This window comes from Triticum urartu, chromosome 2A, assembly GCF_056163025.1.
Source record: "Triticum urartu cultivar PI428250 chromosome 2A, HENAU_Tu73, whole genome shotgun sequence".
NCBI lineage: Eukaryota > Viridiplantae > Streptophyta > Magnoliopsida > Poales > Poaceae > Triticum > Triticum urartu.
The window spans coordinates 48,410,981-48,481,186 of NC_141874.1; the positions used below are offsets into that span (position 1 = coordinate 48,410,981).

Genomic DNA, 70,206 nt, shown 5'->3' on the forward strand with positions numbered 1-70,206 from the left:
CCCATGATTGCAAGTTGACGAATGGAAAGTAAATTGTATGCAAGGGACCCAACAAGCATGACCTTCTCGATCGTGAGATCATGAGAGATGACTACCTTGCCAAGTCCCAATACCTTAGAAGATGAGGCGTCACCCCACTCGACATTGGTGGGCATAGATGGAATCTTGTGCACGTCCACCACCAAGTCCTTGCTTCCGGTCATATGATTTGTAGCTCCGCTATCGAGCAACCATGATCCCCCACCGGAAGCAAACACCTACAAGAGATCAATGCTTGGTTTTAGGTACCCATTTTGTAATGGGTCCTTTGATGTTAGTAACAAGGGTCTTTGGAACCCAAATAGACCATTCAATGTACTCATGAGGAGAACCAACAAATTTGGCATAGACATGCCCATCACTAGCACGACATAACACATAAGAAGGATTAAAGTCGCCGGCTTTGATGGGAGGAGTGGCATTGCCCTTTTTGACACCGCCACCCTTCGCATTGTTCTTCTTCTCCTTGGAAGCATTCTCTCCCTCCTTCACAAAGGTTTGCATGAGAGGAGGAGGTCGTTTGGCCTTGTCATTCTTCTTCTTGTTCTTAGACTTGGGTACGTACCCAATCCCTTCCTTGGCCACAACTCCCTTTTGGTTGGTCAAGAGGTCGCTGAGGTTCTTCTCGCCTTGTATGCAAGATGCAAGACCTTTCTCAAGTTGCACCTTTAGCTTAGCGTTCTCCTCAACAAGATGCACATGCTCACAACACAGGTTAGTGGCATTTGCATTATCAACTAACATCATACGAGGAAAAGTGGCTTTTTCCTTGGTTAGCTTTACTTAAAGTTGATCATGAGACTCTTTGAGGCTAGCATGAGCACCCTTCAAGACTTTGTGAGCCTTGTAAAGTAGATCAAACTCCTCTTTGAGTCTAGCAAGATCAACCTCAAGTTCGACCTTCTCGGAGTTTAGCACACGAGAAACAATGAGAACATGATCAAAATCTTTCTTTAACTTAGCATGATCAACGTTGTGTGATTCCTCAAGAGCCAAATGAAGACCACGCACTTCCTCAAGAGCATTGGAAAGATCCAAGATCTCATCGGCATAGTCACGACTATGCCCTTCCATCTTAGAGATGGTATCTTCATGAACCTCGATCATGTCATTGGCTTCACCAAGTTGTTCCAAGAGATCAACAAAGTGCTTCTTGGATTTACCCTTAAGTTTGCCCATAAAGGCCTCAAACTCATTCACCTCCACATTAGCTCCCTCATGTTCATCAATGCTATCCATCGAAGAAGGATGATTAATGATGGTAGTTCTGATGTTGGGGGTTACTTTGTTGGTGGCTTTAGCCATGAGGCACTTGGCGGTGATTCTCTCATTGGGTGAGTCGAAGAGAGACACCCGTGGAGTCGTCGCAATGGCAACTGAGGCCATGGCAACCGACTCACCATCTTCATCATCGTCATCATCCTCACTGTACTCTTCTTGTACCACCAATGCCTTGGGAGGAGTCTTCTTGGTGAAGTTGCTCTTCTTGGGGAACGACTTGGCCTTGTCCTTTCGGATGAGCTTTCCACCATTGTCTTCCCTCTTCTCATACGGGCACTCCGCAACAAAATGACTCACATTGCCACAATTGTAGCAAGTCCTTACACGTTGCTTGCTCTTCGTGCCACTTGAGTTGTTTTTGTTAAAGTTTGGCCTTGAGTTTTTCTTGCTCCAAAATTGCCTTGAAGCAAGTGCCATGTGTTCATGATATGCATACTTTGTATCTTCGGGGTTGCTCTCCTCTTCTTCCTCTTCTTCTTCTTCAACGCAGACCTTGGCCTTCAATGCAAGGTTGGGCTTCTTTGCCCTTTGAGAAGGAAGCACCGCATTGTCGGCGATCTTGTCCAAGATGTTCATGGCTACGAACTCATCCAACACTTCGCTTGAGGTCAAAGTGTGGAAGTCCGGCCTTTAACGAATGACGGAGGACATGGCCGTGTGATAAGGCATCATTGCCTTGAGGAATTTGCGCTTGATCCAATTGTCATCCATGTCCTTGCTTCCATGATCTCGGAGTGAGACCGCGACTTTGGTTACTCTCCGATAAAGCTCACGAGGTTCTTCATTTTCTTTCATTGCAAACTTATCGGCTTCATCTTGCACCACTTCATAGTTGGAGCATTGAATGCTTGCGCTTCCCCAGTAGAGCGAGACAACACAAAGCCATGCGTCTTTGGCCAAGGCGAAGGGCCGAAGATGAGGTATATCTTCGGCTGGAATTGCATCTTGGATGATGAAGAGAGCATTCTCATTGAATTGGTTATCCGCGGCTTTGATACGTCTCCAACGTATCTATAATTTTTGATTGCTCCATGCTATATTATCTACTGTTTTGGACTATATTGGGCTTTATTTTCCACTTTTATATTATTTTTGGGACTAACCTATTAACTGGAGGCCCAGCCCAGAATTGCTGTTTTTTTGCCTATTTCAGTGTTTCGAAGAAACGGAATATCAAATGGAGTCCAAACGGAATAAACCTTTCTGGAACGTGATTTTCTTCCTAAATATGACCCAGGAGACTTGGACCCTACGCCAAGGAAGCTTCGAGGTGGGCACGAGGTAGGGGCGCGCCCTATACCCCCAGGTGCGCACCCACCCTCGTGGGCCCACCGAAGGCTCCACCGACGTACTTCTTCCTCCTATATATACCTATGTACCCCCAAATGAATAGGGACGGATCCAAAAACCTAATTCCACCGCCGCAACTTTCTGTATCCACGAGATCCCATCTTGGGGCATGTTCCAGAGCTCCGCCGGAGAGGGCCGTCATCACGGAGGGCTTCTACATCATCATAGCCTCTCCGATGAAGTGTGAGTAGTTTACCTCAGACCTTCGGGTCCATAGTTATTAGCTAGATGGCTTCTTCTCTCTTTTTGGATCTCAATACAAAGTTTTCCCCCTCTCTCGTGGAGATCTATTCGATGTAATCTTCTTCTTTTTGTGGTGTGTTTGTTGAGACCGATGAATTGTGGGTTTATGATCAAGTCTATCTATGAATAATATTTGAATCTTCTCTGAATTCTTTTATGTATGATTGGTTATCTTTGCAAGTCTCTTCAAATTATCCGTTTGGTTTGGCCAACTAGATTGGTAGTTCTTGCCATGGGAGAAATGCTTAGCTTTGGGTTCGATCTTGCGATGTCCTTTCCCAGTGACAGAAGGGGCAGCAAGGCACGTATTGCATCATTGCCATCGAGGATAACAAGATGGGGTTTATTTCATATTGCATGAATTTATCTCTCTACATCATGTCATCTTGCTTAAAGCGTTACTCTGTTTTTAACTTAATACTCTAGATGCATGCTGGATAGCAGTCGATGAGTGGAGTAATAGTAGTAGATGCAGAATCGTTTCGGTCTACTTGTCACGGACGTGATGCCTATATACATGATCATGCCTAGATATTCTCATAACTATGCTCAATTCTGTCAATTGCTCAACAGTAATTTGTTCACCCACCGTAGAACACTTATGCTCTTGAGAGAAGCCACTAGTGAAACCTATGGCCCCCGGGTCTGTTCTCATCATATCAATCTCCATCACTTTAATCTTGCTTTGCTTTTTTACTTTGCCTTTTACTTTTCACTTTGCATCTCTATACCAAAAATACCAAAAATATTATATCTATCAGATCTTACTCTCGTAAGTGACCGTGAAGGGATTGACAACCCCTAATCTCGTTGGTTGCAAGTAGCTATCATTTTGTGCAGGTACAAGGGACTTGAGCGTGGCCTCCTACTGGATTGATACCTTGGTTCTCAAAAACTGAGGGAAATACTTACGCTACTCTGATGTATCATCCTTTCCTCTTCGGGGAAATCCAACGCAAGCTCAAGAGGTAGCAAGAAGAATTTCTGGCGCCGTTGCCGGGGAGTCTACGCAAAAAAGTCAACATACCAAGTACCCATCACAATCCCTATCTCTCGCATTACATTAGTTGTCATTTGCCTCTCGTTTTCCTCTCCCCCACTTCACCCTTGCCGTTTTATTCTCCCTCTCTTTCCCTATCTCCTTCTCCTTCTCCGCCCATCTTCTCCGTTTGCCTTTTTCTCGCTTGCCTTGTCGGCATGGCTAATCTTATCTCTTCTCTGTTATCTCCCGAGAATGAAGTCCTAAATTTTAAACAAAGGGAGGGAGAAAATCTGAAAGACGCTTGGTATAGAATTTGCAATGCTCAAAATAGATCTACCAGGAAGCAATCTACTTCAGTCCTTCTTCGCAATTTTGATGTAGGTGCTAGTCCTTGGTATAGATATATCCTTGATACCATTACCGGGGGGAATTTCTTGGGTAGCCACACTTTTGATTCTTATAATGCTATGATATATTTATTTGGCTCACCACCTCTTTTGGTTAATGGAACTATGTTAACTTTGGAGCATGTTATGCAAAGGCTTGAAATTATTGAAAACAAAGTTGCTACCATTGAATCAATTGATAATCTAGATAAAAAGATCCATAATCAAATTACCCAATATGGATCTAAGGTAGGAATGACTTTGAAAAATATTAAGGAAAAGGAACCCATGGTTAATGAGAAAATAAATCTGCCGGGGGTTGCGGTATCAGATAAGTTTTCATCCCTCTTCATGCATCCTCTTATGGACTGGGGAATGCGAAACCCCGTTTCTTCCCGGAAACTGTCGTGCTCCCCCGACTCTAGGCCCTGGAGCGCGTTCCCGGGGCCAAGTTCGGTCGTAGTCGTGGCAGCAGAAGGGATGAAACGAGGAGGCCGCGCCCACCTCGTTCCCACCTCCGTCAAAGGCGTGAGAAAGGTCGAGCGGCGTGGGAAGGCGGCAGGGCTTGTTGTCGAGGAATGGAATGCCTGTCCGAGAGATACCAAGGATTTGCTCCTTGGCGTGGGTTCGACCCGCGAGGCAAATAACCCGGCAAACATCCCCTTTTCATTAAAAAACATCCCATACAGGTACAGTCCATAGAGGATGAAAAACATGAAAGAGAGGATTACAAAATACAGCTAAGGGCCCGAAGGCTTACAATTTAAAAGATAAGGTGCTCGTAATCCTTTTCCTGTCCCTCTCTTCAGGAGGTAGAACAAGCAGGCGAAAAGGGAAAAGGGGCGCCAAGGCGAGCTACAGGTGCCAGAAGACACCAAGAGAACATCCGGGGGCCGGACGGAGATGGCGACGCCGGGAGAAGGGTGCGAAGGAGGGGCGGCAGGACGTCAGCATGCTGTCGAGGGCACCACGCCCTCGTACTCCGACCTGACGGCCTTGTCGCCAGCCCTCTTCCCCTTCCACGACCTCCCTACGCCAGCCGCCCAAGGAGACGCCCCCGGGGAGTTCAAGAAGACGACGCCGCAGATGATGGGGTCGCCGGTGCCGCACGAGACGGCGCCCGACTCCTAGTCGGAGACGCCGTCCTGCCGCCCGCCACCCTCACCATCACTACCGCTCTCCTCCTCGTCACTCTCGCTCGAGGAGGAGCCTTCGCTATCGAAGGAGCTGTCCACGCAGCACTTCGCCCGGGTGCCGAAGCACCCGAAGACCTTGACGGAAAGGAGATTGCCCTCCACCAGCTTAAAATGGAGGGTGAGTCCTCCCGTCAAGCTGTGGATGCGGGCGAACGTCTTCCACCCTCGATCGAGATACATCACACCAGGGGCTGGGAACGCCACACGGACTCGCGTGCCGCTGATCCCACAGCCCCTCATGTGTAATCTCAGAGTCTCGGGCGGGTCCGACTCCATCGCGCCCACGAACGGAGCCGGAAGCCAGAGGCGACGACGAGGCGCCCGGCGTAGATTGACGAAGAACTCGCAAGGGTTGTCCCCTATATGGACCGCCGCGGAGGGAGGAGCCGCCGGCGGGGGCGACGCGCCAAAGAACAAGGTCGCCTTCCTCGAAGCTTCTGGCACGGGCTGGGAGCGACGGCTCGCACAGCGGCCTGAAGACGATCTTCCTCAAGGAGCAGCGCGTCATCTTGCCGCAGCCGCTCTTGCTCAAGCTCATCATGAGCGAGCACTCGAGGTGACCCGTATACGAGTTCCGTGAGGATATCTGTTTCTGCGCCAGGGTCTGCGCCTGGCTCTGTACAAAGGATTACATGCAGCAGCGGCAAGACTTGCACAGAGAGGTGGTTGCCGGACGGGGTCCGACAACCGCGCCTTACGGGTAAAACTTGCGAAGATGCTCGATGTTCCAGGAGTTGCTTACTGGAATTCCGTCTTCGGTCTCCAGGCGGACAGCGCCAGGCCTGGTGACTCGTCTCACCCGGTAAGGACCTTCCCACTTCGGCGTCAACTTGTTGGAATTCTTGGCGGACTGAGCGCGCCGAAGAACAAGGTCGCCTTCCTCGAGACTCCTGGCATTGACTCTGCGGCTGTGGTAGCGGCGCAGAGCTTGCTGGTAGCGAGCAGCTCGCACAGCAGCCTGGAGACGATCTTCCTCAAGGAGCAGCGCGTCCTCTTGCCGCAGCCGCTCTTGCTCAAGCTCATCATAAGCGAGCACTCGAGGTGACCCGTATACGAGTTCCGTGGGGGTAACTGCCTCTGCTCCATAGACTAGAGCAAAGGGTGTCTGTCCAGTGGCTCGATTTGGTGTCGTTCTGATCGACCAAAGAACCACTGGTAGCTCCTCGATCCAGTTTCTTCCACACTTGTGCAGCCTGTCGAAAGTTCTGGTCTTGAGCCTGCGCAGCACCTCAGCGTTTGCCCTCTCCGCTTGACCGTTGCTCCTTGGGTGAGCAACAGAGGCGAAGCAGACTTTGGCGTCGAGATCTTGGACGTACTGCATGAAGGCGTGGCTCGTGAACTGTGTGCCGTTATTGGTGATTATCCGGTTAGGGATCCCAAAGCGGCAAACAATCGACCTAAAGAACTTGACGGCTGACTGTGCGGTCACCTTCCTCACTGGTTCCACTTCCGGCCACTTTGTGAACTTGTCGATTGCGACGTACAAGTACTCAAAGCCCCCGACAGCTCGGGGGAAGGGGCCGAGGATGTCGAGCCCCCAGACTGAAAATGGCCAGGATAAAGGGATCGTCTGGAGAGCTTGAGCTGGCTGGTGTATCTGCTTGGAATGGAACTGGCACGCTTCACACTTGGTTACTTGTGCAGTTGCATCCTGGAGGGCTGTTGGCCAGAAGAAACCTTGCCGGAATGCTTTGCCGACGAGTGCTCTTGCGCCAATGTGGTGACCACATACGCCTCCGTGTATCTCTGCCAACAGCTTCTGTCCGTCTTCCCGGGGAATGCACCTCAATTTCACACCGTTGAGTCTTCTTCTGTACAGCGTCTTGTCGACGAACTGGTACATACTTGACTGACGGGCTACTCTTTCGGCTTCTTCTTGTTCTTTGGGAAGTTCTCCCGTCTGAAGGAAACGGACAATCTGCTGCGCCCATGTTGGAGCCTGTGGCTCGACAACAAGGACTAAAGGCAGCTCTGCTGCTGCGGGAACGTCCGCTTCTACGGCGAGAAGCTGTGTTTCTGCCAGAGCTTGACGTTCCGCGACGAGCTTGCCGGGAGCTTCAGCTTCAACGGAACAAACCCTAGGGCTTTGCCGGGGCATCTGGCTCACCTGTGCTCTTGGCGTTGATCTTGGAGGTTGCTGCGGGAATATCTGCTTTGACGGCGAGAAGCTGTGTCTCTGCCGGAGCTTGACGTTCCGCGGCAAGCTTGTCGGGAGCTTCAGCTTCAACGGAACAAACCCTAGGGCTTGCCGGAGCATCTGGCTCACCGGCGCCTTCGGTGTTGATCTTGGGGACCTTCTTAGCGGCGGCTTCGGGAAGCTCTGCCGGCAGGTGGCCACCAGGAATCAACTTCCTCTTCTTGCTTTGTCTAGTTGATGGTGTTACGGACGGTTGAGTCAGCTTGAGCACAAAGGTCCATGGTTCCACAGGTAATTTAAGTGCAGCGCACTTTGACAGGCCATCAGCAATGGCGTTCTGAGTTCTCGGAACGTGCTCCATTTGCAGGCTGTCAAAGCGCTCTTCTAGCTTTCTCACTTCGTCGACGTAAGCTTCCATCAACGGGCTCTGATAATTCTTGTTTACTTGGCGGACGACAAGCTGTGAGTCACCCCTGACAATGAGCTTCTTAATCCCAAGGTCTGCCGCGATCCTGAGGCCGGCAAGCAATCCCTCATATTCTGCAGTATTGTTTGTTGCTTGCTCCTTGGGAAAGTGCATCTGGACTATGTACTTGAGGTGCTCTCCGGTGGGCGCGATAAGCAGCACACCGGCGTCGGCGCCTTGCAGTGAGAAAGCACCATCAAAGTACATCAGCCACTCTTTGCTCGCTTCTTTGTCGGGGATGCTCGTCTCCGGGGTTTCTTCGTCCGGAGTTGGCGTCCATTCCGCTATGAATTCTGCCAATGCTCTGCTCTGGATAGTTGAAGTGCTTTCAAACTTGAGACCAAAGCTTGACAGTTCCAGTGCCCACTCAACAATCCTGCCTGTCGCTTCAGGATTCTGCAGTATCCTCTTCAGCGGAAAGCGAGTGACCACCGTGATCTCATGTGCTTGGAAGTAATGGCGCAGCTTTCTCGAGGCCATGAGAAGGCCGAAAAGTAGTTTCTGCACACCAGAGTACCTTGACCTAGCCCCCTGCAAGAGGGAACTGACAAAGTAAAATGGGCGCTGCACCATTTTCTTCCGTATCTCCTCGTGTATCAGCGCGGGTTCATCTTTGTTGGGACCAGAGCTTGTCAGGGAAGCCCCCTGCTTGTCGCTGGATGCGCTTGCCGCGGTTGCTGGCTCATCATCCGCCTCCCTCTCTGCCACTAACGTAGCACTAACCACTTGATTGGTTGCCGCTATGTACAGCAGCAACTTCTCTTGTGGTTTAGGCGCGACAAGTATTGGAGGGGAGGACAGGTATCTCTTCAGGTCTTGCAGCGCAGCCTCCGCGTCCGGAGTCCATTTCATTGGACCTGCCTTTTTCAATAGTTTGAAAAATGGCAGGGCACGCTCAGCAGACCGAGAGATAAACCTGCTGAGAGCAGCCACGCAACCGGCAAGTTTCTGAACATCTTTGACGCGCTTCGGGGCTTCAATCTGCTCAACGGCCCTGATCTTGTCGGGGTTGGCTTCAATTCCCCGCTGAGACACGAAGAACCCGAGAAGCTTGCCGGAGGGAACCCCGAACACGCACTTCTCTGGGTTGAGCTTGAGGCTGATCTTGCGCAGATTTGCAAAAGTCTCGTCCAAGTCTTGGATAAGGGTTGTTCTGTCCTTGCTCTTGACCACTATATCATCCATGTAGGCTTCCACATTTCTGTGTATTTGTGGCTCGAGAGCAATATGGATTACTCTTGCAAATGTTGAACCGGCATTTTTAATCCGAAAGGCATTCGTACAAAGCAGTACGTGCCACATGGAGTAATAAATGCGGTTTTCTCTTCATCCTCCTCTGCCATGAAGATCTGATGATACCCGGAGTATGCATCAAGAAATGAAAGCAAATCACACCCAGCTGTGGAGTCAACAATCTGGTCAATGCGCGGCAAAGGAAATGGGTCTTTGGGACAAGCTTTGTTAACATCGGTGAAATCGATGCAAAGCCTCCATTTCCCGTTTGCCTTGCGCACGACTACAGGATTGGCCAACCACGTGGGATGGAGTACTCCTCTGACGAGGCCTGCTGCTTCCAGTTTCTTGATTTCCTCCGCAATGAATTCTTGGCACTCCACCGCCTGCTTCCGGACTTTCTGTTTGACGGGCCGCGCATGAGGACAGACGGCAAGGTGGTGCTCAATCACTTTCCTGGGAACACCGGGGATGTCAGACGGTTGCCATGCAAACACGTCGATGTTCGCCCGCAGGAAAGCAACAAGCGCGCTTTCCTATTTAGGGTCAAGCGTGGCACTGATGGTGAAGGTACCACCAGCGCCATCCCCCTTGGCGGACACCTTCTTCGTCTCTGGCGGAGTCGCCATCGTCTTCTTGTGTTCGCCGGCGGAGCTCGATGGTGCGTCCTCGACGGCAGCGCAGCACTCCGAAGAGGCGCGCTTGCCGGAGTGGGCACCAGAGCTTTTGCCGGACTCGGTCTTCTTGCCGGTGGAGCTCGATGGTGCGTCCTCGACGGCGGCGCAGCACTCTGAAGAGGTGCGCTTGCCGGAATGGGCACCAGAGTCCCTGCCGGACTTGGTCTTCTTGCCGGTGGGGCTCGATGGTGCGTCCTCGACGGCAGCGCAGCACTCCGAAGAGGTGCGCTTGCCGGAGTGGGCACCAGAGTCCCTGCCGGACTTGGTCTTCTTGCCGGTGGGGCTCGATGGTGCGTCCTCGACGGCAGCGCAGCACTCCGAAGAGGTGCGCTTGCCGGAGTGGGCACCAGAGTCCCTGCCGGACTTGGTCTTCTTGCCGGTGGGGCTCGATGGTGCGTCCTCGACGGCAGCGCAGCACTCCGAAGAGGTGCGCTTGCCGGAGTGGGCACCAGAGTCCCTGCCGGACTTGGTCTTCTTGCCGGTGGGGCTCGACGGTGCGTCCTCGACGGCAGCGCAGCACTCCGAAGAGGTGCGCTTGCCGGAGTGGGCACCAGAGTCCCTGCCGGACTTGGTCTTCTTGGTCCCGGGAGCTTTAGCGGCAAGCGGATCGCGGTCTGCCGTGGCTGCTGCTTCCCGGTAGATCTTGTCGGCACAGATAAGAGCGTCCTTCTTGTCGCTAGGGACAGAAATGACGCTTATCGGGCCTGGCATCTTCAGCACATTATACGCATAGTGAGAGGCCGCCATGAACTTGGCGAGCGATGGACGGCCAATTATCCCATTGTAAGGCAACGGGATATCGGCAACGTCGAACGTGACCCTCTCAGTCCTGAAGTTTAACTCGCTGCCGAATGTTACCGGCAGCGTGACTTTCCCCTTCGACTTGCTCCTTCCTGGGTTGATTCCTTGGAATGTGCCGGTCTCTTCGAGCTCGCCGTCAGGGATCTGGAGTTTTCGGAGCACAGCGGAGGAGATCCGGTTTAAGCCGGCCCCGCTGTCAACTAGCATCTTGGTGACCTTGAGGTTGCGGATGGTTGGTGAAACCAACATCGGCAGACACCCGACCGCGGTTGTGCGATCAGGGTGGTCCTCAATGTCAAAGATGATAGGCGTGCTGGACCACTTCAGAAGCTTGCGCGATTCGATGGGTGGCTCCGCTGCATTGACTTCCCGCACCCACTGTTTGAGTTGGCGGTGTGAGGTATGCAGGGAAGCACCCCCGTCAACGCACAAGACCTCTGTGGCTTTCTGAAACTCCTGCTCACTGGTCTCAACGTCATCCATGTCTTCATCCTTGCCGTCGTCGTCGTCGTTGTCGCGACCGCGGGGAGGTCTGTCTCCTTGCCGCTGCTTGGCCTTGCCGCGGCGTCCTTCCTGGCCGGTGCGCTTCTGGCCAGGTGTCTCGGCACCCCCTTGGGCTCTCTCTTTGTCGCGCCGCTCGTACTCAGCCCTCTGTTGCTGGACGAGCTGCTCGACCTTCTTGCAGTTCTGGAGGTCATGGCCCTTGGTGCGGTGAATCTTACAGTACCTCTTGCCGGAGCCGTCCCGCTTGTCGGCGACCGCCACAGCTTGACAGTTGGTGCACGCGGCAACTTCCTTGCCGGAGCTACCAACTATAGCCTTCGTGGCGTCACCTTCATTGCCGGACTGCTCAACGACCAGCACCTCGTTGTTCTGCTTCTTCCTGTTGTTGCGCCGCCGGCTCCTCTTTGCCGGGGCGGCATCCTCACTGTCAGATCCCCCTGCTCCAGTGCTTTCCAGTGCTTTCCCCGGGGAATTTCCTCCCCTTCTCAGCGCGTGCACATCTGTCGGCCAGGGCATAAAGCTCGCTGACGTCCCGAATCTTGCACATCGCCCGCTCCTCCCGCATCCTGCGGTTACGCATGTTCTGATGGAACGCACTGATTACCGCGGCAGGGTGGATATTTGGGATGTTGTGGTGTACACGGCTGAACCTCTGGGTATACTGGCACGGGGGCTCTCCTTCCTTCTGGACGAGCAGATGAAGGTCGCTCTCTTGGCCATGAGGTTTGTGGCCGCCTGTGAAGGCGCCAACAAACTGATGGCATAGCTCAGCCCAGGAGGATATGGAGTTGTCCGGCAAGTGCATGAGCCAGGACCTGACGTTGGGCTTGAGTACCAGCGGGAAGTAGTTGGCAAGGATCTTGTCGTCTCGCCCCCCAGCAGCCTGCACCGCGATGGTGTAGATGCTGAGGAACTCCGACGGATGCAACTTGCCGTCGTACTTCTCTGGTACGTCGGGCTTGAAGTTCTTCATACTGGGCCACTGGACTTGCCGCAGCTCACGAGTGAACGCAGGGCAACCTACCGGGTACGGCAGGTCGCCTGGTTCCCCTGGTGCATGCATGTCGACAGAGGGCCCAGCGCGCTGGTCTGACTGACGTCGCGCTTCTCTCCGACGCTCGATGCGCGTACGAGCGTCTTCCCGCTGCCGTTCTTGAAGAACTTGTCGTTGGTCGCGACGAGCTCGCGGATCCGACGACGCGGTGGAGTCACTGTCGTGGCGGATCCGGCGGGTCGGCGATCTTGGCCTTCGGGGTGGGGAGTGCACAGTAGTTGCACCCCCACCAGTCTTGTCTCCACCGGTTTGCGCCTGGCTGACTCGCTGCGGCTGCAACGTGCTCGGCTGCCGAGGAGTGTCGCCGTTGGCGAAGCCGATGAGACTCTGGATAGTGGCCCTCCAGTCATCGATCTTGTCCGCCGCTGGAGGGTAGTCTAGGAGCAGCTGAGCTCGTGCCAGAGCTTCCGCTGCGGTGGCGGGCTGCGGTAGCGAACGGTGCGAGGAGCGGGATACGCTCGGACTCCTAACCACTTTAGAAGGAGCAGTATCTCGTCCAGGCGACCGTGTCTCGCTCGCGCCAGCTTGTTGACGCGCATGGTGGTCCTGGGCGCTCCGGGATCCACCAGCTCGATCTTGATCCAGCGAGCGCATGGTGCCGTGGGTACCATGATGCTGCCGGTCCCGCGCTTCCTGAGATGGGCGCGGTGCATGCACGGACGCCGAGGTCTTGGAGTGCGCCCGGTCGTTGTGGGAGCCGGCCATGCCGCCGATGGGCAGCGCAGCCTTGCCCTGGGACCTGGTAGCACCAAGAGTTCCCTCGTCGATGCGTGCCCTTCCGCCGGCGCCTGCCCCGCCGTCCGTTTGCTCCGGCAGTGGGTGGCTCGGCGCGGACGGAGCAGCTGCCTCCGAAACTTTCTTCTTCGGCGGCATGTTGATGAAGATGGTGAAGATCGATGGAGAAGATGAAGATCTAGCCCGCAAGAACGCCGGATCTGATTCGCACAACTTCGACGCCCCCTACCTGGCGCGCCAGAGATGCCGGGGTTTCTGATCCACGGGCACCTATGGGACCGGCGAACTGAGTCCCTTTTTGGTTTGGCGGGGGGCGGAGGTTGCGCAAAGAGCAGATCGAGGCGGAGCAAGCGGGCGGTTGGTCGCGCAAGGGGTAAATCGAGGTGGAGCACACGAACGATTTACCCAGGTTCGGGCCACAAGGATGCGTAAAACCCTACTCCTGCTTTGTGGATTGGTATTGATCTCTCGCTCGGGAGCGAGGGCGAGTGTGAGTGTGGAAATGCTAAACCTCGCGAGGGTTCTCGAGGTGGCCGACCCCCTCTACGTTGCACACGGGCCTCCTTTTATACTCAAGGGGTTACCGACATAGAGCAACGGGGGCCAAGGGCAAAAGTGGAAAGGGTGCCGTGGGTAGGCACAGCTAGGTGCTGCAGTAGGCACAGCTAGCTGCTACAGTGTTATCATACCTAACCCTGACGGCAGGGGACAAGGGCATTAAATGCCCGTCTGTGTCGCCTAGACAGCACCGAAAGGGACCGCTAGGGACGCCACCGTCTTGCCACGGTGGTTGTCTTGTCAGCGCCTTCGTGCCACCGCACGCCCCTAGCTGCACAGCCTCCTGCCACGTGCGCTCGGGAGGGGCCCCGGAGCGACACGTGGGTGGATGTGCTAGAGCGCGGGCGTGGAGTGGGGGCTTGCCGCGGCAAGCGCCTTGCCGCGGCTGTCGACTTGTCGCTTCCGGGAGCTTGTCGCTCACCGGGCCTTGTCGGGGCGCGTAGCGCGCCGCGGCAAGTTCCTTGGAATGCCTCGGACGGCCTTCCCGGCAAGCGCCTCTTGTCGGGGTCTTGGGACGCTTCTGATGGCCTTCCCGGCAAGCTCCTCTTGCCGGGGTCTTGCCTTTTTCCCAGCAAGCTCCTCTTGCCGGGGTCTTGTCTTGAGTACTTTGTCCTTGAATGGTCTTCAGAGGGACTACAAGGAATCTTGGCGGCGAACTGGCAGGCCTTGCCGCGGGACGCTGCGACTGCCCGTGCACAAGTTCGGGGTACAAGGGTACCCCTACTCTAGTACACCGACAAAATCTAGATTCCACTAGAATCGATAAACTTGAGGGTATCATTACCAACTTAGGAACCACTTTTTCTTCCGTAAAGAATACTTCTAGTCCTCCCACTAAAATTACCAAGCTTATGTATGTTCCTAAGAATAAGGGTGAATCATCTAGTAAGGAAACTGCGGATCTTAAATCTATAAGCATTCATCCCGATATTTTTGCTATCATTAAGGAACCTTATGCTACGAATGAATTTTTTTGATCTTGTGCCTAAAATTTTGATAATTACTAGAAAGGAAGAAATTTCTAAGAAAGATAGATGCCTCATTGAAGAATTGCCTACCAAAGATGGCAATACCTAGATCTATCCTCGCTTTTATGCCTAGCTAGGGGCGTTAAACGATAGCGCTTGTTGGGAGGCAACCCAATTTTATTTTTATTCCTTGATTTTTGCTCCTGTTTAGTAATAAATAATTTATTTATCCTCTGTTTTTGTTGTGTTTTTTGTGTTTAATTAGTGTTTGTGCCAAGTAGAACCGTTGGGAAGACTTGGGGAAAGTCTTGTTGAACTTGCTGTAAAAAACAGAAACTTTAGCGCTCACGAGAACTGCTGTAATTTTTATTCGGAGAGTGATATTTAGTTAATTCTTTTTGCAGATGATTAATAGATAAATTCATCACGTCCAGAAATTTATTTTAGAATTTTTTGGGTTCCAGATATTGCGCTAGCTACAGATTACTACAGACTATTCTGTTTTTGACAGATTCTGTTTTTCGTGTGTTGTTTGCTTATTTTGATGAATCTATGGCTAGTAAAATAGTTTATAATCCATAGATAAGTTGGAATACAGTAGGTTTAACACCAATATAAATAAAGAATGAGTTCACTACAGTACCTTGAAGTGGTCTTTTGTTTTCTTTCTCTAACGGAGCTCACGAGATTTCTATTGAGTTTTGTGTTGTGAAGTTTTCAAGTTTTGGGTGAATTCTTTTGATGGATTATGGAACAAGGAGTGGCAAGAGCCTAAGCTTGGGGATGCCCATGGCACCCCCAAGGTAATCCAAGGACACCAAAAAGTCAAAGCTTGGGGATTCCCCGGAAGTAGGGGTGGAAACGGATCGGATGCGGATCGGATAGTGCTCTTACCACTTCCATTTTCATATTTTCAAAACGAATACGAATCCGAATACGGGTGTTCTCGGATACGGATGCGGCTTGGATATTATTCGAATACGGATACGTATCGGATATTTTCTTGATTCGGAACGGATACGAATTATATCAACATGTTGCTTAAGTAAATTAGTTGATAGCTATGTGACCTAAAATAATCAACTTTTGACATACAATAAGTCAATGATAAATAGGTTTATGAATAAATACTATTGTAATGCATAATAATTTATAATTTTAATCATATAAAGAGTAAAATTTGACCACTTATTTGGCTTTTATTTTGGATAATTGGAATATTGGGCCTAGAATTTTAAAAAATACCTCCCATAATCTTATTCAGATACGGATATATCCACTTCCATATCCATATTTGTGTCAAAATCTCCTACCATATTTTATTTTGTATTTGTTCAATAAATTCGGATACGGACAATTTCCATTTCCATTTTGGTTCGGATGCGGATGTTTCGGATACGAATAGGCATTTTCTCGAATACGAATATCGGATATTTCGGATTATCCGCTACCACTTTCCACCCCTACCCGGAAGGCATCCCCTCTTTCGTCCACTTCCATCGGTAATTTACTTGGAGCTATATTTTTATTCACCAACATGATATGTGTTTTGCTTGGAGCGTCTTGTATTATTTGTGTCTTTGTGTTTTAGTGTGCCACAATCATCCTTGTTGTACACACCTTTTGAGAGAGCCATACATGAATTAAAATTTGATAGAATACTCTATGTGCTTCACTTATATCTTTTGAGCGTTATAATTTTGCTCTATGTGCTTCACTTAGATCTTTTAGAGCACGGTGGTGGATTTGTTTTAAAGAAACTATTGATCTCTCATGCTTCACCTAAATTATTTTGCGAGTCTCTTAATAGCATGGTAATTGCTTAATAATAATATGCTTGGTATTCAAGATTTGTGAAACTTTCTTTTGAGTGCATTGAATACTAAGAAAATATTGAAGCATGATAATTGTTTTGAGATATGGAGGTGATAATATTAGAGTCATGCTAGTTGAGTAGTTGTGAATTTAAAGAATACTTGTGTTAAAGTTTGTGATTCCCGTAGCATGCACGTATGGTGAACCGTTATGTGATGAAGTCAGAGCATGATTTATTTATTAATTGTCTTCCTTATGAGTGGCGGTCGGGGACGAGCAATGGTCTTTTCCTACCAATCTATCCCCCTAGGAGCATGCGCGTAATACTTTGCTTTGATAACTTATAGATTTTTGCAATAAGTATATGAGTTCTTTATGACTAATGTTGAGTCCATGGATTATATGCACTTTTTCCCATCCTTCCACCATTGCTAGCCTCTCTAATACCGCGCACTTTTCGCCGGTATCATACACCTACCATATACCTTCCTCAAAACAGCCACCATACCTACCTATCATGGCATTTCCATAGCCATTCCGAGATATATTGCCATGCAACTTTCCACCGTTCCGTTTATTATGGCATGCTCCATCATTGTCATATTGCTAGCATGATCATGTAGTTGACATCGTATTTGTGGCAAAGCCACCGTTCATAATTCTTTCATACATGTCACTCTTGATTCATTGCATATCCCGGTACACCGCCGGAGGCATTCATATAGAGTCATATTTTGTTCTAAGTATAGAGTTGTTGAGTTGTAAGAAAAATATAAGTGTGATGATCATCATTTTTAGAGCATTGTCCCAAGTGAGGAAAGAATTATGGAGACTATGATTCCCCCATAAGTCGGGATGAGACTCCGGACGAAAAAAAATAGGCCATAAAAAAGAGAAAAGGCCCAAATAAAAAAATGAGAGAAAAAGAGAGAAGGGACAATGTTACTATCCTTTTACCACACTTGTGATTCAAAGTAGCACCATGATCTTCATGATAGAGAGTCTCTCGTTATGTCACTTTAATATACTAGTGGGGATTTTACATTATAGAACTTGGCTTGTATATTCCAATGATGGGCTTCCTCAATATGCCCTAGGTCTTCGTGAGCAAGCAAGTTGGATGCACACCCACTTAGTTTCTTTTGATGAGCTTTCATATACTTATAGCTCTAGTGCATGTTGGGGAACGTAGTAATTTCAAAAAAATTCCTATGCACACGCAAGATCATGGTGATGCATAGCAACGAGAGGGGAGAGTGTTGTCTACGTACCCTCGTAGACCGACAGCGGAAGTGTTATGACAACGCGGTTGATGTAGTCGTACATCTTCACGGCCCGACCGATCAAGCACCGAAACTACGGCACCTCCGAGTTCTAGCACACGTTCAGCTCGATGACGATCCCCGGACTCCGATCCAGCAAAGTGTCGGGGAAGAGTTCCGTCAGCACGACGGCGTGGTGACGATCTTGATGTTCTATTGTCGCAGGGCTTCGCCTAAGCACCACTACAATATTATCGAGGACTATGGTGGAGGGGGGCACCGCACACGGCTAAGAGAACGATCTTGAAGATCAACTTGTGTGCCTAGAGGTGCCCCCCTGCCCCCGTATATAAAGGAGCAAGGGGGGAGGAGGCCGGCCCTAGGAGGGGCGCGCCAGGGGAGTAGGATTCCTACTCCTAGTTGGAGTAGGTTTCCTCCTTTCCTCGTCCAACTAGGAGAAGGGGGGAAAGGGGGGAAGAGGGGAAGGAAGGGAGAGAGGGGCCGCGCCCCAAACCCCTTGTCCAATTTGGACTAGGCTTGGGAGGGGCGCGCGCCACCTCCTGGTCCTTCCCACTAAGGCCCATTAAGGCCCATTGCTTCTTCCTCGTATTCCCGTAACTCCCCGGTACCTCCGAAAATACCCGAATCACTCGGAACCTTTCCAATGTCCGAATATAGTCGTCCAATATATCGATATTTATGTCTCGACCATTTCAAGACTCCTCGCATGTCCCCGATCTCATCCGGTACTCCGAACTCCTTCGGTACATCAAAACTTCTAAACTCATAATATAACTATCATCGAAACCTTAAGCGTGTGGACCCTACGGGTTCGAGAACAATGTAGACATGACCGAGACATGTCTCCGGTCAATAACCAATAGCAGAACCTGGATGCTCATATTGGCTCCCACATATTCTATGAAGATCTTTATCGGTCAGACCGCATAACAACATACGGTGTTCCCTTTGTCATCGGTATGTTACTTGCCCGAGATTCGATCGTCGGTATCTTAATACCTAGTTCAATCTCGTTACCGGGAAGTCTCTTTACTCGTTCCGTAATACATCATCTCACAACTAACTCATTAGTTGCAATGCTTGCAAGGCTTTTGTGATGTGCATTACCGAGAGGGCCCAGAGATACCTCTCCGACAATCGGAGTGACAAATCCTAATCTCGAAATACGCCAACCCAACATGTACCTTTGGAGACACCTATAGAGCTCCTTTATAATCACCCAGTTACGTTGTGACGTTTGGTAGCACACAAAGTGTTCCTCCGGTAAACGAGAGTTGCATAATCTCATAGTCATAGGAACATGTATAAGTCATGAAGAAAGCAATAGCAACATACTAAACGATCAGGTGCTAAGCTAATGGAATGGGTCATGTCAATCACATCATTCTTCTAATTATGTGATCCTGTTAATCAAATAACAACTCTTTTGTTCATGGTTAGGAAACATAACCATCTTCGATTAACGAGCTAGTCAAGTAGAGGCATACTAGTGACACTCTGTTTGTCTATGTATTCACACATGTATTATGTTTCCGGTTAATACAATTCTAGCATGAATAATAAACATTTATCATGATATAAGGAAATAAATAATAACTTTATTATTGCCTCTAGGGCATATTTCCTTTAGTCTCCCACTTGCACTAGAGTCAATAATCTAGTTCGCATCGCCATGTGATTCAACACTAATAGTTCATATCACCATGTGATTAACACCCATAGTTCACATCGTCATGTGACCTATACCCAAAGGGTTTACTAGAGTCAGTAATCTAGTTCACATCATTTATGTGATTAACACCCAAAGAGTACTAAGGTGTGATCATGTTTTGCTTGTGAGATAATTTTAGTCAACGGGTCTGTCACATACAGATCCGTAAGTATTTTGCGAATTCTATGTCTACAATGCTCTGCACGGAGCTACTCTAGTTAATTGCTCCCACTTTCAATATGTATCTAGATCGAGACTTAGAGTCATCCAGATCTGTGTCAAAACTTGCATCGACGTAACTTTTTACGACGAACCTTTTATCACCTCCATAATTAAGAAATATTTCCTTATTCCACTAAGGATAATTTTGACCGTTGTCGAGTGATCTACTCTTAGATCACTATCGTACTCCCTTGCTTAACACAGTGTAGGGTATACAATAGATCTGGTACACAGCATGGCATACTTTATAGAACCTATGGCTGAGGCATAGGGAATGACTTTCGTTCTCTTTCTATCTTCTGTCGTGGTCGGGCTTTGAGTCTTACTCAATTTCACACCTTGTAACACAGCCAAGAACTCTTTCTTTGACTGTTCTATTTTTGAACTACTTCAAAATATTGTCAAGGTATGTACTCATTGAAAAAACTTATCAAGCGTCTTGATCTATCTCTATAGATCTTGATGCTTAATATGTAAGCAGCTTCACCGATGTCTTTCTTTGAAAAACTTCTTTCAAAACACTCCTTTATGCTTTGCAGAATAATTCTACATTATTTCCGATCAACAATATGTCATTCACATATACTTATCAGAAATGCTGTAGTGCTCCCACTCACTTTCTTGTAAATACAGGCTTCACCGCAAGTCTGTATAAAAATATATGCTTTGATCATACTATCAAAGCGTTTATTCCAACTCCGAGAGGCTTGCACCAGTCCATAAATGGATCGCTGGAGCTTGCACACTTTGTTAGCTCCTTTTGGATCGACAAAACCTTCCGGCTACATCATATTCAACTCTTCTTCCAGAAATCCATTCAGGAATGCAGTTTTGACATCCATTTTCCGGATTTCATAAAATGCGGCAATTGCTAACATGATTCGGGCAGACTTAAGCATAGATACGAGTGAGAAACTCTCATCGTAGTCAACACCTTGAACTTGTCGAAAACCTTTTTGTGACAATTCTAGCTTTGTAGATAGTAACACTACTATCAGCGTCCGTCTTCCTCTTGAAGATCCATTTAATCTCAATGGCTCGCCGATCATTGGGCAAGTCAATCAAAGTCCATACTTTGTTCTCATACATGGATCTCATCTCAGATTTCATGGCCTCAAGCCATTTCGCGGAATCTGGGCTCATCATCGCTTCCTCATAGTTCATAGGCTCGTCATGGTCAAGTAACATGACCTCCAGAACTGGATTACCGTACCACTCTAGTGTGGATCTCACTCTGGTTTACCTACGAGGTTCGGTAGTAACTTGATCTGAAGTTACATGATCATCATCATTAGCTTCCTCACTAATCGGTCTAGTAGTCACAGGAACAGATTTCTGTGATGAACTACTTTCCAATAAGGGAGCAGGTACAGTTACCTCATCAAGTTCTACTTTCCTCCCACTCACTTCTTTTGAGAGAAACTCCTTCTCTAGAAAGGATCCATTCTTAGCAATGAATAACTTGCCTTCGGATCTGTGATAGAAGGTGTACCCAACAGTCTCCTTTGGGTATCCTATGAAGACATATTTCTCATTTGGGTTTGAGCTTATCAGGATGAAACTTTTTCATATAAGCATCACAACCCCAAACTTTAAGAAACGACAACTTCGGTTTCTTGCCAAACCACAGTTCAGATTGTGTCGTCTCAATGGACTTAGATGGTGACTTAGATGGTGCCCTTTTAAATGTGAATGCAGTTGTCTTTGATGCATAACCCCAAAACGATGTTGGTAAATCTATAAGAAACATCATAGATTGCACTATATCCAATAAAGTATGGTTATGACGTTCGGACACACCATTATGCTGTGGTGTTCCAGGTGGCACGAATTTGTGAAACTATTCCACATAGTTTTAATTGAAGACCAAACTCGTAACTCAAATATTTGTCTCTGCGATCAGATCATAGAACCATATTTTTCTTTTTACGATGATTTTCCACTTCACTCTGAAATTCTTTGAACTTTTCAAATGTTTCAGACTTATGTTTCATCAAGTAGATATACCCATATCTGCTCAAATCATATGTGAAGGTCAGAAAATAACGATACCCGTCGCGAGCTTCAACACTCATCGGATCGCATACATCAGTATGTATTATTTCCAATAAGTCAGTTGCTCGCTCCATTATTCCGGAGAACAGAGTCTTTAGTCATCTTGCCCATAAGGCATGGTTCGCAAGCACCAAGTGATTCATAATCAAGTGATTCCAAAATCCCATTAGCATGGAGTTTCTTCATGTGCTTTACACCAATATGACCTAAACGGCAGTGCCACAAATAAGTTGCACTATCATTATTAACTTCGCATCTTTTGGTTTCGATATTATGAATATGTGTATCACTACGATCGAGATCCAATGAACTATTGTCATTGGGTGTGTAACCATATAAGGTTTTATTCATGTAAACAGAACAACAATTTATTCTCTTACTTAAATGAATAACCGTATTACAATAAACATGATCAAATCATATTCATGCTCAATGCAAACACCAAATACCACTTATTTAGGTTCAACACTAATCCCGAAAGTATAGGGAGTGTGCGATGATGATCATATAAATCTTGGAACCACTTCCAACACACATCATCACTTCACCCTTAACTAGTCTCTGTTTATTCTGCAACTCCCGTTTCGAGTTACTAAGCTTAGCAACTGAACTAGTATCAAATACTGAGGTGTTGCTATAAACACTAGTAAAGTACACATCAATAACATGTATATCAAATATACTTATGTTCACTTTGCCATCCTTCTTATCTGCCAATCACTTGGGGTAGTTCCGCTTCCAGTGACCAGTCCCTTTGCAGTAGAAGCACTTAGTCTCAGGCTTAGGACCAGACTTGGGCTTCTTCACTTGAGCAGCAACTTGCTTGCTGTTTTTCTTGAAGTTCCCCTTTTTCCCTTTGCCCTTTTCTTGAAACTAGTGATCTTGTCAACCATCAACACTTGATGTTTTTCTTGATTTATACCTTCATCGATTTCATCATCATGAAAATCTCGGGAGTCGTTTTCATCATCCCTTGCATACTATAGTTCATCACGAAGTTCTACTAACTTGGTGATGGTGACTAAAGAATTCTGTCAATCACTATTTTATCTGGAAGATTAACTCCCACTTGATTCAAGCGATTATAGTACCCAGACAATCTGAGCACATGCTCACTAGTTGAGCGATTCTCCTCCATATTTTAGCTATAGAACTTGTTGGAGACTTCATATCTCTCAACTCGGGTATTTGCTTGAAATATTAACTTCAACTCCTGGAACATCTCATATGGTCCATGACGTTCAAAACGTCTTTGAAGTCCCGATTCTAAGCCGTTAAGCATGGTGTACTAAACTACCAAGTAGTCATCATATTGAGCTAGCCAAACGTTCATAACGTCTGCATCTGCTCCTGCAATAGGTCTGTCACCTAGCGGTGCATCAAGGACATAATTCTTCTGTGCAGCAATGAGGATAAACCTCAGATCACGGATCCAATCCGCATCATTGCTACTAACATCTGTCAACACAATTTTCTCTAGGAACATATCAAAATAAACACAGGGAAGCAACAATGCGAGCTATTGATCTACAACATGATTTGCAAAATACTACCAGGACTGAGTTCATGATAAATTTAAGTTCAATTAATCATATTACTTAAGAACTCCCACTTAGACAGACATCTCTCTAGTCATCTAAGTGATCACGTGATCCAAATCAACTAAACCATGTCCGATCATCACATGAGATGGAGTAGTTTTCAATGGTGAACATCACTATGTTGATCATATCTACTATATGATTCACGTTCGACCTTTCGGTCTCCGTGTTCCGAGGCCACATCTGTATATGCTAGGCTCATCAAGTTTAACCTGAGTATTCCGCGTGTGCAACTGTTTTGCACCCATTGTATTTGAACGTAGAGCCTATCACACCCGATCATCACGTGGTGTCTCAGCACGAAGAACTTTCGCAACGGTGCATACTCAGGGAGAACACTTCTTGATAATTAGTGAGAGATCATCTTAAAATGCTACCGTCAAACTAAGAAAAATAAGATGTATAAAAGATAAACATCATATGCAATCAAAATATGTGACATGATATGGCCATCATTATCTTGCGCCTTTGATCTCCATCTCCAAAGTACTGTCATGATCTCTATCGTCACCGGCATGACACCATGATCTCCATCATCTTGATCTATATCAATGTGTCGTCACGTGGTCGTCTCGTCAACAATTGCTCTTGCAACTATTGCTATCGCATAGCGATAAAGTAAAGCAATTATTGGGCGCTTGCATCTTATGCAATAGAGAGACAACCATAAGGATTTTACCAGTTGCCGATAACTTCAACAAAACATAATCATCTCCTACAACAACTTATATCTCATCACGCCTTGACCATATCACATCACAACATGCCCTGCAAAAACAAGTTAGACGTCCTCTACTTTCTTGTTGCAAGTTTTACGTGCTGCTACTGGGCTTAGTAAGAACCGTTCTTACCTACGCATCAAAAACCACAATGATAGTTTGTCAAGTTGGTGCTGTTTTAACCTTCGCAGGGACCGGGCGTAGCCACACTCGGTTCAACTAAATTTGGAGAAACTGACACCCGCCAGCCACCTGTGTGCAAAGCACGTCGGTAGAACCAGTCTCGCGTAAGCGTACGCGTAATGTCGGTCCGGGCCGCTTCATCCAACAATACCGCCGAACCAAAGTATGACATGCTGGTAAGCAGTATGACTTATATCGCCCACAACTCACTTGTGTTCTACTCGTGCATATAACATCAACACATAAAACCTAGGCTCGTATTCCACTGTTGGGGAACGTAGTAATTTCAAAATTTTCCTACGCACACGCAAGATCATGGTGATGCATAGCAACGAGAGGGGAGAGTGTTGTCTACGTACCCTCGTAGACCGACAGCGGAAGCATTATGACAACGCGGTTGATGTAGTCGTACGTCTTCACGGCCCGACCGATCAAGCACCAAAACTACGGCACCTCCGAGTTCTAGCACACGTTCAGCTCGATGACGATCCCCGGACTCCGATCCAGCAAAGTGTCGGGGAAGAGTTCCGTCAGCACGACGGCGTGGTGACGATCTTGATGTTCTACTGTCGCAGGGCTTCGCATAAGCACCACTACAATATTATCGAGGACTATGGTAGAGGGGGGCACCGCACACGGCTAAGAGAACGATCTTGAAGATCAACTTGTGTGTCTAGAGGTGCCCCCCTGCCCCCGTATATAAAGGAGCAAGGGGGGGAGGAGGCCGGCCCTAGGAGGGGCGCGCCAGGGGAGTAGGATTCCTACTCCTAGTTGGAGTAGGTTTCCTCCTTTCCTAGTCCAACTAGGAGAAGGGGGGAAAGGGGGGAAGAGGGGAAGGAAGGGAGAGAGGGGCCGCGCCCCAAACCCCTTGTCCAATTTGGACTGGGCTTGGGAGGGGCGCGCGCCACCTCCTGGTCCTTCCCACTAAGGCCCATTAAGGCCCATTGCTTCTTCCTCGTATTCCCGTAACTCCCCGGTACCTCCGAAAATACCCGAATCACTCGGAACCTTTCCGATGTCCGAATATAGTCGTCCAATATATCGATCTTTACGTCTCGACCATTTCAAGACTCCTCGCATGTCCCCGATCTCATCCGGGACTCCGAACTCCTTCGGTACATCAAAACTTCTAAACTCATAATATAACTATCATCGAAACCTTAAGCGTGTGGACCCTACGGGTTCGAGAACAATGTAGACATGACCGAGACATGTCTCCGGTCAATAACCAATAGCGTAACCTGGATGCTCATATTGGCTCCCACATATTCTACGAAGATCTTTATCGGTCAGACCGCATAACAACATACGGTGTTCCCTTTGTCATTGGTATGTTACTTGCCCGAGTTTCGATCGTCGGTATCTTAATACCTAGTTCAATCTCGTTACCGGCAAGTCTCTTTACTCGTTCCGTAATACATCATCTCACAACTAACTCATTAGTTGCAATGCTTGCAAGGCTTATGTGATGTGCATTACCGAGAGGGCCCAGAGATACCTCTCCGACAATCGGAGTGACAAATCCTAATCTCGAAATACGCCAACCCAACATGTACCTTTGGAGACACTTGTAGAGCTCCTTTATAATCACCCAGTTACTTTGTGACGTTTGGTAGCACACAAAGTGTTCCTCTGGCAAACAGGAGTTGCATAATCTCATAGTCATAGGAACATGTATAAGTCATGAAGAAAGCAATAGCAACATACTAAACGATCGGGTGCTAAGCTAATGGAATGGGTCATGTCAATCACATCATTCTTCTAATGATGTGATCCCGTTAATCAAATAACAACTCTTTTGTTCATGGTTAGGAAACATAACCATCTTTGATTAACGAGCTAGTCAAGTAGAGGCATACTAGTGACACTCTGTTTGTCTATGTATTCACACATGTATTATGTTTCCGGTTAATACAATTCTAGCATGAATAATAAACATTTATCATGATATAAGGAAATAAATAATAACTTTATTATTGCCTCTAGGGCATATTTCCTTCAGTGCATCCGTTGCATGGCAATCCCTACTTACTCACATTGATATCTATTGATGGGCATCTCCATAGCCCGTTGATATGCCTAGTTATGTGAGACTATCTTCCCCTCTTTTTGTCTTCTCCACAACCACCATTCTATTCCACATATAGTGCTATATCCATGGCTCACGCTCATGTATTGCGTGAAGATTGAAAAAGTTTTGAAAAAGTTAGAGTATGAAACAATTGCTTGGCTTGTCATCGGGGTTGTGCATGATTTAAATACTTTGTGTGGTGAAGATAGAGCATAGCCAGACTATATGATTTTGTAGGGATAACTTTCTTTGGCCATGTTATTTTGAGAAGACATAATTGCTTTGTTAGTATGCTTGAAGTATTATTATTTTTATGTCAATATAAACCTTTGTCTTGAATCTTTCGAATCTGAATATTCATATCACAATTAAGAAGATTTGCATTGAAATTATGCCAAGTAGCACTCCGCATCAAAAATTCTCTTTTTATCATTTACCTACTCGAGGACGAGCAGGAATTAAGCTTGGGGATGCCTGATACGTCTCCAACGTATCTATAGTTTTTGATTGCTCCATGCTATATTATCTACTGTTTTGGACTATATTGGGCTTTATTTTCCACTTTTATATTATTTTTGGGACTAACCTATTAACCGGAGGCCCAGCCCAGAATTGCTGTTTTTTTGCCTATTTCAGTGTTTCGAAGAAACGGAATATCAAACGGAGTCCAAACGGAATAAACCTTTCTGGAACGTGATTTTCTTCGCGAATATGACCCAGGAGACTTGGACCCTACGCCAAGGAAGCTTCGAGGTGGGCACGAGGTAGGGGGGCGCGCCCTATACCCCCAGGCGCGCCCCCACCCTCGTGGGCCCACCGAAGCTCCACCGACGTACTTCTTCCTCCTATATATACCTACGTACCCCCAAATGAACAGGGACGGAGCCAAAAACCTAATTCCACCGCCGCAACTTTCTGTATCCACGAGATCCCATCTTGGGGCATGTTCCGGAGCTCCACCGGAGAGGGCCGTCATCACAGAGGGCTTCTACATCATCATAGCCTCTCCGATGAAGTGTGAGTAGTTTACCTCAGACCTTCGGGTCCATAGTTATTAGCTAGATGGCTTCTTCTCTCTTTTTGGATCTCAATACAAAGTTCTCCCCCTCTCTCGTGGAGATCTATTTGATGTAATCTTCTTCTTTTTGCGGTGTGTTTGTTGAGACCGATGAATTGTGGGTTTATGATCAAGTATATCTATGAATAATATTTGAATCTTCTCTGAATTCTTTTATGTATGATTGGTTATCTTTGCAAGTCTCTTCGAATTATCCCTTGGTTTGGCCAACTAGATTGGTAGTTCTTGCCATGGGAGAAGTGCTTAGCTTTGGGTTCGATCTTGCGGTGTCCTTTCCCAGTGACAAAAGGGGCAGCAAGGCACGTATTGCATCGTTGCCATCAAGGATAACAAGATGGGGTTTATTTCATATTGCATGAATTTATCTCTCTACATCATGTCATCTTGCTTAAAGCGTTACTCTGTTTTTAACTTAATACTCTAGATGCATGCTGGATAGCGGTCGATGAGTGGAGTAATAGTAGTAGATGCGGAATCGTTTCGGTCTACTTGTCACGGACGTGATGCCTATATATATGATCATGCCTAGATATTCTCATAACTATGCTCAATTCTGTCAATTGCTCAACAGTAATTTGTTCACCCACCGTAGAATACTTATGCTCTTGAGAGAGGCCACTAGTGAAACCTATGGCCCCCGGGTCTATTCTCATCATATCAATCTCCATCACTTTAATCTTGCTTTGCTTTTTTACTTTGCCTTTTACTTTTCACTTTGCATCTCTATACCAAAAATACCAAAAATATTATATCTATCAGATCTCACTCTTGTAAGTGACCGTGAAGGGATTGACAACCCCTAATCGTGTTGGTTGCGAGTAGCTATCATTTTGTGCAGGTACAAGGGACTTGAGCGTGGCCTCCTACTGGATTGATACCTTGGTTCTCAAAAACTAAGGGGAATACTTATGCTACTCTGCTGCATCATCCTTTCCTCTTCGGGGAAATCCAACGCAAGCTCAAGAGGTAGCAGGCTTCTCGAGGAGTGAAGTTTCTTGGATCATGCGGATGGAAACCTTCTTCAATGATTCTCCAAAGATTAGTGTTCACATGATTTAAATGGCGCTTAAAGCGGTAAACCCAAGAATCAAAGTCCTCATTTTTCACAATCTTAGGGGGAGGACCGGCATGATTCAAATGAGTGGAAGGAACCGGTCCACCATAAACAAGTGGTGGTTCCACATGAGCAAATATGACGGTGCCATTTTTACCACTAGAAGAAGGAGCCTTTTCAGTACTAGCTTCCCCCTTGTCGGAGATAGCATCCGTCACCTTGTCGGTGGGATCACCCACTTTCAACGGTGCGATGGATAGTTTAAGCCCTTCAAGGAATTTAGTAAACATGCTTTCAACCTCGGTCGTCATGGAGGTTTTCAATGTCTCTAAGGCCACATTGAACTCCTCACGAGAGACCGAGGTTCCCCCATCGCCCGTAGGTGAGATCGGATTCACACCGGAGTGTTCCTCCACACCGTCTACAGTATCAAACATACTCTTCAGACGGTAAAGTCCTTAATAAAGAGACGAGGCTCTGATACCAATTGAAAGGATCGATATGGTTGACTAGAGGGGGGGTGAATAGGCAACTAACAATTTTTAGCTTTTCTTTAACAATTTAAACTTTGCATCAAAGTAGGTTGTCTAGATATGCAACTAGGTGAGCAACCTATATGATGCAACAAAGATAGGAACACACGCAAGCAAGAGATATAACACAAATAAGCTTGCTCAAGTAAAGGCACGAGATAACCAAGAGTGGAGCCGGTGGAGACGAGGATGTGTTACCAAAGTTCCTTCCCTTTGAGGGGAAGTACGTCTCCGTTGGAGCAGTGTGGAGGCACAATGCTCCCCAAGAAGCCACTAGGGCCACCATATCTCCTCACGCCCTCACACAATGCGAGATGCCATGATTCCAATATTGATGCCCTTGGAGGCGGCGACCGAACCTTTACAAACAAGGTTGGGGCAATCTCCACAACTCAATTGGAGGCTCCCAACGACACCATGAAGCTTCACCACAATGGACTATGGCTCCGCGGTGACCTCAACCGTCTAGGGTGCTCAAACACCCAAGAGTAACAAGATCCGCAAGGGATTAGTGGGGGAATCAATTTTCTCTTGGTGGAAGTGTAGATTGGGGCCTTCTCAACCACTCCCGGGCAAATCAACAAGTTTGATTGGCTAGGGAGTGAGATCGGGCGAAAATGGAGCTTAGAGCAACAATGGAGCTTAGGGTTGGAAGAGGCAAGTCAACGGAGAACAAGGGGACCCCCTTTTATAGTGGGGGCAACAATCCAACCGTTATCCACCAACCAGCCCGCAACCAGCGGTACTACCGCCCCATACCAGCGGTACTACCGCAGGTCCACACGGTACTTCCACTTGCTGACAAGCGGTACTACCGCAAGGCCACGCGGTACTATCGTGCAGGCCCGCGGTACTACCGCAGCACCAGCAGCAGCTAGGGCAGACCTATAGCACAAGAGCTGAGGGCGGTACTACCGCGGGCGCGGTACTACCGCTCCCCCTTGCGGTACTACCGCAAGGCAGGAAACCCCTAGCTTGGGAAGAGCGCGGATAAAGGTACATCCGTGCCTACTTCCGCTGGTAAACGGAAGAAGCAAAAACCTGACACAGTACTACCACCTGGCAGCTGATCCAGGCCGCGCACGGTACTACCGCGCAAGGAATGCGGTACTACCGCAGTGGCGCGGATGTAAAAAATTACATCCGCCCCTACTACCGCGAAGGGTCGGTACTTGGCCTGGGGGCCACGGTACTGCGGCTCCAGAGGAGCGGTACTACCGCGCCGAAGTGCGGTACTACCGCGGGTGCCTGCGGTACTACCGCTCAACAATGAGCAGTACTACCGCAAGCCCACCAACAGCAGTCAGGACAAGGGAAAAGAAGATCAACGGAGGATGCTCCAAAGTGCAGGGGAAAGGAGGGGACAAGGAAGAGAACGTGTACGTGATGATTCCACCCAAACCTTTCCGACACGGACCCCCTCTTAATAGTACGGCTTTCCTACGACTCAAATCCACCAGAAAGAAACGTAGAAAGACGCCGTCTTCAACAGTCTTCGAGGGGCACCAAACCGTCTTGTGCCTAGCGATAAAACGTCTAGGATACTCAAGGCACACGATTAGTCCGCAAACGCATTGTCATCAATCACCAAAACACCTTAGGGATAAATATGCCCTTACACTTGGGCAAAATTATTTTGGCAGGAGGTCAAGCAAGCTACGTCAGTTAAGCTACTAGTGTTAAGTCCTGAAACATGGGTTGTGGATATGGTGGATCATGACAAGGTTAAGCAGTCAGATGCATGTGTAATTCTATGTGGTGCCTGGGCTGTCTGGACAGAAAGAAATGCACGCACACATGGTGAGACCACAAGATCCTTGATGCAATCAGTTAAATGGGCAACAGATGTTGCTGCTGATCTAGCGGCGACCGGGAAAAAGATGATAACAGTCGCCAATAAGGAGGTACAGAGATGGAAGCCGCCGGACCAAGCCACCCTGAAGATAAATGTAGATGGCTCGTTTCAAGAGGACTCCCATCAGGGAGGCACGGGACTAGGTGTGCGCGACCACGAAGGAAAGCTAATTCGTGCTCAGGCAATTTGGTATGAGAATGGACTTTCTGCTATGTCCATGGAGGCGTATGCAATACGAAATGGCGCCCAGCTTGCGTTTGATTTGGGGTATAGGAAAGTGCATATGGAAACTGATGCCCAAATTGTGGTTAAACTGTGGGATTCTCCAGCGAATGACCGCTTGGAGATAGCTACCATGATTAAGGAAATCCAAGAGCTTTGCGGGAATTTTGAGGAGTCTCGATTGTCCTTCATTCCGAGGGAAGCGAACGAACTAGCTCATCTTTGTGCTAAACAATGTAACTCCTCTAAACGTCGGTGTATTTGGATCAACTATGTTCCGACCTTCCTCACGGCCTGTGTGATGAAGGATTGTAATCCCGTTGGTTAAATTAATAAAGCTCTTGATTCTCAAAAAAAATGAGAAAGAAATGTCATTTTATGCATAGGATATAAATTTTTCCATTGAGTCTAAGTTAATATTTTTTCCTTTAAAATAAGAAGGATTGATTCTTATCCTATATAGAAATAGAAATCCATTCTTATAAATCAAATGGCTTTAAAGAAATTTTTTCTTTACAAATCATACCTTATAACATTCCTACAAACCAAAGGAGACCTAAAGGTTTCAAATCCCCAACCTTCCTGCGGTTGCACGTGTCCGGGACGGGGAGCCTCTGCCGGCCTGGCCTGGTAGAGAACTCCTTTCAGTGCTCATTCGTTTTTTTTTTCTTCAGTTTGTTGATTCGTTATGTGCACGTGTTATATGTACGGGTTGGTTCGTTCGATTTTTACTTTTATATAGTACTAATATACTCCCTCCAATATGAATTTGTACTAAGGCAGCGACAAGTAAATTTCATCGTGCATTATAGCATGTCCGTTTTAAAAGACAAATTGTTCGGTCCATAAATGTTCGTGACATTTGGCAAAATGTTCACACGTTTATAAACATGTCCTTCACATAATTGTAGACAAAATTATGACAAGTAAAAAAAAGCTGTTCATGTAATTTTTCAAAATGCATGTACCATTTTAAAAAATATACATGCCATTTTAAAATGTTGAAAAGTTGAAAAATATGTTCATGAAAACAAAAAACTGTTCACATAATTAAAAAATGATAACATTTTAAAAAGTACAAGACATTAAAAATACTTCATAACACTAAAAATGTTCGCAAGTTTTTTTCTAAAATGTTCATCGCATTTTTGAAAAAATGTTCATGCCACCCAGCACAGACAGCGCAGAGGCATTGGTAGTCTCTCAGAGGCGAGCCGTCGGCGGTGGTAGTGATGGACAAGAGGAGCCCACTATTGGGATCGGCCAGGACGGGGAGGGCCAGCTGACGGCCGCTAAGGGCATCTCCAGTCATTGGCCCCACAGGGGGCGCCTAAAATCGCCGTCTGGGGGGTGAGCCGGTGCAAAAATTGGGTCTGGGGGCGAGTTGGTCCTCAGCCGCCGGCCCCAGGGCCGTCCCCAGGCACGTTTTAAAATAAAAGAAGTTCGGCAAAGTTCGGCTTAAACACGATGAAATTCGGCCAAACACGATAAATTTCGGCCAAACACGATAAATTTCGGCACATTTCGGCGAAGTTCGCGGATTTTCATTACATAGCACATATACATAAACTAATCTAAAGGAAAAACTGGCTGAAGTCGCCGCCGTCGCCACCATCGTCGTCGTCGGCCTTCTCCTCCTTGACGCGGGCGCCCCTGCTGGACCCCTGCCCGGCGTCGCCATGGCGGACTGGTGGCGGCGCATCGTCGTCGTCGTCGTCGCTGTCGCAGATGACGACGACTCCGCCTTCGTCGCGGCCACGTCGACGCTCTGCGAAGCGAAACAGGGCGGCGCGCTGGCGCTCCTTCGCCTTCTCCAGGCGCTCCTTCTCCATTGCTATGGAGTCCCTGCGCGCCCATTCCAGGGCCGCGTCGTCGTCGTCGAGCTCCGTCATCACCGGCGCGGCCGGCTCCTTCACCGGCGCGGCCGGCTCCTTCACCGGCGCGAGCCCCGGCTCCGTCTTCACCGGCGCGAGCCCCGGCTCCGTCTTTGGCTTGACGAAGCGCGGAGGAGGAGCCGACGAGTAGGCGCGCCGACCACCCTCGTTGATGACGATGCCGACGCTGCGAGTGCGCCGGCCGAGCGGCGTCTCCGCCGCGGGCTCGGCCTTGACGCCGAGCAGGGCAGGAGTGCCGGAGGAGTGCGATGAAGATCGGGAGGAGGAAGAAGAGGAGGAGGGCCCGAACCTCCTTGGCGCCCATGGCCCGGCGCGTTGGTGCTGCGCCGGGGTGGCCGCCCTCGCCGGGTACGCCAACGGCGGGTGGTTGCCGCCCTCGAGGTACGTCAGCACGCCCTCGTGTGTGCGGCCGGGGACACCCCACCACAGGTGGCGCCCCTCGCTGTTCTGCCGGCCGCCAACCACCGGCGCGCCGTTGATGGACGCCAAGCGCTGCTGCTGGCGGCGCTCGAAATACGCCGCCCAAGCCGCGTGGTTGTCGGCGGCGTACTGGGGGAGGGAGAGTTGGGCGTCGGTGAGGGAGGCGCGCACGACCTCGACTTCCTCGGCGAAGTACTTCGGCTTCGCCACGGCGTCGGGCAACGGGGGAATGGGCACTCCCCCGGCGCTGAGCCTCCACCCCGTCGGCCCGGCGCGCATGTCCGGCGGCGCCGGGATGTTCGCCTGGAACAGGAGCCAGGACTCCTATTCACGGAGCGAACGGCGGCCGAAGCCGTTGGCCGCCGCCTCGTCTCCGGGGTAGCGTTCCGCCATGGCGACGGGCTCGGAAGAGGTAGAGAGATAGAGGGAGGGGCTGGGCGGCGGCGCTCGGGAGAAGTAGGGAGAGGGAGGAGCTGGGTGGCGGCGAGGGGCGGGGCTAGTGTGGGCACATGCGAGTGCGGGCCACCAGCTATATAGCCGCGCCGCACCCGTGTGTATGCGTGCGAGGGAGGGGAGGCGTCGGCGCGCCGTCCCGTGACGCGCCGCCCGTGAGGAATCAATGGTAAGGCTGACCGGCGGCAGGCTTGGCATTGATTCCCCACAGGAACCGAGGCCATTGGGGGAAGACGAGGCGCCGTGTCGCTGACGCGGCGGGCCCGTGGCTGTTTCGCGCCAAAACAGTTCGCTCTGGCGCCCCCAGGCGCCCCTCAACGCGTCGGGTTCGACCTGGATCCGCCGGCTGTTTTCGGCCCAGACCGGGAAAATCGGGCTCCTGAAAACGCGACTGCCGTTTTTTTAATACCGGTACGAAAAAATCGCATGGGGAGGCCTTCCTGAGGGCGCGGCTAGAGATGCCCTAACGCCATGGCGGTCCAGCCGTTTGCATGCATGGTTTTGGCAGTCGGCATCCTTCATGTTATGCGACGCTAACTACGAGCATTGCGAGGGCACTTGCTGATCTTGTTTCTCTGTCAAGAGGGCCTCGCATGTGGTCTCTAGGATCAACGATGGTCAGCTCATTTCTCTAGTGGGTTCGGTCGACTATTGGACCTATGCATTGTGGGATTGTCGTGTTTTGGCCCCGCCTATCGATGGCTGCAGTCGCATGAGTACCTTCAATTGTGCCAATACAATCTTGCGATGACATAAACAAATTGTATGGTTCATAACAATACAATTATGTCATGGCATGAACTAATAGTTAGTACTACCAACCTTGAAATATGTATATCATCTTTTTTTTTGAAAGTAAATATGTATATCATCTATAGCTCGTTCGTATCTTCAAAGGAGTTTGATCAATACGTAACAATTAGTACTGTTTGATCATCTCACATTTGAGCCCTTCGACCGCATACAAGTCTTACGAAATATCGAGAAATTATCTCACTAAATCTCCTGAATGTGTTCTGGATCACTGAACCTCTTGCTATGACCTACAACATGAAGGAACATTTGCTACTTCCTCTTCCACATATGTGTGGGTGCTGCCTTTTAGCAACTCCTTCTCCCTAAACGTCTTCACAAGCTTGATAAAAAGGGGCTCTTCTCATTCGAAACATGTATGTAGCCTCTACATTGTTATGGTTGTAGTTGTAGTTTAAATTCACCCTCCTCTCTCTTCGACAAACTGCCCTCATGTGGACCAAAAAGAGTCAGGTTTGAATCACATATGTGAGTGTTGCCGCATGAGTCACAAGCTTCATCTGTTCGTTCTAGTGAAACCAACTCTACACCTTACACAATGACCTAAAAGTGGAGGGACAGAGGGTGGTTGTTTGCTGCTTTTTTTTACCGCCATGGAAGATGGCGATGACGACCCGTCGGTGCCGGAGATGAAGTGGACGAGACGGAGAGACAACGATAGCAACTTACGACGAAGGGGACGAGGAGCTGACAGAGGGGAGGAGCATGCCCCAGTGCCCGAGAGCTTGGTTTGCGGCTCTGCGCAACCGCTGATACCGTAGATCTAAGCCACTGCCGCCACCACCGCCGATGCCGGGAACTAAGATTGGATTTGTCCTAACGCTAGAGGTGAGCGAGTGAAAGAAGGGTGAAACTTTAGATTTTGCGCTACACCGTGCCTACCAAAACTGCTTTGAGGTTTGTGCCATACAGACCGGCAAGTAACCAAACAACCCATTTTCACCCAAGCCAGAGGCAGAAAGAAGGCTTGGTGAGCAACCAAGCACGCTCGAGGCAACTTCCAGGTATCAAACGCGGATAAACAAATCGGCGGCAAGCGCGACTCGTCCCCCACCACCACTCAACTCAACCCAGCAAGCAAACAATTGATCACCCTGGAATGACAAGACAACCCAAGAGAGAGCAGAAAAGCAATAAAACAAGTAGCCAACCACGGCATAGATTTAGAATCATCAATTCATCATAGATCACCTACGCACACTGACACGCAACGGCATGGAGATCGATCGATCGACCGATCCATCTCGGGAATCCTCATGGATATGCTCCGCTCCATGTTGGATCAAGTCAATCCAAGCAGCCAGATGCTCGATCCGCTGATTAGTAAACCCCCATCACTGTACCAGTGGTAGGGTTCCACAGCATCGGCCACTTCTTCAGCGGATTGATTAGGCGTTTTCTGAGGTCGGAGGGGGGAGTAGGCGGGGTATATCAGCCGCATATGCTCTCCGCGAGCTCGCGTTGACTCCATGGATCCCAGCATATTCTTCGCCTCCGGCTGATTTTCTATTGCCCCATCGCCAGAAAAATGGTTTCTTTTGCCCCGTCGGAGCCACCACTGACCGCTCAGCCGATTTTCTTACTACTTCCGTCCGTTTCGCCGACCCTGCTCCGGCGCAAGCGACACGCACAAGCGCGATTGGTTGGTGATCTCGGCTTGACCGCGCAGCCAGTATAAGGACGGGGGCGCCGGAGAGGGGAGAGGGGAGAGAGGGAGAGGAGAGGAGGCGGATCCGTCGGTCGTGCGGCTATGGAGATCCTGAGCCCGTCGCCGCCGCCCAGCCCGGCCAGGAGCCAGTTCGTCTACGGCGGCGCCGGCGCGCTCCTGCGCCGCGACCAGGCCGGCGCCGGCGCGCTTCTCCACGTCGCCGTCGGGCGGTCGCCGGAGAAGACGCTGCCGCTGCTGCGCTGGGCGTTCCGACGGTTCGCCTGCGCGCGTCTCGCCCTCGTCCACGTCCACCAGCCCTCCCCGGTCATCCCCACCCTCCGTACGCCCCCAATCCCACTCGGCCCCCTTTACCTTTCTTCTCTTCTCTTTTCTTGGAGCACCTAGCAGCAATTCACACTGTTCCTTCCCGCCTGCTCCAGTGGGAAAGATTCCGGCGGCTCAGGCGACGGAGGAGCTGGTCCTGTCGCACCGCAGGTCCGAGAGGGACGAGAGGAACAGGATCCTCCTCGCCTACCTCGCCTTCTGTCAAAGGGCGCAGGTACCTCTCCATTTCCTTGTCAAAACTTGCTCCTCCCTTTTACAGATTATAATTGCTAGTACTGCAGATTCATAGCAAGTAACTAGCTGGCCAGGCTGAGTAAGTAGCAATAACAGTTTCCTTTGGCCACACACAGGTGCAGGCAACTGTTCTTGTAACAGAGAACGAGCAGATCAACGACGGCATCGTCGCCTTGGTCAGGGATCATGGGGTCACAAAGCTTGTCATGGGTTCTATACCGGATAAGTAAGCACCGCTCAGACTCTCATCGACTACGATTTAAACACGACATGATCTTCTTGCCTGTGCTACACAAGGAATTGTGTGCTGTTGAAACATGTTAATCACTAAGTGGGTTACATGATCAGAAAAAAAGAATGTGTATTCTGCCAACCTGCCTCGGAGTCTTTGACCATGTTCAGTTAACCATGAAAAAGCACTGATAAAACTAGGATAAGAAAGTGATTACGGAGAAAATCAACACCGGCTAGTTAAGTCCTTCCATACTATTCTGTTTTGCAAACACATCAAACACAAGTTCATAGTAAGATGTGGAGATGCTTCATAATTCACTAAAAGAAGAACAATGTTGTGTACATGATGCTGCCATTGCCAAAAGAATAGCATCCACATGCCCGTTGTCATTGTTGTCTTGGGGTGTTCTTCATCGAAATATGAACAATGACCATTATCCAGTTGCTGAGTTTGTGGAGATGTAGTTTTTCCCGGTGGTCTCGTTTTGTCACTGTCCTAACTTCAATGCTCTCTATCCGTAAATGCAGTTGCTTCAAGTTAAAGGCAGGCCACAACAAGGAATATTTTATGGCAAAGAATGCTCCAGCATTTTGTGAAATTTGGTTTGTATGGAGAGGAAGACACATCTGGACCAGAGAAGCAAGTGCAGCCATTGGCAACAGTATCTCAGTCTACAACCAGGATGATATTATGATGACCAGAAAGAGGACTAGGTTCAGCCCAAATAGCAACGGTGCTGAACCCATGCTTGCTGACGGCACTGTATCAGATAATGGTCGAGTGAACGATTATGGAGCTCTTGGAGCTGATGCCAACCATTTCTACAATATGAGAATATCAAATTTACAGGATGCAGAATCTGCATTCAACTCAACCCTCTGGCCTGATTCCTCTGTACTTGGGGGAGCATTGCAGCTACATTCTAAGGTGGCCCTTCTGCTTCATTTCTATTTTGCTAGTTTTGTACTTGGAGTTGATCTTACTGTGTTAAAACTTAAAGTTAATGATATCTATCAGGAAATGTTGGATGCAAATCTCAAGCAAGTCATGGTTGAAGCTGAGGGATCAAGGAAGGAAGCTTTTCTTGAGCTTCTCAAGCGCAAAGAAATAGAGTCAAAAGTGGCCAATGCTTTTGTCAGGGTATGCAGCCACCTATTGTCACCATCTAACATAAGCTATCCTTTTTAACTAAATTGCTCGATTCTTTTTACTGTGCAGCTCCTAACATTCCATTTTGAATACCATAAAGGAAACTACGCATTTATTCTTTGCTTACCTGGCTTCTGCTCTTTTATCAGGTAAAAGCTTCTGAGTCTTCTAAAAAACGAGAAATAAAAATAAGGGAGGAACTTGAAAGTTTATTCATAGCCACGAGAAAGCAGCATGAAGATCTGGCAAGAAGTAAAGAAAAAGCTACGGCTGTGTTGGACTCTTCTATGAGAAGATTAGACATCCTAGATGCTCGTGCTAAAAACATGAGCCTTCGGATGGATGAAGCTGTGGCGGAGCTCGAGGTGATTCAATCTTCCATAAATATTCTCAAGCAGGAAAGAACAAAGGCTCATAACGGTGAAGATAGACATACCAACCATGTCAAAGAAGGGTGCACATACAGCCATTCCAAGTTGCCGAACTGCAGTTCAATTGCTGTTGGTGATGATCCATACACCTTTAGACAATTGACACTGTTAGATGTGCAAGCTGCAACATGTAAATTCTCAGAGAGCTTCAAATTACGTCCAAGAGGTCATGGGTGCATTTACAAAGGAAAGGTTATGAACAGGAGTGTGATGATTCATAGGTTGCACCCAGATAGCATTAAGAGCTCGATGCAATTCCAGCGGAAGGTACTCCCGTTACCCTGCTTCTTATGCTGTTATATTTGATGATGTGCATTAGTGATTAGTCAATTATTGAACATGGCATCATGAAATTTTGAAAGCCAAAAGGCAGTGATATTCATGAAATGGAACTATACGTGTTTTGACGAATAATCTAAGGATGCATTTTCTCTAGATTTATCCAGAACTTTGTAGTTTTAGGTTGCTTTTTTTTTCTAGAATTTATCCGGATTTTGTAGTTCCATGTCTGTTGTCATATGAACTGAAACAAACCAACAACTAAATCCGTGAATATATATAACTTTCTCCTTCGAACATAATCAAGTTTGAAGTACTGTGGACACTAAGCAATATGTTTGGTCTACTTTGCTTGAGCCATTTACTTAGTCTGTTGTATATATGTTCTGCTTGTGAGTTGTGATGGCTAATATAATAAGGAAATTCCTTTTAAAGTGATCTTTAGTTTCAGATTTTCTTCAATGGTTGTAATAAAATAGGTTTGTGTAACACTAACTATTATTTATCTGACGGGATTTTTTTCATTTTTTGTATTGCAGGTGTACATCCTAAACAAAGTGAGGCACCCTCATCTAGTGACACTGGTTGGGGTATGCCCGGAGGCACTCTGTCTTGCCTATGAGTATCCGAAAAACGGGAGCCTTCATGACCATCTCTTCGGCGAACTCAACAGTACCCCGCCGTTGCCATGGAAAATCCGTGCACGCATTGTGGCGGAGATCTCAAGTGCTCTGCTGTTCCTGCATTCATGTAAACCACAGATGATGGTTCACGGTGGCCTGAATCTCGAGAACGTGCTTCTAGATTCCGACTTCCACTGCAAGATAGCCGATTTCGGTACATTGACAGAGGAAGACTCGAAGGATCATCCAGCATCTGATTCTGGCCCGCTGGCACACAAGTCCGATATCAGCTCCTTCGGTACAGTGATACTGCAGCTACTAACTGGTAAACAGCCTGGCCCAGGCCTTGTTACTGAAGTAAGGTACGCTCTGTCCTGCGGAAAGCTGTCGTCGATCTTGGATCCAACGGCTGGGGAGTGGCCAATGGAGGCGGCCCGAAGACTAGCGGAGTTCGGGCTCGAGTGCAGCGGAGACAGGCCGGAGCTGACTCAGGAAACACTACGAGAACTGGAGCAGCTGCATTTGATCAGGGGGCGGCCAGTACCGTCCTTCTTCCTGTGCCCAATTCTCAAGGAAATCATGGATGATCCTCAGGTGGCCGCGGACGGGGTGACGTACGAGGGGCGCGCCATCCGCGAGTGGATCGAGGATGGCCGGGCCGTGGCCGACCTGAAGCTGAAGTACCTCGGCCTCACCCCCAACCACGCCCTCCGGTTCGCCATTCAGGACTGGCTCTCTGAGCCTCAGTGGTGAATGATGATGATGATGATGATGATGGCGATTCTCGAGCTGCTGTCTTCAGCTTGCAACTAGCTAGTAGATATGTAGAGCCCTCCTGTGTACATACATGCTTCTGCCACTTCTGTACAGCAGTGTGCTGCTGGCTTAGTGTAGGTCAGTGCAGTGAATGGAATTTTTGTTTTTGTTCAGTTTTTTGGGTGTACGAATCACTATTATTCTCTGTTCATTGGTGGTATTTTTGTGTGGTCTGGATATTATTATTTTTTGAAATTTTGGATGTAGCATCAAGGATTCTTCCTTTTTTTTCCAGGATACCAAGGTTTCTTCCATTAAACATGGCCAGTCTGATGATGGGGAGAACCTGTTTTTTTTTTCGAAATCACTAATTAAGGAGTACTCGTTGCAAAGAACACTTCACTTTCTCAGGTCGCGACAAGTGGAGCACATGCAGCGCACCACTTGTCGTAACCTCAGAGTTTTCCTTTTTTTCGTAGATCCGTTTATTCAAAACGTTTTATCTCTTAAACTGTGCGTCCAAATCTTGAACCGTTTTCACCATTGGATTCCTCGCGTCGAGATCTTCAAAACTAGATCCCATATTGATAGGTTTTGACGAACTTTTTTTTTCATAAAAAAACCGGGCGAAAAAACCGAACCAGGAGCACGGTTTTTTTCCCTTTCCGAAAGAGGCACGCCCGTGCCTCTCGCGAAATTACAACCATGCCTCGTGAAAGCAAAACCGTGACTCTCGTGGAAAAAAAATAGAAAACGCGTTTTTTTTTTCGTTTTTTGGGAGGCACGACCGTGACTCTCGCGAAAGCACAACCGTACCTCTCGCGGAAGCAAAACCGTGACTCTCGTGAAAGAAAAAAACAAAAAACGCGTATCTTTTTCCCTTTCCAAGAGGCACAGCCGTGACTTTCGCGTAAGCACAACCATGCCTCTCGCGAAAGCAAAACCGTGACTCTCACGAAATAAAAAAAAACAAAAAACGCGTTTTGTTTTTCCCTTTCCGAGAGGCACGGCCGTGACTCTCGCAAAAGCACAACCGTGCCTCTCGCGTAAGAAAAACTGTGACTCTCGCAAAAGAAAAAAAAACAGAAAACGCGTTTTTTTCGTTTCCGAAAGGCACGGCCGTGACTCTCGATAAAGCACAACCGTGCCTCTCGCGGAAGAAAAACCGTGACTTTTGCAAAAGGAAAAAAAAAAAGAAAACGCGTTTTTTCGCGCAATTTTTTTTTTTTCGAATTTTTTTTTATCGAAAAGCTAAGAAAGACCGGGGGAAAACCAAAACGTCGAAAAAACCCGGAAAAAACCGTTTAAAAAGCCGAAAACGCGTGTGGAAAAATAAAAAAACAAAATCCGAAGGGAGCGTCTAGAGCACGACACATGGCGAATGGCCGAGAGCGCGCCAAGTAGCGCTGATCGTTGCAAGACTCCCGAAAGAGCGCTCGTTAACTAGTTGCTCTCGTTTTTTTTTGTAATTGTATTGGGCTGCTTAGGCTGAATATAAGTTACATGGGCCGCGCTCTGGGCTGCACGGGAGATCAAAAGCCCAGCCAGGCCCAGCTAGCCACCCGCTTTCCCTTCTCGAATTTCGAATTGGACTGCTGCGAGCGAGATCAGACGAGACGGCAATCCCCAATCCCACTCCTCCTCCACCGCCATGGACGACCGGGACCTCGACGACGCGGCGCTCTGGGCCTCCGTCGACACGGCCGTGGCCGAGGCCTCGCGCCGGGCGCTGCCCATGCCGCCGCCCTCCTCCCCCGCCGTCTCCCTGTGGCCCGCCCCCCACGACGACCCCCACCGCGGCGAGGTGCTGCAGCCCGCCCGCCCCTTCAAGCTCCCGCGCGTCGCCGCCTCCCACGGCCGCGGCCGCGGCCGCGCCACGCCGCCCCCGCCCCCGCCGTCGCCCTCGTCTCCCCCGCCCTACATGGCGCCCGACGCCTCCAGGCCGCTGATGCTCGTCCAGAGCCCGCACCCCGAGCTGCCCTGGGTCACGGAGCCCGGCGCGGCGGGGAGCCCCGTCGCCGCCGCCGCCGCCCCGCACGGCCTCTTCCCCTCCGCTGCCGCGTCCGTCGCCAGCTTCAGGAAGTACCAGGAGGTAGCCGTCTCGGTACGATACTCTCTCTGCCTGCCTGCCTGCCTGCTTCATCGGAACAATACACTCGTCTCGTTTGTGTTTTTTTGTTGCGACGAACCTTAGGGGTTGTAAATTCGCCGAGAAAGCTTGATTGGGTGACTACTCAGGCATATTTGTGATGCAAATTATAGACTGCAGTTGATCGAAGATTATTTCGGGTAATACATTACATTGGGGAAACAAACATGTTTACCTTCTGCGCAATTATCGTTGCGGCATTCCTTCCATTACATGCTAGTCTAGTGTCTTCCCCCATTTTGTACTTGCGATGGAAAGCTCGGATCTATGGTTTACTCTTGGCGTTTGGAGTTGCAAATTGATCGAGAGAGCTTCATCAGATCATTACTCTGCAATATTTGAGATAAAAATTATATTACTAGTTACAGAAATTATTCAAGTAATACTTTCTCTTTTACTACATTACGTGCTAGTGTAGTTTCTTCGCTTTTTATTACTTGCGATGGAAAGCCCGGAGTCCATGGTTTACACTTCTCTCCCAACATTTTGGTTTCAGATTCTAGATAAAAGCGACTACACCGTGATCAGTGGGAACCCATACATAAAGAAGTCAGGTCCGAGCTCTTACACTGCTGTTACTGACTTTGAGTTCTGATTATGGAGTGGCAATGTGCATCATGTGACTTCTCTAACCCATCTCAGGGTGGAGAAAAATATCATGCTTCTACAATATCTCATTTGAAATCAAGGACCACTCTATTGAATTTGATGACAGCCACAATGTAAACCGTGCCGAATTTCTTGTCAGAGCATCTATGCAGTATGTCATTTTGTATGCATTTGCAAACTCATTCTGCATGCAGATCCACCGGTCCTTGGTGCTATTAACTTGTTTTTTCTTTTGTTCTGTGTGTGAAGAAGTGGCAGGTTCTCAGATGGCTGGGGTTCTTGTGATCGACGGGAAAAGAGATTCAACAAGCCAAACCATGATATCCCCAGCACAGCTGAAACCAGAGCTAAGAACAAAGCTTGTCAGGTAGGGAAGAGTCCATCCTTTATTTTGTCACCTTTGGCCTCACTTATATTTGGATAATGGTCTCTTGCTCTGCCTGTAGCTTTGTGGGCTACAAAATCTGTTATAGTATGTTCCCCTGGCTGTTTTCACATAAGAAGCTTTGCAGTTTATTACTTGATGAATTGATGTCGAAGTGTAAAAACTTCCTGAGTAAGCAAATGATTTACTCCCTCTGTCCACTTTTATAAGGCTTTGCAGACGTTTCAGACATTGTGCAAAACAGCTCAATTTCACTTGTCTGAAACGACTTATAAAAGTGAACGGAGGGAGTAGTTAGGATCTTCCCAATAGAAAGAATGTTACATTGGCACTATATATGCCAGTCTTGTTTGATGAAGAAACGATGAATTTCAAGGTATGCACAGAATATGTAGTTCCAAACCAGATACCAATACGATACAATGCTATGTTAATCTTGGAGGTCTGGCCAGGCCACAAAAGGTCACAGAACATTGTGAGATCTGTACTAACCCAAGGTTGCTATAAAAATCAAATAAACTAGAAATCTTGCAGAAAGGGCCATGTGCTGCCTTCAGTGCTTACTGACATGATGGTTAAGGTTTTTGAGTCCTCCAAGTGTTTGATATGATTTCTGACTTGTTTCGTACTAGAAAGTCACTAACTATCTGCAGTAGACGCAGTTCTGAGATGTAGGTTTTATAACCACGCACATGATGCATCCAGAATTTATTTTCCTGAGCTGCGCGTTTATATATGTTATACAAAACCCATATCGCGTTCAGTTGAGTAGTCTATTAATGCATAGTTTTGTTTTATTTCTTGATATAAAGCTATATGTGGATGTCTAATCGCTCCCGTTGTGAATGCCTTCCTCAGGATCTTCTTGGCATCGGCCATAACCGTCCAGGATGAGCGAGGCGTTGGTCCAAGGTCTGGCTGTCACACTAGCAACTCTTCTGTCCTGGTGAACTGAAGACTGTATATACACTGTAAACCGCAGACTGTAAACAGTGAGGTACAAGTGCCTTGCGCAGGACCAGGGATGATAGAACACCAGATGCGAGCTCACTCGTTTTCGGATGCTCGAGAAAGAGCGTCGTGTGCCGATCGTTGCGTCGCTGACTGTACATTCCCCATTAGCAGCGAAGTTTCAGTGGCAGACATGAGAATGTCACTGCTGCCTCAGCCACTGTGGATCTCTGTAGACAATAGAGGCTTGTTTTTTTGGATCTCAGTTTAGCTGTAGCACGCGTGGGAGATCACAACCAGATGGTAGTGGCACATGGGAAGAGTCTGGTTTCACGTTTTGGTTGTCATGCTGTTCTTCGGCACGGATGCACGATGCCCGGTGAATCAGACGGTAGGGTTGTGCCGGCTGTCGATTGTTTCAGTTGTTTGGATGCGTCCCTTCAGAGATGCAGTAGCTATATGATGCACATTTCTTCTGTCATTTTGTTTGTGTGAGGGGGTCATTTTGTAGATTTCAGTATCATCCTCTGAAACGTCGGAATGGATTTCTGTCAAATCAACTGCAGACTTTGTTAAACAAAGTAGGCAGGTTAATGAATTTGTTTGGTCAATCAAGAATGGACAGCTCAAGAAAAATATGTACAGCTCAGGAATTGTGCAAGGGACGGATAACCCTTTGTCCACCCTTCATCCACATAAATAGCTGGAGCCAGTCAACACAACGTTAGAACAGCAAACATGTCAAAATGAAAAACGTTAGAATACTAGCAAAGGTGATGTCATTAAGACCATCTCCAATAAGTCCGATAAAATCATTTTACATAGTTTGCATGACTTCTCAGTTGTATTTGGCCTTTTGCCCCATGGCTGCAATGAGTCATTTACTTTATACACGATATCAAGGACGGCACAAACTCGGTTCTTCATTTGAGGTTTACTTTTTGTGTGTGTAGATTTTTGTTCATGTGCCCTAGCGACGATGAGACAATAGCGACATCGTGGCGATGGAATAAGTCTCCTCAACCTCTTCCCCGTCTCAGCGCGTTTTGTTCCAACGCCAGCGACATGCTTGTGAGGGTGTGGTCCCATGGATATGAGCAACCCCATTTTATCGAACGATGTGATGGTGTCGACGACGATAGTCTGAATAATCAATGTGCTTTCCACGTCAGATCTTCAACAGGGTGGGTCTCAACCAACATTCTTTGAGCGTGTACTTTGTCCTGCCTCTCGCGGCAAGTTTCTATCGCGGTTCCTCTCATGGTGGTGTGCTTGTTGCTGAGACCATGTTCCGCTTTTTTATGCAATCGCTCCTTTCAAATGATTGTTTCTCCGGTGTTCTTGTGGCTCGATAAGAAGATGGAGTTGAAAGGCCCTGCGAAAAAACAGATGGCGTTGAAAGGCTATGATGTATTTTTTTTACTTCTTGTTTAGGTCTTTCAGTGTACTTCTTTGTATTTCTTGATGTTTATCAAATAGTACTAGCTTAACTGTACATGTGTTGCAAGAGATGCATACATACATATTCTAGCGGTTCAATGTCATTCATGCCTGACATAAATCTTACATCCATCATATCGTGGATTTTAATAAGATTTGATTTGGCTTGACTACGGATGGTAAAAAGGAAAAAGTTCTGATTTAGGTGAAGTTTTGGAAGATTTGATTTGATTTGATTTGACAGTGGGCGGGGAAAGGAAAAAAAAGTTTGCATCTAGGCAGAGTCTTGATAGTTTTGATTCTATTTGAATACGAGTAGAGAAAGATAAGGAAGGTTTTGATTTAGCTGAGGTTTTTTTTTTTTGACGGGCAGTGGCAGGTGCTCTGCCTTTTCATTTAGGAGAGGGAAAAAGTATGATTTAATTAGGTTAACGCAAAAACGTGGGAAGTCGAACGTACAAACCAACTTATGTTTAACAGCAGAGATAATGAAAGCAAATGTTATGGGCGTTTGAAGACAGTTTATATAAGATATCTCTTTGATTCAATTTTCGTCATCACCAATGGCTAGAAAAGACATCATCTCAATAATTCGAAGATAAGTATATCCCAAAGACAAGACATTATTAAATTCCTCAATATCTCCAGAAGACAGTTCCAAAAGGAAAAAGTTGTCTGGATGACCACGCGGCGCCGTGTCGGTGCGCGGCGACACGCTTTCTTATTCCAGAAGAAGGAGAAAAAATGCGCAGCCACGAGACGTTTTGAACCGGAACCCCTGCCCCCCACCGGACCGGACCCGACTGACGGGCCCACCCGCCACCGCTTTTGACCCGAGCCCACTCCGTTCGTCCCTTTCTATCCCCCACCCCCCCTCGTACAGCACCGCATCGCATCGGGGGCTGCACCCTCCCCCAAGACAAAATCTCCAGAGAAAAAGGCGAAACAATCTCGCCATCCCTCGATTCCGACGAGGGTTTCGCCCAACCCGCCGCCGCCGCCGCCATTGACCGCGCAAGGTTCGTCCCCCATCCCCTCCCCCTCTCCCCGATCCGCCGTCGATCGATTGAATAACCCCGCCGCGCCCGATTCGATCCAGGAGGACGAGGAGCGCGAGGGGAGGAGGACGACTGCGGCAATGACGTGGCTCCGCGCCGCCACGGGCCTGGCCCGCCACGCCGCGCGGCGGGCGGCCCTCGCCCGCGCCACCATGCCCACCCCGGGCGCCCGATCCGCGGGCTTCCACACCTCCGCGCTCCGCCGCAGGGCCGCGGCGCCGGCCCCGCGGGCCGTCCCGCTCTCCAGGCTGACGGACAGCTTCCTCGACGGCACCAGCAGCGTCTACCTCGAGGAGCTGCAGCGCGCGTGGGAGGCGGACCCGGCCTCGGTCGACGAGTCGTGGGACAACTTCTTCCGCAACTTCCTCGGCCAGGCGGCCTCCCCCGGCGCCGGCCTCTCCGGCCAGACCATCCAGGAGAGCATGCAGCTGCTCCTCCTCGTGCGCGCCTACCAGGTCAACGGCCACATGAAGGCCGCCCTCGACCCGCTGGGGCTCGACGACCGCGCCGTGCCCGAGGACCTCGACCTCGCGCTCTACGGCTTCACCGAGGCCGACCTCGACCGCGAGTTCTTCCTCGGGGTCTGGATGATGGCGGGCTTCCTCTCCGAGAACCGGCCCGTGCTCACCCTCCGCGAGATCCTCAGCAAGCTCGAGCGCGCCTACTGCGGGCCCATCGGCTTCGAGTACATGCACATCCCCGACCGCGACAAGTGCAACTGGCTCCGGGAGAAGATCGAGACCGTCGCGCCCAGGGAGTACCCCAAGGACCGCCGCCTCGTCATGCTCGACAGGCTCATCTGGAGCACCCAGTTCGAGAACTTCCTCGCCACCAAGTGGGCCACCGCCAAGCGGTTCGGCCTCGAGGGCGGCGAGACGCTCATCCCCGGCATGAAGGAGATGTTCGACAGGTCCGCTGATCTTGGCGTCGAGAACATTGTCATTGGCATGCCCCACAGGGGGAGGCTCAATGTGCTGGGGAACGTCGTCCGCAAGCCCTTGTCTCAGATATTCAGTGAGTTTGCTGGCGGGACGAGGCCTGTCGAAGGCGAGGATGGGCTCTACACTGGAACCGGTGATGTCAAGTACCATCTGGGTACCTCCTACGACCGGCCCACCCGTGGTGGCAAGAGGATCCACTTGTCGTTGGTCGCCAATCCCAGTCATCTGGAGGCTGTCGACCCTGTTGTCATTGGCAAGACGCGTGCAAAGCAGTTCTACTCCAATGATGATGACAGGACAAAGAACATGGGCATTCTTATTCATGGAGATGGTAGCTTTGCTGGGCAGGGCGTGGTGTATGAGACGCTCCATCTGAGTGCCCTTCCAAACTACACTACTGGAGGAACCATTCACATTGTTGTCAACAATCAGGTTGCCTTCACAACTGATCCAAGAGCCGGCAGGTCTTCCCAGTACTGTACGGATGTGGCAAAGGCCGTGAATGTCCCTATATTCCATGTTAATGGTGATGATCTGGAGGCTGTTGTACGTGTCTGCGAACTTGCAGCTGAGTGGCGCCAGACTTTCCATTCTGATGTGGTGGTTGACCTGATCTGCTACCGTCGTTTTGGACACAATGAAATTGACGAGCCATCCTTCACACAGCCAAAGATGTATCAGGTAATCCCCATGCTACTGAATCTGTGTATTTTGCATATGTTGTTGATCATTTCCACTTAGGTAGTTAGGTTTCTAATCAATACATGATTACCCTCTCTATCGTGTTCCTGTCTCTATCATACTTGTGCTTTTATGCTGATATTGATGCTTCAGCTCAATTCTCATTCCTTTTTAGCTGCATCTGATTACCCTCTATCTTGTTCCTGTCTCTATCATACTTGTGCTTTTATGCTGACTAGCAAGATGCCCATGCGTTGCACGCATCAAGACTCATTTGTATGAGTAGTTTATCTTGTGGGAGAAAAGGATGAACGAGGGAAGGCCTTATTTGCAAATCTGGAGAGGGGTGTGGGTATCTTTTTGCAAAATTGCCATTGTTTCCTTCCTATCTGTCAGATATAAATCGGACGGCCTATATTGCAGGATGGCAGGCACACCATCATCACCAACTTCGTTTTTTATAAGAGTAGAGATATTGATGCTTTGTGCTTCTAGCACCCTGCGTTTCACTGTTTCTGATGAAAATTATTCTTTGGCAGGTCATTAAGAACCATCCCAGTTCATTGAAGCTTTATGAACAGAAACTGCTTGAAACAGGTGAAGTCACTAAAGATGATGTTCAGAGGATCCACGACAAAGTGAACCGAATCCTAAATGAAGAGTTCGCTAAAAGCAAAGATTATGTTCCCAACAAGAGGGATTGGCTCTCTGCTTACTGGACTGGCTTTAAGTCACCTGAGCAAATTTCACGTGTTCGCAACACCGGGTAACAGCATTATTTGTGTTGATTATGCTTGTAGTTTATGTCTTCAACAGTTATGCCATTCATCGTCATTGAAATGCTTGCCTTGCAGGGTTAAGCCGGAGGTACTGAAACGTGTTGGGCAAGCAATTACTACTCTGCCTGAAAGCTTCAAGCCCCACAGAGCAGTAAAGAAGATTTTTGAGCAGCGCGCTGCAATGATCGAGAGTGGTGAAGGTATTGACTGGGCTGTTGCCGAAGCCCTTGCATTTGCAGCACTCATAGTTGAAGGCAACCATGTTAGGCTGAGTGGACAGGATGTGGAAAGGGGAACTTTTAGCCACCGGCATTCGGTTGTGCATGACCAGGAAACTGGGGCGAAATACTGCCCGCTCGATCATGTTGTGATGAATCAAAATGAGGAGCTGTTTACTGTTAGCAACAGGTACGTCTGCTAATGGAGCTATTATTTGTGTCATCCTACTAGCCGCTGTAATATTATCTGCACTTGTTAAATTTGGAAGCTTATGAGATCATTTGTGTTCCCTGGTGGTTCATAGACAAAAATGGAGAAACTATATCTGGTTCTGTAGGTTTATTTGGCCCATCTCTGCTATTGAATATAATTGTTCAGCTTACCAGCATAACAATAAGCTTTACTTTCATTTGTCTTTAGACATGAATGGATAAAAGTATCATTATTTAGATAAGCTCTACGTTTACTTGCTGCCTCGAACCGCCCACTTAATTTTATTAACTTGTCACCTTTCATATTCTAACTTAGATTATTCCAGTTATATATAGTTTTGAGATAGCTCCTGTTTTACCTGTAACAAGTTTCAATTTGAATAAGGAGAATTTGCTTCTTGCCTGGGATTGAGTACATGAATGTGCCTTTTGCAGTTCACTTTCTGAATTCGCTGTTCTTGGGTTTGAATTGGGCTACTCCATGGAGAACCCGAATTCGCTAGTACTCTGGGAAGCTCAGTTTGGTGACTTCTCCAATGGTGCACAAGTGATGTTCGACCAGTTTCTGAGTAGTGGAGAGGCAAAATGGCTGCGCCAAACTGGCCTTGTTGTTCTACTGCCTCATGGTTACGATGGCCAAGGTCCTGAACACTCCAGCTCCCGTTTGGAGCGCTTCCTTCAGGTAATTCATGGAACATAGTTGTTCTTGTTGTTTTTCTGTATCATGGAGCTAATTATTCCTGTCCAGTAAGAAGCAGTCTCCTGTTTTGCATCCTTCTTTGATAATTGTCTAGCATGCTATAGTTGTTTGTCTGTTTGAGATATCCTGTCACTATTCAAGAAAATACGGTTTGTTTTACAACTTTTGGTAGCTCCACTTGTTATGGTGATGGTTTTCATTATTTGTGGATTAGTGGTATGATTGGTTCTTGAATGTTTGTTGCTTACCGGATATTATCAATTTGTTCCACAGATGAGTGATGACAATCCTTTTGTCATACCTGAGATGGACCCAACACTTCGCAAGCAGATACAGGAGTGTAACTGGCAGGTTGTGAATGTGACAACCCCTGCAAACTATTTCCATGTGCTGCGTCGTCAGGTTAGTTTGTTTTCACTATGCCGAAGTTTTGCGAGATGTCATCATGTAGCTACTAGCATGAAATAATCCTTATACTCTGTCTGTGGGATCTAGATACATAGGGATTTCCGGAAACCGCTGATTGTGACTGCCCCCAAGAACCTTCTTCGGCATAAGGAGTGTAAATCCAACCTCTCTGAGTTTGATGATGTTGAAGGGCACCCAGGATTTGATAAGCAAGGAACACGTTTCAAGCGGCTGATAAAGGACCGTAACGATCACAAGGAAGTTGAGGAGGGCATCAACCGCCTTGTATTATGTTCTGGAAAGGTATGTATTCCCTTTTAGCACAAAATCAAGCTAAACAAATGACCAGTTGAGTGCAAGTATGAACTCCCTTTTGAAATCGTCATATTGCAGGTGTATTATGAACTTGACGATGAGCGGAAAAAGTCCGAGCGCAGTGATGTTGCTATTTGCAGGGTTGAGCAACTTTCCCCATTCCCATATGACCTTATCCAGAGAGAGCTAAAAAGATATCCAAGTATGAGTCCTTCTCCTCAAAATCCAGTCCATTGTTTTTGTGAATGCCTGCATTTGCCATTTTTTTTCAGTAGTTCCCCTCACATTTGCGAAGTTGTCTGTGGTGGCATTGCTTATTTTGCAGTGAGCTTTGGTTTTGTTACACCTGTATTGTTATTACTAGTATGCTTGTAGAGAGCACCATAGTCAGTTTTGGCACTTGTGGATGGTACCACACCTCGCTGGGCTGGTTTCCTGAATCCTGATTTGTAGCTGATTGCTCACAGTAGCTACTGCTGGTCTGCTAGCAGTTGTTGCTGTCCAAATTTCTATGCTGCATTTTTCTCTCTCGGGTATATTTAGTTGTATGACTGTTCATGTTTGTGCTATCTACACAGATGCGGAGATCGTGTGGTGCCAAGAGGAGCCAATGAACATGGGCGCATACAGCTACATCTCACCCCGCCTCTACTCAGCCATGAAGACCCTCGGGCGGGGCACTTTTGAGGACATCAAGTACGTGGGCAGGGCGCCTTCGGCCGCCACAGCCACCGGCTTCTTGACGGTCCACGTGCAGGAGCAGTCGGAGCTGGTGAAGAAAGCATTGCAACCAGAGCCGATCAAGTTCCCCTGATGTGGGAAACCATCGCAAAAATAACCCTTCGCAGGCTCGGGTTGTCCAGCCTGTGCACACACCGTCTTAAAGTTTTGGCCTGTACAAGTTTTTTTTGCTCTTTTTTCGTTCTTCTGTGAGGCGTTTGGCTCCAAAGGTCGTGAATAATCAACTGTTATGAACCTTCTTGCTGTTGAGGCGGCGTGAGGCCCGTCTCAGCACGAGCAACATTCCTGAATCATTATGCTAGTTCTACTGACAGTTTTGCTTTCGTGATTGTTGTTTGCATGAAACAAGCTTGATGCATTGGGTGCATATGTGTGTTGTTACTGCGGGTGCCTGTGCTTCTGTATTATTCCAGGAGCGGTGCTGATAGCAGATCTGTAGAGTAGCAAGCTGGCGTTTCCGCCGTGCCTGTGATTTTGCAGCCGTGCGTCTATAGGATTCATCAGCTTCTCAAATTGCACATGCTTTTCAGCTCATAAGAGAAACTGATGCTCGTTTGGGTGTTTCTGAACTTGTTTTCCAGAAATAGCAAAAGAAAAAGGAGGGAAACAAGTGCCGTGCTTGACTCGTTTGAATCTCCAACTCAAGGCAACTCTGCTCCACTCGTTTCAAGCTGCAACTGAAGGCAAGGATATGAGCGAATACATGAAGCGCTCATTCAATCACACTGGAGGCATCATCATCTTACAACCAGAACACCAGCAATTTCAACAGAGACACTCAAACTGAACCTGTAGTGAACCGCAGAAGAAGTAGTCAGATTTGTCAATTGTCAGGCCACCCCCCAAGCAGCAGCATCCAACCTTACAATCTACCTTCCCCTTGGATCCAATATCTGTGAGAAGACCCTTGTTGCCACCCCAGCATCTGCACCGTCTTCACCATCGCCACCCACCAGAGGAACCCTGCCCGGAAGCCCCTGCCCGCCGTACGCAATGCCGCTGCTCCCCTCGCCGCCGGAGCTCAGGAACGCCTCCTGCAGCCGGAGCGCGCACTCCAAGCTCCACAGCACGTCGCCCATCGCCGGCCGATCGGCGCCGTACTCCGCGAGGCACTTCTCCGCGGTCTCGCCGAACTTGCGCAGCGAGGCGGCGCCGACGCCGCCCGCGAGCCGGGGGTCCATCACCCTCTCCAGCCCGCCGAGCGTCCGCCCCTCCACCATCGCCCAGTCCACGAGGCTCGCCTGCTCGCGGGGCAGCGCCGGGTCGACGGCCGGCCTGGCGCAGAGCACCTCCAGGAGCACCACGCCGAAGGAGTACACGTCCGACTTGTCCGTCAGCGTCTGCCGCCTGAGGTAGTCCGGGTCCAGGTACCCGAAGCTGCCTTTCACCGCGTTGTTGCTCACATGCGCCGCCTCGTCGACGGCCGGCGCCGGCATCGACAGCCCGAAGTCGGAGACCTTGGCGGAGAGGCTCCCGTCGAGGAGGATGTTGGTGGTCTTCACGTCCCGGTGGATGATCGTCTCGGAGACGCCGGTATGAAGGTAGTGCAGGCCCTTGGCCGCGCCGACGCAGGCCTCGAGCCTCTGCTTCCACGACAGCGGCGGGAGCGTGGCGGGCGCGCCGGGAGCGCCGTACAGGTGGCGCCGGAGCGGCCCGCCGGCCATGAACTCGTAGACCAGCGCCATCTCGTTGTCCTCGTGGCAGTACCCGATGAGGGACACCAGGTGGCGGTGCCGGAGCCTGGACAGCATCTCGATCTCCGTGCGGAACTCCTGCAGGCCCTGCTGCGACCGCGGGTTCCCGCGCTTCACGGCCACCGCCGTGCCGTTCTCCAGGACCCCCCTGTACACCTTGCCGAACCCGCCGACGCCGACCACCCGGCCCTCGTCGAAGTCGTTGGTCGCCCGCCTTATCTGGCCGATGCTGAGGGACGGCCCTGAGGACGGGCGGCTGTGGCTTCTCGCGGCTGAGACCTTGGATGCCGAGATGCCGGTGTGCGTGTGGAGGCCTATGGAGGAGGACGGCAGCCGGCTGAGGGACCGCCGTTGTTTCTTGCTCCTTCGGCGATGCCTGAAGAGCAGCAGTGCCCCCACGATGCAGATGGTGATGAGCATTGCTCCGCCGGTGGTTGCGGCGGTGACAACTGCAATCTTCTTCTTGCGCGCGGCCATTGATCCCGCCGGAGCAGTATTGAGGGTGTCGGCACGGCGCACCGTCTCCTGGTCGCCGAGCTTCATGATCTCGACGCCATTGAGGATGGCGTTCGGCTTCGAGTATGACAGACGAGGCGGCCCAAGCTGCAGCAAGATTTTCTCGGACCCTGGCGGGACGGCGGCGATGAAATCCACGAAGTAGGCGTTGAACAGCCCGAGCTTGCCGGAGAGATCGAAGGAGCTGAGCACGGCGTCGCCGTTGATGTAGACGTCGAAGACCAGGTCGGTGGAGTTGCGGCCGACGATGTCGCAGAGGTGCAGCCTGACGGAGTAGCGGAAGCCCGGGTCGACGGGGAACGCCCACGACAGGTTGAACCGCTGGTTGCCGACCCCTGCGTCGGCCATCTCCTGCGCGTCCGCGTACACCGCGGCCGGAGCGGCGTACGGCGGGCCGGCCCCCGCGGGGTAGCGGACGCTGGCCGGGTCGACGGAGACGGAGCGCGCGGCCGCGGGGTTGAGGAGGTACGCGGCGTCCCCCTCCCACAGCCTCCAGAAGGAGTCGTTGAGCGAGGCCTCCCCGCGCGCCGCGCCGGCATTGACGCGGTAGAAGGTCTCGGCGAGCCGGAAAGGCTCCGGCGGGTTGAGCGGGAGCGGGAGCAGGGCGTCGGGCGCCGGGAAGAGCTCGACGGCGCTGAGGAGAGCGAGGGAGCCGGGGCGCGGCGAGATGAGTAGGCGCAGGAGGCCGCCGCCGCGGTGCGGCAGCAGGTACTCGCGGTAGCGGTGGCGACCCCTGGTTGCACGAGAGGCCGGACGGGGGACGGAGACGAGCTCGAGGTCACCCGCGGCGACGGCGAACTGCGCGGGCTGGGGGAAGTGGAGGCGGAGGAGGAGGTGGCGGTGGGGCGAGCGGGGGACGGGGAGGGAGTAGGTGGCCTCGGCGGAGAAGACGCGCGCCGCGGAGTAGAGCGGCGAGGACGCCGTGGTGGTGGTGGTGCGGGAGGCGTGGGGAGGGGAGATGGAGACATTGGAGTCCGGGAGGAAGACGCGGCCGTCGGGGAGGGTGATGGCGGCTGGCGCGCCACACGCGAGGAGGAGAGGGTCGCCGGCGACCGCCACCGCCACCGCAAGGTGGGAGATGAGGAGGAGGAGGACCAGGCCGGCGGCGGCGGCGTCGGTGGTGGTAGCGGCCATGGCGCAATCTCTCGCTCACTCACTGAAGCTCAGTGCCACTGAGCTGGACTGCAATGGGAGCCAGTGGAAACGGAGTTGGGCGGAACCCGAAGCCCATACGCAAGCCCAGACCGAGCCCAACCCAACAAAAAGAATGGGAGCGAGATGGTGGCCCGGGCGACCCAGCAGGCCAGCACCACCATGCCGCCCCTGGCCGCCGCCGACGCCTTCCGCGTGCTCGAGTTCGTCGCCGGCAACCGCCGCGTCCCCCACTCCCTCCTCGCCGGCCTGCTCGCCGCCCTCCCGCCCGTCTCCCCGCACACCTCCCCGCGCCTGCGCAAGGCCATCGCGCTCCGCGCCCTCGACGCCGCCCTGTCGGGCTCTGACGCCGACGGCTCCGGCGAGGTCCTCCGCAAGGCCCGCGACGTCCTCGCCGACCCTGGCGTCGCGGCCTGCTTCCCCGACCACCTCGCCGTCGTCCGCGACGACGTGGCCGCCCTCAGGCGCCTCGTGGACGCCGAGTGGGAGAGCCTCCCTCCCTCCGAGCTCGAGCTCGAGGCCGACCGGATCGCCGGCGCCGGAGCCCTCGACACGTGGGCGAACGCCGACCAGGACACGCGCAAGAAGCTTCGCCGGCTCGGTGAGCGCCGCATTCCCTTTCCTTCCTATCCAGATCTCCTTGAGAATTCCCAATCTCAGAATTTCCATGGATCATGTTGAGCGAACCTCCTCCGACTCTGGGTCCTGAATTCTGATCTCGTTTTGAGATAGCTAGAAAAAAAATTACATCTCCATTAACGCAATTTTGTTGGTTGATGCAGTAGGGGAGTCGACGGCGCGTGAGATTTTAGGCAAGCTTGGGCAAGATCCATCCAAGGCTCCTCAAGTTGATGAGGCGGCCAATGCGCCCAGCACAAGTGGTGCGAACGAGGGTGATCGTGCTCAGCAAGATGATGAAGCTCATCTTGGTAGGGGAAAAGGAGAAGCTAGCCTTGCCCAAGAGGATTGCGCTCGACATCAACAAGAGCCAGTAGAAAGAACGACCGATGCTCGAATTCCTGAAAAGCCGGTAACAAGCGCAGCAACCAAGGGCAAGGAGCAAGCTACGTCTTCTCATGTCACCGGACAGGCTGCCCCTGACCATAACAAGAGCCATCCAGTAACAGGTCCTAAGCCTAGTCTTATGGAGAGGAAACCTAGTGCAATCGTTTATCAGGTGCTTTCACTTTTGCTTTTATTGACGTTCTGTTCAAGATGTGATGCTGCAAGGCTTATGCGTGTTTAAATTGCTCGATAGCGTTCGAATTTCACTCAGCTTCTAGCAACTTTGGTGTGGGGCTGTGGGTAGCATATAAGCTTTCTTAGCTCTCTATCTTTGAGGATAATAAAAACTCATTTTAGCATAAATCTTGTCATAGTTATTCATGGATAAGTTTGATTGTACATGAGGAATGAGTTCTGTGTGATCTACTTGCATCGTGTTAGGTCATATTGTTATTGTCAACACTTTGTTAATATGTCGTGCTCCTATTTTGATGTTCTCTGCAAAGGGCAGTGTAGGGATCTCATATCTGTTTTCTCAAAGTAAACCCCTGATATTGTTAGAAAGTACAAATTTAGATAATCACATAAATGCCTGACCACAGATTTGAGCTACAGACTTCCCACCATCTGCAACAAAAACGCTTGCTGAAAATGCACATGTCTGGTTGTCGACTATCGTCTTTAAATTTGGCAGTTTAACTCTGCTAGCAGACACAAGAAAATCCAGTTTAGTATTGATCGTCTTGAAGGTTGTTTTCTGGGTTGCACTTGGTGCAGTATTCCTGATCGTATGCCGCCATCTTGTAAATGCAGTGGGATTCTGGCGACTCCGACTCTGAAAGGCCGCCACATCAGCGCCGGTTACCGAATTACGAAAGGAGGATGAGGCCTCCGCCCGCAGTTCCATACAAAACAAGAAAGAAATGGACCGAGATACAAGAGAGAACCCTGATCGAAGGGGTTGACAAGTACGGTGTCTTTTCTCGCTCTTACTTTTCACTTCGAAAATAGAGCTCCCCTAGAGAAACCTCTGCTTCACTTCTTCCTGATGGTGTATTTTCGTCTGCTGCTGCTGAAGGTACGGTAAAGGCAACTGGAAGGACATCAAGATCGCCTACCCGGACGTGTTTCAAGACAGATCGACGGTACGTATTCCTTGGTTTCTGACACGGTCTGTCTTCGGGTTTGTACCACGTCCGAGGCTGAAATGATGGTTCCTGTGCGCAGGTGGATATGAAGGACAAGTTCAGGAACATGGGGAGGCACTAACAAGGAATGTGCCTGGATATGGAGGGCCATTCGGCCGAGTAGACATGTCCGGCACATATAGTAGGCGCATGTATATAGATTATAGAGCGGCAAATTGCCATGGTGCAAAGGGCATGAGATATCTTGCCCTTTTGTTGGTTGTTGCAACCCTACTAGCAGGTGTGGTGTGAGGGAGAGCCCAGCACAGCACCTTTCTCTTGTACAGGGCGATGTGGGATATCTCTGCTAGCCATGATCTGATGTTCTCTGTAAGTAACTAACTGATGAGGTATGTGATTATGATGATGATGCCTGGCTGTAGCTTGAGCCTGTGCCATTCTTCTTCTTGTTCTTCTGTCTGCATCATCAATCTGGTGAATACTGTGAGTAGCATCTTTTCTTTGTCGTTAATGTCACTGATGCCAAGTCTTGTTTTTTGGAGGACTAGCAGACGTCTGTGTCTGGTGGGTGGGCCGGTGTCGGTTTGGCAGGTTTGATAGATCCAATCCACCTCTCTGACTGGCACAAATGCATCTCCCTTAATTAGCACTGTAAGTGGATGCAGATTAGTAGTTAAGCATGAGAAAGGGATGGCAAGGCATGAGAGAGCTGAGGACGCATGTGATCTAGGAGTATACCTTACGTCTCTGTTTGTTTGCTCATGTTGTTACAGTTAGTTGTACCAAACCCAAACGGCCTAGAACTCTAGATCGTCCGTGCAGTGCGCATGAACGGACATGCACCACAGAAAGAAAATAAATTTGCTTTATGTTTGTTTGTGTATGCATGTGAGTCTAAAATCAATGATTATGTAATAGTGTCCGCCCTGCGTGGTTGATTCTGTAATGAACGATTGTAAGAACTTGTTAATTCATTAATATATATGGGAGGTGTTTTTAAAGAAAAAAATCAATGATTTTGGATGCAAAAAAACATTGGATTTTCTGCTTGGGACACATTTGGCAAAGGGGCCTGCTACGCATCCGCCGGCTGATATTTTTGAAAGATCAGAAAATATCAGCCGGCTCGCGAGCCGTCAGATTGCCGCATTAGGCCAGCCGAGCGTGCCTCCAGAACTGCAACACATGTCTTGTTGCAGATTTTTTTGTAACGGCGGTTTTGTTGCGGAAAAGAATATAACTAGGGTTTTGTTGTATTTTTTCTGCAACTGAGGTCTTGTTGCAGAAAATTTCCGTAACATAGGTTTTGTTGCAAAAACTAGACCTGTCATAGACCATTGTAACATTGCATATTTTTCTGAAACATAGCCTCTGTTTCGGAAGCGCGTTCGACAAAGAACGTCAATGCAAGCCATCAATTGGACGTTTGTCATGCAGCGAAGGTGGCGGACGCGGCCACTATGATCCGCCAACCGGCGGATTACAGCCTGATTGTCAGTCACGTCGGTTGCTGGACGCGTGTCCCAAGGCCCCATCTCTCTAGAGAGACCGCGTAGTCTTTTCTTCTTGAGGCTTTCCGTGACTCCATGACTACTACTCCTATATCGAAGAAACCTTATCCATGTCTCATGGTCATCTCTCTCGTTTCCTTTCCTTTCACACATCGCTCCCTTCTGAGATGCTCACCACACAACTCCATATTCGTGCAGAGTTCGCAAGGGAGCTCGTGACTGCCTCCGGTGAGAAGAGACAAGGCCATGGCCCTGCGGCCTTCTTCTTCATCTCGACACTGATGACGGCAAGGCGCCGTTCCAACATCATTGTTGTTGTGAAAAAAAATCCACAACACAACTTCTATTGCAAAAAAAAAAAATTCCGCAACAAGACCTTTGTTGTAAAAAAAACCCCGCAAGACCTCTGTTGCCTCTGTTGCGAAAAAATCCACAACTCAGTCTTTGTTGCATAAAATTTTCGCAACACAATCTCTGTTACAAATGTTTCTGCAACAACATCTTTGTTGCAGAGTGGACAAAAGACGTTCAGCCCGCTACATCTATGTCAGATCCAACGGCTCGCGAGGCGGCGGATCTAGCAGCTCCCAACATAGATCCTGGGCTAGCTTCTTCTACGTTATTATCATGTTTTCATCGATGGTCTTTGTTATTCTCCCCTTCTGCTTCATTATCTTGTGCATCTTGTTGAGCTGGCTCTTCTTAGTCTGGATCGTTGTTGAGGAGTTCTTCATCTTCTTGGGTTTGACTCTAACTTTCTCTCCTCTCCAATGCTCGTTCCCTCTCATACCATTCAGGTCCTTTGGGTCCTGCGTCATTTTACCACTAAGAGTGTCAATCCAATTAGAAGAAATAATATTATCTTTCTCAAGTTGGCCAAGAGTCAACGATTGAGTTTCAGATATTTACCTTCGAAGGACGAACGGCAAATAAAGAAGCAGATAGTTTAGCTGAGTTTTTGAATTCTTTAGACTAGGGGCGCCATGTTTGGTTTTCAACCCCATGATCCTTATTATATCCCACTTCAAGTGGCATTTGATCAATAAAACTTAGCTTTTCCCCCTAAAAAAAGATATTTGCAAGCATTGGGTTTCTATCATGCGAGAATGTTTATCAAGATTCTTCACGGCATGACTCAACCCATCTACTTCTTAAGGGAGATAAGATATAACCTTTTCATTATGATGAATGCACCTCCGAAGATACTCAACCCATCTACTTCTTCAGGGAGATAAGATATAGCCTTTTCATTATGATGAATGCACCTCCGAAGATCTCGGTTGAAATTCTCTTGGTGATGCTTAAATTTATTCTTCGTCTACCTCAGCTCGTCTTCATGCTAATAAATACTAAATATATCTACTTTTTTATTAATGACTTGTTCAACAGGTTTACCTTTTTCTTGAGTAACTTTCTTAAATTCCTTCATGTCTTCAACATGATAGATTTTTCCAATATGCTTAACCGGTTCCTCAATATTTCATTGTTCCTTAACAGTCATAATTCTTCGAAAGCAAAGCTACCGATCAGCAAGGTACCCATTCCAAAGGTAACGATCCTTTGAAATCATGCTTTGCTGCGGGAAGGCAACGAAGTTCAGTTCAAAAGACCGCAGGAGAGTGGAGCAGCCGCGACACGAAGTTCCTTACCTTAGCTGGATCTCGCTGGTGCCACCTAAACGGTAGGTATAGGCGGCGGATGTCTGACGTTTGGAGTTGTCGAGTTCAGTAGCCTGAGCGAGCTATCTCCTCAATATGGATGTGGTGATTGTTCATGAACTCCATGAAAATCAGACGGACTTATTATCACTGCTCCAAGCTCCATGTGTTCTAGGGCTAAGACTACGTTGGTGATGAGTGCTTTTCCTTCTTCAAGAGTTAGAGCCATGAATCACCCACCTGCACTCAAATCAAGAGTAGACTTGGATTCATCGCTAATCCCATGATAGAACATATGGAGTATAACATATTTAGCAAAACCATGGTTAGGGCTAAGATTCAAGAATTTAAGAATATCTCTCCCAGGTTGTATACAAACTTCTCCCACTTCTTGAGAGAAGGAAGCAAGATTTCTTCGTAAGTTGGTAATCTTGGAGCCAGGGAGGAATTTAGCTATGAACCTCTTTGCACACATTTTTCAGCTAGTTATGCTCCCACATGGCAATTGATTATACCATACTTTCACATCATCCTTGAGAGAAAACTTGAAGAGTCAATAAAACAAATCCCCGAAACACATATTTCATTTTAAAAGTTCTGCATAAAGTATCAAAGAACATAAGATGTGCTTGAGGGCCCCTCTCTACAAAGGCATGCCTTTTGACTTCCTTAATAAGATCACAATCAATCGAATACTCGGTTATATAATTGGTAGCTAGGATATACTATTGGAGATCTTGAGCCCAAGAATGGAGCACAATACACTCTCACAACTTTCTCTTGTTGCTGAGTGATCAACATTTCTGCAAACAAAGTATTAAGCTTAGTAGTATGATTATTTTTTGTAATTTTCTACTCCCTCCGTCCCAAAATTCGTGTCTTAGATTTTTCTAAATATGAATGTATCAAGTCACGTTTTAGTATTGGATACATCCGTATCTAGACTAATCTAAGACAAGAATTTTGGGACGGAGGGAGTATTAAGGAAGCCTGTTGCTACCGAGGAAACGAGAAATATATTATGGTAGATAAGATGGGCCAATGGCTTCATGTAGGAGAAAATGGGCCATAGAGGCCTGCTGGTGGGCCCCCAAGCTCAAGTGATGCACTGGGGGGTGATGTCTACTACACAACCTTCTTCTTGTAGACGTTGTTGGGCCTCCAAGTGCAGAGGTTTGTAGGACAATAGCAAATTTCCCTCAAGTGGATGACCTAAGGTTTATCAATCCGTAGGAGGCGTAGGATGAAGATGGTCTCTCTCAAGCAACCCTGCAACCAAATAACAAAGAGTCTCTTGTGTCCCCAACACACCCAATACAATGGTAAATTGTATAGGTGCACTAGTTCGGCGAAGAGATGGTGATACAAGTGGTATATGGATGGTAGATAAAGGTTTTTGTAATCTGAAAATATAAAAACAGCAAGGTAACTAATGATAAAACTGAGCACAAACGGTATTGCAATGCTTTGAAACAAGGCCTAGGGGTCATACTTTCACTAGTGCAAGTCCTCTCAACAATAATAACATAATTGGATCATATAACTATCCCTCAACATGCAACAAAGAGTCACTCCAAAGTCACTAATAGCGGAGAACAAACGAAGAGATTATGGTAGGGTATGAAACCACCTCAAAATTATCCTTTCTGATCGATCTATTCAAGAGTTCGTAGTAAAATAACATGAAGCTATTCTTTCCGTTCAATCTATCATAGAGTTCGTACTAGAATAACACCTTAAGACACAAATCAACCAAAACCCTAATGTCACCTAGATACTCCAATGTCACCTCAAGTATCTGTGGGTATGATTATACGATATGCATCACGCAATCTCAGATTCATCTATTCAACCAACACAAAGAACTTCAAAGAGTGCCCCAAAGTTTCTACCGGAGAGTCAAGACGAAAACGTGTGCCAACCCCTATGCATAGGTTCATGGGAGGAACCCGCAAGTTGATCACCAAACATACATCAAGTGGATCAATAGAATACCCCATTGTCACCACAGGTATCCCAAGCAAGACATACATCAAGTGTTCTCAAATCCTTAAAGACTTAATCCGATAAGATAACTTCAAAGGGAAAACTCAATCCATTATAAGAGAGTAGAGGGGGAGAAACATCATAAGATCCAACTATAATAGCAAAGCTTGCGATACAACTGTTGGAAATATGCCCTAGAGGCAATAATAAAAGCATTATTATTATATTTCCTTGTTCATGATAATTGTCTTTTATTCATGCTATAATTGTGTTATCCGGAAATCGTAATACATGTGTGAATAATAGACACCAACATGTCCCTAGTAAGCCTCTAGTTGACTAGCTCGTTGATCAACAGATAGTCATGGTTTCCTGACTATGGACATTAGATGTCATTGATAACGAGATCACATCATTAGGAGAATGATGTGATGGACAAGACCCAATCCTAAACATAGCACAAGATCGTATAGTTCGTTTGCTAGAGTTTTCCAATGTCAAGTATCTTTTCCTTAGACCATGAGATCGTGTAACTCCCGGATACCGTAGGAGTACTTTGGGTATACCAAACGTCACAACGTAACTGGGTGACTATAAAGGTATACTACGGGTATCTCCAAAAGTGTCTGTTGGGTTGACACGGATCAAGACTGGGATTTGTCACTCCATATGACGAAGAGGTATCACTGGGCCCACTCGGTAATGCATCATCAATATGAGCTCAAAGTGACCAAGTGTCTGGTCACGGGATCATGCATTACGGTATGAGTAAAGTGACTTGCCGGTAACGAGATTGAACGAGGTATTGGGATACCGACGATCGAATCTCGGGCAAGTAACATACCGATTGACAAAGGGAATTGTATACGGGGTTGCTTGAATCCTCGACATCGTGGTTCATCCGATGAGATCATCGAGGAGCATGTGGGAGCCAACATGGGTATCCAGATCCCGCTGTTGGTTATTGACCGGAGAGCAATCTCGGTCATGTCTACATGTCTCCCGAACCCGTAGGGTCTACACACTTAAGGTTCGGTGACGCTAGGGTTGTAGGGATATGTATATGCAGTAACCCGAATGTTGTTCAGAGTCCCGAATGAGATCCCGGACGTCACGAGGAGTTTCGGAATGGTCCGGAGGTAAAGAATTATATATAGGAAGTGCTGTCTCGGCCATCGGGACAAGTTTCGGGGTCACCGGTATTGTACCGGGACCACCGGAAGGGTCCCGGGGGTCCACCGGGTGGGGCCACCTATCCCGGAGGGCCCATGGGCTGAAGTGGGAAGGGATCCAGCCCAGAGTGGGCTGGGGCGCCACTTCCCCCTAGGGCCCATGCGCCTAGGGTGGGGAAACCCTAAAGGGGGGCGCCTCCTTGCTTGGGGGGCAAGCCCCCCACCCCTTGGCCGCCCCCCCTAGGAGATTGCATCTCCTAGGGCCGGCGCCCCCCCTAGGCCCCCTATATATAGTGGGGGGGATGGAGAACCTCTTACCTACGCCTTTGGTGCCTCCCTCTCCCTCTCCAACACCTCCTCCTCCTCCATAGAGCTTGGCGAAGCCCTGCCGGAGTACTGCAGCTCGACCACCACCACGCCGTCGTGCTGCTGCTGGAGCCATCTTCCTCAACCTCTCCTTCCCCCTTGCTGGATCAAGAAGGAGGAGACGTTACGCTGACCGTACGTGTGTTGAACGCGGAGGTGTCGTCCGTTCGGCGCTAGGATCTCCGGTGATTTGGATCACGTCGAGTACGACTCCCTCATCCCCGTTCTTTGAACGCTTCCGCTCGCGATCTACAAGGTATGTAGATGCATCCAATCACTCATTGCTAGATGAACTCATAGATGGATCTTGGTGAAACCGTAGGAAATTTTTTGTTTTCTGCAACGTTCCCCAACAGTGGCATCATGAGCTAGGTCTATGCGTAGTTCTCTTTGCACGAGTAGAACACAATTTGTTATGGGCGTAGATGTTGTCAACTTTCTTGCCGCTACTAGTCTTATTTTGCTTCAGCGGTATTGTGGGATGAAGCGGCCCGGACCAACCTTACACGTACGCTTACGTGAGACCGGTTCCACCGACTAACATGCACTAGTTGCATAAGGTGGCTGGCGGGTGTCTGTCTCTCCCACTTTAGTTGGAGCGGATTCGATGAAAAGGGTCCTTATGAAGGGTAAATAGAAGTTGACAAATCACGTTGTGGCTTTCACGTAGGTAAGAAAACGTTCTTGCTAGAACCCTATTGCAGCCACGTAAAACTTGCAACAACAATTAGAGGACGTCTAACTTGTTTTTGCAGCAAGTGTTTTGTGATGTGATATGGCCAAGGTTGTGATGAATAATGAATGATATATATGTGATGTATGAGATGTTCATGTCATTGTAATAGGAATCACGACTTGCATGTCGATGAGTATGACAACCGGCAGGAGCCATAGGAGTTGTCTTTATTTTTTGTATGACCTGCGTGTCATTGAGAAACGCCATGTAAATTACTTTACTTTATTGCTAAACGCGTTAGCCATAGTAGTAGAAGTAATAGTTGGCGAGCAACTTCATGGAGACACGATGATGGAGATCATAATCATGGAGATCATTGTGTCATGCCGGTGACAAGATGATCATGGAGCCCCAAGATGGAGATCAAAGGAGCTATGTGATATTGGCCATATCATGTCACTATTATTATTTGATTGCATGTGATGTTTATCATGTTTTTGCATCTTGTTTACTTAGAACGACGGTAGTAAATAAGATGATCCCTCATAATAATTTCAATAAAGTGTTCCCCCTAACTGTGCACCGTTGCGACAGTTCGTTGTTTCGAAGCACCACGTGATGATCGGGTGTGATAGATTCTAACGTTCACATACAATGGGTGTAAGACAGATTTACACATGCAAACACTTAGGTTGACTTGACGAGCCTAGCATGTACAGACATGGCCTCGGAACACAGAAGACCGAAAGGTCGAGCATGAGTCGTATAGAAGATACGATCAACATGAAGATGTTCACCGATGTTGACTAGCCCGTCTCACGTGATGATTGGACACGGCCTAGTTAACTCGGATCATGTTTTAGATGACTGGAGGGATGTCTATCTAAGTGGGAGTTTATTGAATAATTTGATTAGATGAACTTAATTATCATGAACTTAGTTTAAAATATTTACAATATGTCTTGTAGATCAAATGGCCAACGTAGTCCTCAACTTCAACGCGTTCCTAGAGAAAACCAAGCTGAAAGACGATGGCAGCTACTACACGGACTGGGTCCGGAACCTGAGGATCATCCTCATAGCTGCCAAGAAAGATTATGTCCTACAAGAACCGCTAGGTGACGCACCTGTTCTCCCTGCAGAACAAGACGTTATGAACGCCTGGCAGGCACGTACCGATGACTACTCCCTCGTTCAGTGCGGCATGCTTTACAGCTTAGAGCCGGGGCTCCAAAAACGTTTTGAGAGACACGGAGCATATGAGATGTTCGAAGAGCTGAAAATGGTTTTCCAAGCTCATGCCCGAGTCGAGATATATCAAGTCTCCGACAAGTTCTTCAGCTGTAAGATGGAGGAAAACAGTTCTGTCAGTGAGCACATACTCACAATGTCTGGGTTGCATAACCGCTTGACTCAGCCGGGAGTTAATCTCCCGGATGACGCGGTCATTGACAGAATCCTTCAGTCGCTTCCACCGAGCTACAAGAGCTTTGTGATGAACTTCAATATGCAGGGGATGGAAAAGACCATTCCCGAAGTATTTGCAATGCTGAAATCAGCAGAGGTAGAAGTCAGAAAGGAACATCAAGTGTTGATGGTGAATAAAACCACTAAGTTCAAGAAAGGCAAGGGTAAGAAAACCTTCAAGAAGGACGGCAAGGGAGTTGCCGCGCCCAGCAAGCAAGCTGTCAGGAAGAAGCCAAGAATGGACCCAAGCCCGAGACTGAGTGTTTTTATTGTAAGGGAAGTGGTCACTGGAAGCGGAACTGCCCCAAATACTTAGCGGACAAGAAGGCCGGCATCACGAAAGGTATATGTGATATACATGTAATTGATGTGTACCTTACCAGTACTCGTAGTAGCTCTTGGGTATTTGATACCGGTGCAGTTGCTCATATTTGTAACTCAAAGCAGGAGCTGCGGAATAAGCGGAGACTGGCGAAGGACGAGGTGACGATGCGCGTCGGGAATGGTTCCAAGGTCGATGTGATCGCCGTCGGCACGCTACCTCTACATTTACCTACGGGATTAGTTTTGAACCTCAATAATTGTTATTTAGTGCCAAGTTTGAGCATGAACATTGTATCAGGATCTCGTTTAATACGAGATGGCTACTCATTTAAATCCGAGAATAATGGTTGTTCTATTTATATGAGAGATATGTTTTATGGTCATGCTCCGATGGTGAATGGTTTATTCTTAATGAATCTCGAGCGTAATGCTACACATATTCATAGTGTGAGTACCAAAAGATGTAAGATTGATAATGATAGTCCCACATATTGTGGCACTGCCGCCTTGGTCACATAGGTGTCAAACACATGAAGAAGCTCCATGCAGATGGACTTTTAGAGTCTCTTGATTATGAATCATTTGACACGTGCGAACCATGCCTCATGGGTAAAATGACCAAGACTCCATTCTCAGGAACAATGGAGCGAGCGACCAACTTATTGGAAATCATACATACTGATGTGTGCGGTCCAATGAGTGTTGAGGCTCGCGGTGGCTATCGTTATGTTCTCACCCTCACTGATGACTTGAGTAGATATGGGTATATCTATTTAATGAAACACAAGTCTGAGACCTTTGAAAAGTTCAAGGAATTTCAGAGTGAGGTTGAGAATCAACGTGACAGAAAAATCAAGTTCCTACGATCAGATCGTGGAGGAGAATACTTGAGTCATGAATTTGGCACACACTTAAGAAAATGTGGAATAGTTTCACAACTCACGCCGCCTGGAACACCTCAGCGTAATGGTGTGTCCGAACGTCGTAATCGCACTCTATTAGATATGGTGCGATCTATGATGTGTCTTACCGATTTACCGCTATCTTTTTGGGGCTATGCTTTAGAGACTGCCGCATTCACTTTAAATAGGGCTCCGTCGAAATTCGTTGAGACGACACTGTATGAATTATGGTTTGGGAAGAAACCTAAGCTGTCGTTTCTAAAAGTTTGGGGATGCCATGCTTATGTCAAGAAACTTCAACCTGAAAAGCTCGAACCCAAGTCGGAAAAATGCGTCTTCATAGGATACCCTAAAGAAACTATTGGGTATACCTTCTACCTCAGATCCGAAGGCAAGATCTTTGTTGCCAAGAATGGATCCTTTCTAGAGAAAGAGTTTCTCTCGAAAGAAGTAAGTGGGAGGAAAGTAGAACTTGATGAAGTATTACCTCTTGAACCGGAAAATGGCGCAACTCAAGAAAATGTTCCTGAGGTGCCTGCACCGACTAGAGAGGAAATTAATGATGATGATCATGAAACTTCAGATCAAGTTGCTACTGAACTTCGTAGGTCCACAAGGACACGTTCCGCACCAGAGTGGTACGGCAACCCTGTCTTAGAAATCATGTTGTTAGACAACGGTGAACCTTCGAACTATGAAGAAGCTATGGCGGGCCCGGATTCCGACAAATGGCTAGAAGCCATGAAATCCGAGATAGGATCCATGTATGAAAACAAAGTATAGACTTTGACTGACTTGCCCATTGAGCGGCGAGCCATAGAAAATAAATGGATCTTTAAGAAGAAGACAGACGCAGATGGTAATGTGACCATCTATAAAGCTCGGCTTGTCGCTAAGGGTTATCGACAAGTTCAAGGGGTTGACTATGATGAGACTTTCTCACCGGTAGCGAAGCTAAAGTCCGTCCGAATCATGTTAGCAATTGCCGCATTCTATGATTATGAGATATGGCAAATGGACGTCAAAACGGCATTCCTTAATGGTTTCCTTAAGGAAGAATTGTATATGATGCAGCCGGAAGGTTTTGCTGATCCTAAGAATGCTAACAAGGTGTGCAAGCTCCAACGCTCGATTTATGGGCTGGTGCAAGCATCTCGGAGTTGGAACATTCGCTTTGATGAGATGAACAAAGCGTTTGGGTTTACGCAGACTTATGGAGAAGCCTGCGTTTACAAGAAAGTGAGTGGGAGCTCTGTACCATTTCTCATATTATATGTAGATGACATACTTTTGATGGGAAATGATATAGAACTCTTGGACAACATTAAGGCCTACTTGAATAAGAGTTTTTCAATGAAGGACCTTGGAGAAGCTGCTTATATATTAGGCATCAAGATCTATAGAGATAGATCAAGACGCCTCATAGGTCTTTCACAAAGCACATACCATGATAAGATATTGAAGAAGTTCAATATGGATCAGTCTAAGAAGGGGTTCTTACCTGTATTACAAGGTGTGAAATTGAGCTCAGCTCAATGTCCGACCACGGCAGAAGATATAGAAGAGATGAGTGTCATCCCCTATGCCTCAGCCATAGGTTCTATTATGTATGCCATGTTGTGTACCAGACCTAATGTAAACCTTGCCATAAGTTTGGTAGGTAGGTACCAAAGTAATCCCGGCAAGGAACACTGGACAGCGGTCAAGAATATCCTGAAGTACCTGAAAAGGACTAAGGAAATGTTTCTCGTCTATGGAGGTGACGAAGAGCTCGTCGTAAAGGGTTACGTCGACGCTAGCTTCGACACAGATCTGGATGACTCAAAGTCACAAATTGGATACATGTATATTTTGAATTGTGGCTCAGTAAGCTGGTGCAGTTGCAAGCAGAGCGTCGTGGCGGGATCTACATGTGAAGCGGAGTACATGGCAGCCTCGGAGGCAGCACATGAAGCAATTTGGGTGAAGGAGTTCATCACCGACCTAGGAGTCATACCCAATGCGTCGGGGCCAATCAAACTCTTCTGTGACAACACTGGAGCTATTGCAATTGCCAAGGAGCCCAGGTTTCACAAGAAGACCAGGCACATCAAGCGTCGCTTCAACTCCATTCGTGAAAATGTTCAAGATGGAGACATAGATATTTGTAAAGTACATACGGACCTGAATGTAGCAGATCCGTTGACTAAACCTCTCCCTAGAGCAAAACATGATCAACACCAGAATTCCATGGGTGTTCGATTCATCACAATGTAACTAGATTATTGACTCTAGTGCAAGTGGGAGACTGTTGGAAATATGCCCTAGAGGCAATAATAAAAGCATTATTATTATATTTCCTTGTTCATTATAATTGTCTTTTATTCATGCTATAATTGTGTTATCCGGAAATCGTAATACATGTGTGAATAATAGACACCAACATGTCCCTAGTAAGCCTCTAGTTGACTAGCTCGTTGATCAATAGATAGTCATGGTTTCCTGACTATGGACATTAGATGTCATTGATAACGAGATCGCATCATTAGGAGAATGATGTGATGGACAAGACCCAATCCTAAACATAGCACAAGATCGTATAGTTCGTTTGCTAGAGTTTTCCAATGTCAAGTATCTTTTCCTTAGACCATGAGATCGTGTAACTCCCGGATACCGTAGGAGTACTTTGGGTATACCAAACATCACAACGTAACTGGGTGACTATAAAGGTATACTACGGGTATCTCCAAAAGTGTCTGTTGGGTTGAC

At 48.3% G+C, this 70,206-nt stretch overlaps 4 protein-coding genes and 1 pseudogene across 8 annotated transcripts; 4 read left to right on the forward strand and 1 right to left on the reverse strand.

The window, feature by feature from the left end:
* Positions 1-35,640: 35,640 nt before the first annotated feature.
* On the forward strand, positions 35,641-40,526 carry LOC125535450 (U-box domain-containing protein 33). 2 transcript variants are annotated; one of them, XM_048698499.2, is made up of 7 exons: positions 35,643-36,581; positions 36,682-36,800; positions 36,937-37,046; positions 37,583-37,982; positions 38,073-38,195; positions 38,354-38,902; positions 39,454-40,526. In XM_048698499.2, exons 1-7 carry the CDS (start codon positions 36,344-36,346, stop codon positions 40,288-40,290), a joined length of 2,376 nt encoding a protein of 791 aa, XP_048554456.2. In that variant the 5' UTR covers positions 35,643-36,343; the 3' UTR covers positions 40,291-40,526. The 2 variants fall into 2 exon arrangements, with proteins under 2 accessions (XP_087399141.1, XP_048554456.2); XM_087543015.1 differs by having other exon boundaries at positions 35,641-36,581; positions 37,583-38,195.
* A 1,374-nt stretch (positions 40,527-41,900) lies between these two features.
* LOC125540886 (peptide transporter family protein) lies at positions 41,901-44,868 on the forward strand. 3 transcript variants are annotated; one of them, XM_048704419.2, is made up of 5 exons: positions 41,901-42,397; positions 42,939-42,996; positions 43,085-43,202; positions 43,301-43,418; positions 44,295-44,868. In XM_048704419.2, the coding sequence occupies exons 1-5, from the start codon at positions 41,945-41,947 to the stop codon at positions 44,328-44,330; spliced, it is 783 nt and encodes a 260-aa protein (XP_048560376.1). In that variant the 5' UTR covers positions 41,901-41,944; the 3' UTR covers positions 44,331-44,868. The 3 variants fall into 3 exon arrangements, with proteins under 3 accessions (XP_048560376.1, XP_087395669.1, XP_087395670.1); XM_087539543.1 differs by having other exon boundaries at positions 41,901-42,385; XM_087539544.1 differs by lacking the exon at positions 43,085-43,202.
* A 1,823-nt stretch (positions 44,869-46,691) lies between these two features.
* Positions 46,692-52,204, forward strand: LOC125535452 (uncharacterized). The gene is made up of 9 exons (XM_048698500.2): positions 46,692-46,846; positions 46,927-48,507; positions 49,047-49,273; positions 49,362-49,694; positions 50,153-50,399; positions 50,691-50,819; positions 50,913-51,128; positions 51,219-51,342; positions 51,719-52,204. Exons 2-9 carry the CDS (start codon positions 46,966-46,968, stop codon positions 51,952-51,954), a joined length of 3,054 nt encoding a protein of 1,017 aa, XP_048554457.2. The 5' UTR covers positions 46,692-46,846; positions 46,927-46,965; the 3' UTR covers positions 51,955-52,204.
* A 355-nt stretch (positions 52,205-52,559) lies between these two features.
* LOC125535453 (receptor-like protein kinase THESEUS 1 pseudogene) lies at positions 52,560-55,234 on the reverse strand (annotated as a pseudogene).
* Positions 55,235-55,344: 110 nt separating this feature from the next.
* LOC125535455 (uncharacterized) lies at positions 55,345-57,845 on the forward strand. 2 transcript variants are annotated; one of them, XM_048698503.2, is made up of 5 exons: positions 55,345-55,844; positions 56,026-56,420; positions 57,062-57,216; positions 57,327-57,393; positions 57,476-57,845. In XM_048698503.2, the coding sequence occupies exons 1-5, from the start codon at positions 55,370-55,372 to the stop codon at positions 57,515-57,517; spliced, it is 1,134 nt and encodes a 377-aa protein (XP_048554460.1). In that variant the 5' UTR covers positions 55,345-55,369; the 3' UTR covers positions 57,518-57,845. The 2 variants fall into 2 exon arrangements, with proteins under 2 accessions (XP_048554460.1, XP_087399143.1); XM_087543017.1 differs by having other exon boundaries at positions 56,029-56,420.
* Positions 57,846-70,206: the final 12,361 nt, after the last annotated feature.

Bases quoted from the DNA above. Each gene is read 5' to 3' on its own strand.
- LOC125535450 (XM_087543015.1), top strand. From the start codon at position 36,344: ATGGAGATCCTGAGCCCGTCGCCGCCGCCCAGCCCGGCCAGGAGCCAG. The intron at 36,801-36,936 runs GTACCTCTCCAT...GGCCACACACAG, and splicing joins CCTTCTGTCAAAGGGCGCAG to GTGCAGGCAACTGTTCTTGT. The intron at 38,903-39,453 runs GTACTCCCGTTA...TTTGTATTGCAG, and splicing joins CGATGCAATTCCAGCGGAAG to GTGTACATCCTAAACAAAGT.
- LOC125540886 (XM_048704419.2), top strand. From the start codon at position 41,945: ATGGACGACCGGGACCTCGACGACGCGGCGCTCTGGGCCTCCGTCGAC. The intron at 43,203-43,300 runs GTATGTCATTTT...CTGTGTGTGAAG, and splicing joins CTTGTCAGAGCATCTATGCA to AAGTGGCAGGTTCTCAGATG. The intron at 43,419-44,294 runs GTAGGGAAGAGT...TGCCTTCCTCAG, and splicing joins CTAAGAACAAAGCTTGTCAG to GATCTTCTTGGCATCGGCCA.
- LOC125535452 (XM_048698500.2), top strand. From the start codon at position 46,966: ATGACGTGGCTCCGCGCCGCCACGGGCCTGGCCCGCCACGCCGCGCGG. The intron at 48,508-49,046 runs GTAATCCCCATG...ATTCTTTGGCAG, and splicing joins CACAGCCAAAGATGTATCAG to GTCATTAAGAACCATCCCAG. The intron at 49,695-50,152 runs GTACGTCTGCTA...TGCCTTTTGCAG, and splicing joins CTGTTTACTGTTAGCAACAG to TTCACTTTCTGAATTCGCTG.
- LOC125535455 (XM_048698503.2), top strand. From the start codon at position 55,370: ATGGTGGCCCGGGCGACCCAGCAGGCCAGCACCACCATGCCGCCCCTG. The intron at 56,421-57,061 runs GTGCTTTCACTT...TTGTAAATGCAG, and splicing joins CTAGTGCAATCGTTTATCAG to TGGGATTCTGGCGACTCCGA. The intron at 57,394-57,475 runs GTACGTATTCCT...TCCTGTGCGCAG, and splicing joins TGTTTCAAGACAGATCGACG to GTGGATATGAAGGACAAGTT.